Source organism: Dendrobates tinctorius, unplaced genomic scaffold (genome assembly GCF_039654945.1).
Source record: "Dendrobates tinctorius isolate UK_male_01 unplaced genomic scaffold, ASM3965494v1 ptg000114l, whole genome shotgun sequence".
Taxonomy (NCBI): Eukaryota; Metazoa; Chordata; class Amphibia; order Anura; family Dendrobatidae; genus Dendrobates; species Dendrobates tinctorius.
The window spans coordinates 26542430-26610349 of NW_027361782.1; the positions used below are offsets into that span (position 1 = coordinate 26542430).

The 67920-nt window shown below is 48.1% G+C and overlaps 2 protein-coding genes across 2 annotated transcripts in view; both read right to left on the reverse strand.

Moving 5' to 3' along the window:
* Nucleotides 1-12571, reverse strand: part of LOC141101084 (TLR adapter interacting with SLC15A4 on the lysosome-like) — a 19626-nt gene extending 7055 nt beyond the window's left edge. The window contains exon 1 of the mRNA XM_073589918.1: nt 6951-12571. The gene's annotated coding sequence lies outside the window, so the exon portion shown is untranslated. The remainder of the gene's footprint in view (nt 1-6950) is intronic.
* Nucleotides 12572-23695: 11124 nt separating this feature from the next.
* SH3BGRL (SH3 domain binding glutamate rich protein like) lies at nt 23696-54498 on the reverse strand. The gene is made up of 4 exons (XM_073589919.1): nt 54212-54498; nt 28044-28229; nt 26882-26962; nt 23696-26501 (listed from the first exon to the last, which is right to left on the reverse strand). Exons 1-4 carry the CDS (start codon nt 54254-54256, stop codon nt 26469-26471), a joined length of 345 nt encoding a protein of 114 aa, XP_073446020.1. The 5' UTR covers nt 54257-54498; the 3' UTR covers nt 23696-26468.
* Nucleotides 54499-67920: the final 13422 nt, after the last annotated feature.

A 67920-nucleotide genomic window follows, 5' to 3' on the forward strand; every position in this document is an offset into this window, starting at 1 on the left:
AGAAGGTTGTTATCCCCCTATTCAAACAGTTATAGGATTATACCAGCACTAAAGACATATGAAATGACACACTCTAGCGTGGAACGCAGCCACATCATAATAGTGCAAAGGAGTCAAGATGTCATGTCAGATAAATATAGTGACAATTGAAACCATCAGTCAGTTAGTGAACACGATATACACCTGCTGCACACAGTGACACCACATGGGCAGACATCTCTGGGCACATACACATCTACAGAGTGACATCAGGTGGGCAGACATCTCTGGGCACATACACATCTACAGAGTGACATCAGGTGGGCAGACATCTCTGGGCACATACACATCTACAGAGTGACATCAGGTGGGCAGACATCTCTGGGCACATACACATCTACAGAGTGACACCAGGTGGGCAGACATCTCTGGGCACATACACATCTACAGTGACACCAGGTGGGCAGACATCTCTGGGCACATACACATCTACAGAGTGACATCAGGTGGGCAGACATCTCTGGGCACATACACATCTACAGAGTGACATCAGGTGGGCAGACATCTCTGGGCACATACACATCTACAGTGACACCAGGTGGGCAGACATCTCTGGGCACATACACATCTACAGAGTGACATCAGGTGGGCAGATATCTCTGGGCACATACACATCTACAGAGTGACATCAGGTGAGCAGATATCTCTGGGCACATACACATCTACAGAGTGACACCAGGTGGGCAGACATCTCTGGGCACATACACATCTACAGTGACACCAGGTGGGCAGACATCTCTGGGCACATACACATCTACAGAGTGACATCAGGTGGGCAGACATCTCTGGGCACATATACATCTACAGTGACACCACGTGGGCAGACATCTCTGGGCACATACACATCTACAGAGTGACATCAGGTGGGCAGACATCTCTGGGCACATACACATCTACAGAGTGACACCAGGTGGGCAGACATCTCTGGGCACATACACATCTACAGAGTGACACCAGGTGGGCAGATATCTCTGGGCACATACACATCTACAGAGTGACACCAGGTGGGCAGACATCTCTGGGCACATACACATCTACAGAGTGACACCAGGTGGGCAGACATCTCTGGGCACATACACATCTACAGAGTGACATCAGGTGGGCAGACATCTCTGGGCACATACACATCTACAGAGTGACACCAGGTGGGCAGACATCTCTGGGCACATACACATCTACAGAGTGACACCAGGTGGGCAGACATCTCTGGGCACATACACATCTACAGAGTGACACCAGGTGGGCAGACATCTCTGGGCACATACACATCTACAGAGTGACATCAGGTGGGCAGATATCTCTGGGCACATACACATCTACAGAGTGACATCAGGTGGGCAGACATCTCTGGGCACATATACATCTACAGTGACACCACGTGGGCAGACATCTCTGGGCACATACACATCTACAGAGTGACATCAGGTGGGCAGACATCTCTGGGCACATACACATCTACAGAGTGACACCAGGTGGGCAGACATCTCTGGGCACATACACATCTACAGAGTGACACCAGGTGGGCAGATATCTCTGGGCACATACACATCTACAGAGTGACACCAGGTGGGCAGACATCTCTGGGCACATACACATCTACAGAGTGACACCAGGTGGGCAGACATCTCTGGGCACATACACATCTACAGAGTGACACCAGGTGGGCAGATATCTCTGGGCACATACACATCTACAGAGTGACACCAGGTGGGCAGATATCTCTGGGCACATACACATCTACAGAGTGACACCAGGTGGGCAGACATCTCTGGGCACATACACATCTACAGTGACACCAGGTGGGCAGACATCTCTGGGCACATACACATCTACAGTGACATCAGGTGGGCAGACATCTCTGGGCACATACACATCTACAGAGTGACACCAGGTGGGCAGATATCTCTGGGCACATACACATCTACAGTGACATCAGGTGGGCAGATATCTCTGGGCACATACACATCTACAGAGTGACACCAGGTGGGCAGACATCTCTGGGCACATACACATCTACAGAGTGACACCAGGTGGGCTGACATCTCTGGGCACATACACATCTACAGTGACACCAGGTGGGCAGACAACTCTGGGCACATACACATCTACAGAGTGACACCAGGTGGGCAGACATCTCTGGGCACATACACATCTACAGAGTGACACCAGGTGGGCAGATATCTCTGGGCACATACACATCTACAGAGTGACATCAGGTGGGCAGACATCTCTGGGCACATATACATCTACAGTGACACCACGTGGGCAGACATCTCTGGGCACATACACATCTACAGAGTGACATCAGGTGGGCAGACATCTCTGGGCACATACACATCTACAGAGTGACACCAGGTGGGCAGACATCTCTGGGCACATACACATCTACAGAGTGACACCAGGTGGGCAGATATCTCTGGGCACATACACATCTACAGAGTGACACCAGGTGGGCAGACATCTCTGGGCACATACACATCTACAGAGTGACACCAGGTGGGCAGACATCTCTGGGCACATACACATCTACAGAGTGACACCAGGTGGGCAGATATCTCTGGGCACATACACATCTACAGAGTGACACCAGGTGGGCAGATATCTCTGGGCACATACACATCTACAGAGTGACACCAGGTGGGCAGACATCTCTGGGCACATACACATCTACAGTGACACCAGGTGGGCAGACATCTCTGGGCACATACACATCTACAGTGACATCAGGTGGGCAGACATCTCTGGGCACATACACATCTACAGAGTGACACCAGGTGGGCAGATATCTCTGGGCACATACACATCTACAGTGACATCAGGTGGGCAGATATCTCTGGGCACATACACATCTACAGAGTGACACCAGGTGGGCAGACATCTCTGGGCACATACACATCTACAGAGTGACACCAGGTGGGCTGACATCTCTGGGCACATACACATCTACAGTGACACCAGGTGGGCAGACAACTCTGGGCACATACACATCTACAGAGTGACACCAGGTGGGCAGACATCTCTGGGCACATACACATCTACAGAGTGACACCAGGTGGGCAGATATCTCTGGGCACATACACATCTACAGTGACATCAGGTGGGCAGACATCTCTGGGCACATACACATCTACAGAGTGACACCAGGTGGGCAGACATCTCTGGGCACATACACATCTACAGAGTGACACCAGGTGGGCAGATATCTCTGGGCACATACACATCTACAGTGACATCAGGTGGGCAGACATCTCTGGGCACATACACATCTACAGAGTGACATCAGGTGGGCAGATATCTCTGGGCACATACACATCTACAGAGTGACATCAGGTGGGCAGACATCTCTGGGCACATATACATCTACAGTGACACCACGTGGGCAGACATCTCTGGGCACATACACATCTACAGAGTGACATCAGGTGGGCAGACATCTCTGGGCACATACACATCTACAGAGTGACACCAGGTGGGCAGACATCTCTGGGCACATACACATCTACAGAGTGACACCAGGTGGGCAGATATCTCTGGGCACATACACATCTACAGAGTGACACCAGGTGGGCAGACATCTCTGGGCACATACACATCTACAGAGTGACACCAGGTGGGCAGACATCTCTGGGCACATACACATCTACAGAGTGACACCAGGTGGGCAGATATCTCTGGGCACATACACATCTACAGAGTGACACCAGGTGGGCAGATATCTCTGGGCACATACACATCTACAGAGTGACACCAGGTGGGCAGACATCTCTGGGCACATACACATCTACAGTGACACCAGGTGGGCAGACATCTCTGGGCACATACACATCTACAGTGACATCAGGTGGGCAGACATCTCTGGGCACATACACATCTACAGAGTGACACCAGGTGGGCAGATATCTCTGGGCACATACACATCTACAGTGACATCAGGTGGGCAGATATCTCTGGGCACATACACATCTACAGAGTGACACCAGGTGGGCAGACATCTCTGGGCACATACACATCTACAGAGTGACACCAGGTGGGCTGACATCTCTGGGCACATACACATCTACAGTGACACCAGGTGGGCAGACAACTCTGGGCACATACACATCTACAGAGTGACACCAGGTGGGCAGACATCTCTGGGCACATACACATCTACAGAGTGACACCAGGTGGGCAGATATCTCTGGGCACATACACATCTACAGAGTGACATCAGGTGGGCAGACATCTCTGGGCACATATACATCTACAGTGACACCACGTGGGCAGACATCTCTGGGCACATACACATCTACAGAGTGACATCAGGTGGGCAGACATCTCTGGGCACATACACATCTACAGAGTGACACCAGGTGGGCAGACATCTCTGGGCACATACACATCTACAGAGTGACACCAGGTGGGCAGATATCTCTGGGCACATACACATCTACAGAGTGACACCAGGTGGGCAGACATCTCTGGGCACATACACATCTACAGAGTGACACCAGGTGGGCAGACATCTCTGGGCACATACACATCTACAGAGTGACACCAGGTGGGCAGATATCTCTGGGCACATACACATCTACAGAGTGACACCAGGTGGGCAGATATCGCTGGGCACATACACATCTACAGAGTGACACCAGGTGGGCAGACATCTCTGGGCACATACACATCTACAGTGACACCAGGTGGGCAGACATCTCTGGGCACATACACATCTACAGTGACATCAGGTGGGCAGACATCTCTGGGCACATACACATCTACAGAGTGACACCAGGTGGGCAGATATCTCTGGGCACATACACATCTACAGTGACATCAGGTGGGCAGATATCTCTGGGCACATACACATCTACAGAGTGACACCAGGTGGGCAGACATCTCTGGGCACATACACATCTACAGAGTGACACCAGGTGGGCTGACATCTCTGGGCACATACACATCTACAGTGACACCAGGTGGGCAGACAACTCTGGGCACATACACATCTACAGAGTGACACCAGGTGGGCAGACATCTCTGGGCACATACACATCTACAGAGTGACACCAGGTGGGCAGATATCTCTGGGCACATACACATCTACAGTGACATCAGGTGGGCAGACATCTCTGGGCACATACACATCTACAGAGTGACACCAGGTGGGCAGACATCTCTGGGCACATACACATCTACAGAGTGACACCAGGTGGGCAGATATCTCTGGGCACATACACATCTACAGTGACATCAGGTGGGCAGACATCTCTGGGCACATACACATCTACAGAGTGACACCAGGTGGGCAGACATCTCTGGGCACATCTACAGTGACACCAGGTGGGCAGACATCTCTGGGCAGTGGGCACATATACATCTACAGTGACACCAGGTGGGCAGAGATCTCTGGGCGCATGTACATCTACAGTGACACCCCAGGACCAGGTGGGCAGAGATCTCTGGGCAGTGCCCAGTGGGCACATACACATCTACAGTCCCTGCCCAGGCACATAGTCCAGAATCCTGGTGGCCATTCCATAAGACTATTCATTCCTTGTAGTCAGATGTGCCCATCAGCTCGGGTCAGCAGAGAGCCCATCCCGCACCTGGGCAGTGCCACACCACACACCCACATAGACGTCAATGTGACATGCACACAATGGATGTGCGTACACAGGCAGGCACTCCTGTGCTCTCTTAACAAAAAGCGGGCGGGTGGATCTGGTGCCCTGATTGATGGCCCCCCCAACCCAGGACAAGTCTGTTGGTAGCTGCCATCAGCGGTGTTCGCCGGGCCGGAAGTGCGCTGCCATGCCCACGGAGGAGACACACAGACAGGTCCTGCTGGCTGCTGCTGCTGCACTGTGCCTCCGCGCTTCTCCCACAGAGGAGAGGAATTGCTGCCGCGCCGCCCCCACACACGTGCCGCCTGGGGTGGACCGGCCCCCCCCACGCTACACCACTGCTGACACCCTCCTGCCTTTGGAGGCCTGCTACTTAAGCCCCAGACCATGTGACTCCTCCGCCAATGTGACTGATCACATGACTGTGACATCACACAGGTCCTGTCAGCACACGGCAGTGCCTGCTCTCTCGGTGGAGATACGATGGACTTCTTCCCACCCGCTCTATGGCTGTCCACATAAAAAACAGTCCATTATGCAACTTAGATTAAAAAATCATGAAACTCTATACAGGTAGCTCCCCCTAAAGGTGTCTGCAGACAGGATCTTATCATGTATCTCTGTATACAGGGAGCTCCCCCTAGTGGTGGCTGCAGACAGGATCTTATCATGTATCTCTGTATACAGGGAGCTCCCCCTAGTAGTGACTGCAGACAGAATCTTATCATGTATCTCTGTATACAGGGAGCTCCCCCTAGTAGTGACTGCAGACAGAATCTTATCATGTATATCTGTATATAGGGAGCTCCCCCTAGTAGTGACTGCAGACATAATCCTATCATGCATTTCTGTATACAGTGAGCTCATCCTAGTGGTGACTGCAGACAGGATCTTATGTATCTCTGTATACAGGGAGCTCCCCCTAGTGGTGGCTACAGACAGGATCTTATCATGTATCTCTGTATACAGAGAGCTCCCTGTAGTGGTGGCTGAAGACAGAATCTCACGCTATGGGTGTTATTATTAGTTAGTAGTAATAGTTTGTATGCTAATTATCCAGTTTATTGATTGATGTTTTATTATGTAACCTGCTGATTTGTTACCTGATTCCACAGCATAACACAATTGTGTAAAGATTTGAAGAGATGTGACAGATTTGTCTGGTAGGTGCAGGTCCCTTTCATGACCCTGTGATCACACACCATGCAGAATGGAGGCAGATGACTGCCAGTTCATCTCCGTGGAGCTGCTGTGATCGCCTCATGCTCTGGATACGTCAACTCTATAAGATGTATATAATTATCTTACCGTCCGGCGCCGCGCTCCTCGTTCATCGGATCGTCTGCCAGCGTCCCTGCTCCATCCTATTTCTCTGAGATCTTGGAGCTTGTGCCGTCATCCATCTCCTGACCCCAAGTAACGAACGCTCAGCACTTCTGCTTTTTAATTTCCAGTTAAAAAGGAGAAGTCTCATACAACAGATGAAGTGTTGGAATTATAGGTTATTGTAATGATGTCTTTCTGCGGTGGCAACGTACATACATCCAAGAGGTGGAGAATATACAAAGACTGTGGATCATGGGACGTTTTGTCATCTTTTATAAAAAAGATAAAAGCCTGAGTTAGATTTTTGTGTACAATGGGAATATAATACCGCCACACAATACACATATGCTACCACACAGTACATATATACCACCACACAATACACATAATGTCACCAGACAATATACACAATACCTCCTCACAATACACTCATAATACATCCATACAATACCGCCACACAATACTCACATAATACTACCACACAGTAGACACATAATACAGCCACACACTACATAAATAATACTGCCACACAATACACATAATACCGCCACACAGTATTCACACAATACCTGCTCATAATACACATATAATACCGCCACACAATATACTCATTCAGCCTCAGGCTACATTAATAGTACCGTAACACAATACGCACATAATACAAACATAATACAGCCATACAATACACACATAATACCGCCACACAATACACACTGTGAGGCAGTGACCGGGGTCATATGCGAGGGTCGCTATGTGTTCCCCAGGATGCTCAAAGAAGCATATTGAGACCGCGGGAGTACATTGCAGTCACAGGCATAGCTGTGGTTGCAATGCAGAATAAAAGTGTGTTGGTCTTGGACAAGCTATTTGTCCAAGGCAGATTTAGGAAGACCTGCCATGGGCTTTCATTTTTTAAACAGACTACAGGAAGGTAGCGGGGCGGTCCATTTCCACCCCTGGCCCAGGTTTTCCATGTGGCCTACGGCCACAGGTTTTTAAGGTAAAATCCCTGTGGCAGAGGGTTGGGTGTGTCAGTGTGGAGTTTGCAAGGTGCAGAGCAGACAGTTCAAAAAATGCTCAGCCTGAGGGAACGCAGCACCAAGCAGAGTGAACTCCAGGCCCCCCGCAGCATTATACGGTGGTGCAGTCACCTTCGGCAACAGGCTACATTTACGGACTGTCTAGTTTCCCGGCTGCGATCCAGAGGATGCCTTGTGTTTTGTGTGTTAGTTTTGGACAATAAACCTGTGTTTACTTTTAACTCTCCTGGGTCACTGTCTCATCACTGCACAGTGAGGACACCACTGCACTACATTTGGTTGGAGAATGCACGGAGTGTGAATTGAGGCATACCCCTACGTGTCTGTCATTGGGCCTGCCACACTGCAACCCAGGCCTGTGGAAAAAAATGGAGGAAATCCTGAGGCAGTTGGTTCTCACGCAGCAACTACAGCAGCAGACCAATAACCTGTTGCTACAGCAAACTGCAGCCCTGCGGGAGGCACCTCCAGCGCCAACCCCTGAACGTCGCAAGGCCTGAGACAATGTGCGCTTCGCTTTGACTTAGTCCGGAAGACGACGTGGAAGCTTTCCTCACCGTATATGAGCGCACCGCAGAGTGGGAGAACCTGCCAACTTCCTGTGGGCCGAAGTGGTGGCTCCGTTCCTGAGGGGTGACGCGCTAAAGGCCTACTTCGACCTCAGACAGGAGCCTAACGGGTGTTTTCACGGACTTTTGTGTAGGCTCAGCCCACCCAGTCTCAGGTTTATGACTTATTGCAGCTTATGAAAATTTGGCTCCAACCTGAGACTATTACTCCAGCCCAGACTGTGGAGGTTGCGGCGCTTGACCGGCTAGTGAGAGCTCTGTCAGCAGCCATACAGCGTTGGGTGGAGCAAGGTGCCTCGGGCACTCTGGACCAGGTGTTGGGACTGGTTGAGCAGTACACGGCCACTCAGGAATCTATACGTGATACGACTCCACTACGTCTGACAAGTCGGGCCCTGCCAACCCAGGAGCCTGGGAAAAGTCCATGACCCTTTACTGGGGCCAATCAGGTCTGAGCCTGTACAGAGGGGAGAGTGACAGCAGACCCATAAGTCGGCCCCAAGGTTCAGTTGTGCTGCAGCTATGAATTGTTGGTGGTGCCAGGGCCCCGGACAGGTGGCTGCCAACTGCCCTGTGACAGCTGAACCCATGGACTGCAGGTATACTCGCCGAGTGTCTATGTATGCCCAGCCAGTCTACACCGCCACTGTAGGCACTGCTGGCAGCAATCCACAACTGTGCCAAGTACTCATCCACAGGTACCAAACGGACGCTCTCTTGGACTCGAGGAGCTTAGTGACTCTGGTCCATGGGTCCCTTGTTGCCAGGGACAACCACAATGGACGGAAAGTGGGGGTGGTATCATGGGCGGACATACTGCCGGTTCAACCAGTGCGGCTGCATCGGGGCCCAATGGCTCCAGAGGGCCCCTGCAGGGCAGCTATTGATGAGGGCAATCTGGCCCGAGGCTCCGGGGGGCCCATGGCCAGATTGCCCTCATGTGCGGCGGGCAGGAAGCGATCCCGGCAGCTCCGCTGCCTGCAAGAGAAAATAGCAGGAGCGGAGCTGCAAGGATCCGTCCTTCTTACCCGGCGCCAGAGCTTCCTGTCTCTGACACAGAGAGCAGCGCCGCTGGATGACATCATCATTCAGCGGTCGCTGTGCCAGAGCGAGGAAGCGCGGGCGCCGGTGATGCTGTGAACAGGTGAGAGGTGCTTTGTGTGTGTGTGACTGTATATATGTATGTGTGTGTATGTATTTATGTGTGTGTGGTATGTATGTGTGTGTGTGTGTATGTGGAGGGGAAGGCAATGATGGGGTGATGGGGAGAAGGCCGTGATGGGGAGAAGGCCGTGATGAGTGTGGTGATGGGGAGAAGACCATGATGGGGGTGATGGCGAGAAGGCAATGATGGGGTGATGGGGAGGCGGCAATATTGGAGGTGATGGGGAGAAGGCAATGATGGGAGTGATGGAGAGAAGGCGGCAATGATGGGGGTGATGGAGAGAAGGCAATGATGGGGGTGATGAAGAGAAGGCAATGATGGGGGTGATGGGAAGAAGGCAATGATGCGGGTGATGGGAAGAAAGCAATGATGGGGTTCATGGGAAGAAGGCAATGATGGGGTTGATGGAGAGGGCAATGATGGGGTGGTAGGGGAGAAGGCAATGATGGAGGTGGTGGAAAGGGCAATGAAGGGGTGGTGTGGGAAAAAGAAATGATGATGGGGTGGTGGGGGAGAATGCAATGATGGTGGTGGTGGAAAGGGCAATAATGGGGGTGGTAGAGGAGAAGGAAATGATGCAGGTGGTGGAATGGGCAATGATGGGAGTGGTGGGGGAGAAGAAAATGATGGAGGTGGTGAAGAGGGCAATGATGGGGTGGGGGAGAGGAGGACAATGAGGGGTGTGGGGGATTGGGATGCGAGGAAGGGGGACTTATAATGGCCTTAGGAACAGGGGGGAGATGGAGGAAGACATTATCGCTTATTAAGTCTCACACAGTCCCTTAGTATGTAGTGTACTCACTTATTATGTCTAACACAGTCCCTTAGTATATAGTGTATTCACTATGTCTAACACAGTCACTTAGTATATAGTGTACGTACTTATTATGTATAACACAGTCCCTTAGCATATATATTGTACGTACTTATGTATAACACAGTCCCATAGCATATAGTATACTTAGCTACAAAGTTTCCTCTTTTATTATGTATAACACCGTCCCTTATTACGTACCATCCTCTCTAGTTATAAATGGTGCTGTCCCTTATTACATAGCTTCCTCTGCTGTTATGTATAGTGCTGTGTCTTACATAGTGTATTCTTGTTAATTTTGTTATTCACAGCGTCCTCTTTTATTACATATTCCCCTCTCTTTTTAAATATAAAATGACTGCTGATCGAGGAGCCGGTGACCAGACTATCAGTCCATCAGCTCCTCCATTAGAAAGGAAGCTTTCCCATGCTCCATCAGCCATCATTGCATTATACAGCTAACAAGACGGTATGTAATAAAAAATAGGGCTCTATATAATCCAATATGTAAGGGATGGTATTGTACATAACAAGAGAGGGCACTGTGTAAGGGACAGCAATATACATCATAAAGGAGACTATGTAATATATATACACATGTATGTGTGTGTGGCTATATATATATGTAGCTTTGTCGCCATAAAATGAAGGGGGCCCAGACACATTTCTTGTACAGGGGCCCCAAGCTGTCAGTGTCCGCCCCCGGATGGTATGCATACATGGGGAATTCCGAGAGTACCCAACAGCGGAGATTACATTTTCCACCCCATGTGGAGAAATAAGACATGTTGTGGGAGTGGTAAAAACTCTTCCGTATGGGATTGTGCTGGGAAGAGACTTGCCCCTGTTCTGGTCCCTGTGGGTGACCAGGGTTAACTGATATTCCGGGTGCGGAACCCAAGATCCCGAGTCAGGGATATCTGCCGTAGGGGTCGCCAACATAGAGACAGAGTGTCACCCCGATAGGCTCCCCCTAGAGGTATTGGCAGGAGAGGTCGAGGAGACCCCACTGATCCCCAAGCAGGAAGTGTCACCTGGTAAGTTCGGGACAGCTGAGCTCTAAGATCCCAGCCTGGCCTAGGCACGAGAAAGGGTGCTTGAAATTAATGGAGTAGCTCAGCAACCAGTTGCTGAGACAGCCTTTCCCTACATGGCTATCCACCAGGAGCTGTTTTACCGGGTGGATAAAGTCCTGGATGAGGTGGTGGAATAGCTGGTGGTGCCACAATCCTACCGTTGAGCGGTGCTCTGTAATAATGTGCAGGTGCGGGGTATGTCACCACGGAACAGAGACAGACCAAAAGTTAAAGGGCTTTATTTACAGGGATCTAAACCTCCTCACAGGGAGGAAACAGTTGGGGTTAAACTGGCAAAGGAATGATGAAATAACAGTTTATGAAACTTAGGCAAAGTTATCAAAAAGTCAAGGCAGATAATAGTAATTAACGGGTATTCATGAAACTTATCAGTTTGAAGGAATCTTGCTTGAAGGGTCATCTTTTCCAATGTCTGCGACGTCAGCAGCAGCACTTGTAGTCTCTGTTAGATGGTAGCCAGGATCTCCAGGGTTAAGGTGGAAGGCAGGGGGACACGGGGACAAACTGGGTCTCCCCTGCTCTGAATCTCTGCTTTCAAGCTAACAGTCTCTTCGCCAGAACAATGCACAGTCGCTCTGCTGGAACAATTCTTAGTCTCTCTGTCGGAATCAGGGACTCTGACCTGTCACCGCGGCCACCGTGACTATGCGCGCGAGTCTCAGTCTCTGCACGGTTAGGACGTCTTCCTCTAATCACAGGGGACTCTGCGTTCACGTACTCACAGGCAGCAGTCTGTATGTCACGTCCTCCTGTCATCTTTCAGGCTGGGAGAGCTCTCTCCTCCCCTGCGTGCAGCTGCGTCCTGTACTGTCTCCTGCACAAGCTGCTCTGCCCTGAGCGTGCTCTGTCTTCCCACCCTCAGCCTGCACTACTTCCTGTCCAGCATAACTTCCTCTTCCCCACTGTTACTCACAAACCCATGATGCAGTCGGTCCAGGTCCAAAAGTCTTCCCCCTGGCTACCCTACTTAGCAGCTATATGGTTCCAGGCATGGAGCAGAGGAGGTAAACCTTTTATTGTTCTTCTTGTGCTTCACCCCCTTACATTCTCCCTCTCTTAAATCTTGCCATTCCAAAGGCGAGAGGTCGTCATCTTCCACTATGTCCTCCCAAGAACGGACAGCTGCCCACATCCTTTCACACTCCCTTTGTCTTTCTGGCCCCAAGTCCTTGAGGTAAGGCTGGTCGTAAAGACTCCGATCTTTATTCTCATCCTCATCAGCTGCAGAAGAGATTGCCTCGGATGAACTTGGCTTAGTCTTCTTTTTCCTCTTTCTTTTTGCTTTGCCACTAGCAGGCGCTCGAGTAGATGATTCGACCCTTCCTCTGTCGTTATTGACAACCTCGGGGGTTCCTTGCTTGGGTTCTTCAGTCTGGGAGCTTAGTACAGGTGACTCTTCTCCATAGCTCCCCCCCTCTTTAACAGGGGCACTCTCGTCCAAACTAGGACCGGATGGGTTAAGACCATACAAGTCGGAACCTTCATCATCTGCACCGGGCTCTGCGGGCGTCACTTCCCAGGGCTTCTCAGCCACACTCCCTGTCTCACACAGCTGTTCGTTCTCCTCTGTCCAATCAGGATCTTGTGAGCTGACAGCCGGTACATGCTCAGAGGACGACACTAGCGGCTTTCTTCTCATTGACCACAACCGTAGGAGCATGTGTCTCAGAAACTCTTGTCACCTCTTCTCCTTTGCCAGTAGCTTGTGGCGGGCCTGATAGTAACTCACTTTGATGGCCCACTCGGGCAATCGTCTCTTCCTTCTCTTCAGGTCAAACCTCACCGTCACGACCTCTAGACTCAGGTTGGAGTTCTACTAATCCCGCCTCCACATGTCGGGACAGTACAGACATTTGATTGTAGACAGTCAACATCCTCTCTCCCTCTTCTCGGCGTCCGACACCGTAACACTGTCATGCACTGAGTGGAGCTCTCCTCCCGCCGTACCATTCTCTCCAGGGGCGACGCTCCCTCCAATTAGCAGGACCCTCAGAGGGGTGAGCGGATCTCTGCCACCGCTTCTCTCAGGTAGGGCAATTTCTGGCCAGATGTCCCATCCTTCTGCACACCCAGCACTCACGTCTATGTTGTCGGAGAAGGGATTTCTATTTCTCCTCGGGTATAGGAGGAGCTTTTGCCTAGGTGCCTAGGATTGGGAGAAATAAAACGAGAGACACAGGTTGCTTGTCTATCAAGTAAATCTCCTTTATTGGGAGGGTCAGGGTAGATCTTTTATAGCTCATCAGAAGAGGAAATGAACAAATATGGACAATTCCATAATATTGTGTAACAATTGGCAAAATGAAGGAGAGTTAACACAATAATTGGCACAAATGATAAGTTATATAACGATATGTCAACTATATACTGGGATATGAGATATATTACAGAATTTTGGAAGCAACAATCTGTTCTGGACTAATTTCTTGGAATATATGCAGAACTATAAGGCCATAAAAGAATCTGCATGTAGACTGATGATAACAGTCTGGTGGGCGCTTTGGTCTGGATCGTCAACCTTGGCAGGGAGCATCTCTCATTTGTGGTTGCTCTTCACCCCAGGATACGGGGCTATGCTCTGGAGCCACCACTGAAGTCTTCTTCATGCTCTGCACCTCTCATCTATCTCCATCCGTCTGCTTCCACCCGTTACCTCGGGGCATGCTGCTGATCCCCAAGACAGCAGTAAGGGCTTCACCCAGATTCTCAATCTTCTCCCAGATTGTTCTTATATTCAGCCGGGAATCCCAGGTCCATGTCGTCTCTTCTTCATTTGCACTGAGTACTCTGCAGTTGTAGCATGTAGACTGTCTTCTTCGCCGAGTGGCACTAGTCTCACGTTGGGGGGCGGTCTCTCTGTCTCGCACCGGTGGGCTGGACTCTACAGCAGTGGTCCTCTTATATTGAGCTATTTCCTCACGGACCCGCTTAATCTCCTTCAAGTTTTCTACCCATCGAGGGGCAGCTACCTCCCTGCCCCATACCTTCCCCACCATCACTATCACCCCCTGCTCCTGATCGCGCATGCGCGCCTCACTCCCAACCTGAGAGAAAGTCATGTTTGGCTTTACCCACATGCGTTCTTGCAGGGCCTGCTTCATCAACACATCTTCCAAACCTGTCACTAGTTGGTCTCATAGCACAATGTCAATTGGCCCTACACCTATGCCGTCCTTCCGTACGATGGCAGTATGGAGTTCCTGCAGGGCATTCATAAACTGCGTCACGGTCTCCCCCTCTCTTTATACCCGGTGAAACAGTCACATGCGCAGCTCCCCTAGTCAGTGGGGTCCCCATGCGTCTCCTCAAGTATCCATAATACTTTGTCCAGGATATCTCTCGCCTGATGGGGTCTGAGCGTAACAGAGTCCCGTGCGTCCCCTTGTAGGGCCATCACAGCTATTTCCGCCTCTAGGGCCGGCGTCATGGGATGCATCCGCATCATCCCTCTGATGCGCTCCGTCCAACTCCACAATATAACATTGCTCCCTGAGAGCTTTGGCAAGTTAACTAACATGGCTCCCAGGGAGATCCTAGACCTGGGGCCTCCCCCAACTGTTTGGTCTGTCTCCTCTGCACCATTGTGCGACATCCTGACGACTATGCCAAATGTAATAACGTGCAGGTGCTGGGTATGTCACCACGGAGCAGAGACAGACCAAAAGTGAAAGGGTTTTATTTACAGGGATCTAAACCTCCTCGCAGGGAGGAAAACAGTGGGGGTTAAACTGGCAAAAGAATGATGAAATAACAGTTTATGAAACTCAGGCAAAGTTATCAAAAAGTCAAGGCAGATAATGGTATTCATGAAACTTATCAGTCTGAAGGAATCTTGCTTGAAGGGTCATCTTTTCCAGTGTCGGCAGCGGCACTTGAAGTCTCTGTTAGAGTGTAACCAGGATCTCCAGGGTTAAGGTGGAAGGCAGGGGGACTCTGGGACAAACTGGGTCTCCCCTGCTCTGAATCTCTGCTTTCAAGCTAACAGTCTCTTCGCCAGAACAATGCTCTCTGCCGGAAGAATTCACAGTCTCTCTGCTGGAATCAGGGGCTCTGATCTATCACCGCGGCCACCGTGACTATGCGTGCAGGTCTCAGTCTCTGCACGGTCAGGAGGACATCTTCCTCTAATCACAGGGAACTCTGCATTCATGTACTCACAGGTAGCAGTCTGTATGTCACTGGTTCCTGCAGCTGCACAGCAGGAACCCAGAGCCTTGCATACAGCAGTCTCCCATTCTTCTCAGACCACTCAGGAACCTGCTCAGACCAGCTCTGTAGGACTGGTTGTTGCTGCCACCTCTGGATCAGCAATAGCAGCGCAGGCTGTCCTGCAGCAAGCCACTTCAGTGGCTAAGTCCTCTCGTCACGCTATTGGGCATGCTCACGAGACGATCTCCCATTGGAGATTGGGAGTCACGTGCTCAGGTCCTTCCCCTGATCTGATTGGTCCATCCCAGAGATCTGGAAGGTCCCGCATGGCTATAAAGGGTCCGCATGGCCACTCAGCCAAACGCTAGTATAGATTTTACTTGCTAGATGTGTGAATGGTGATGGATGTATGATTCCCCTCCCTCTGATATTACGCATGTGGATAGGGAACTAGAAGAAGAGTCAGCGCCAGTCAGTGGCTAGCCATTGGCCACTGTGCACACCGCACCTCAGTCCTAGCGTCCGACAAGGCGCCTGCTACCGGGCACTGTCGATCAGCGGCACAGTCTGTTGCCGTGCTGCATTCAGCAGCACTTACCGGCATCCGCAGTAGCGATTTCGCTGAGACCTGTGAGTCTAACAGGCTCAGTGTTTGTGTTACAGCGCCTCTGTGAGTTAACAGAGTCCGCTCTGCGCACATCGGGTGACGTTGAACCCATGCGCATTATACCCCCATATAGCATGTCTGCCATTGTCTAGTAGTGGTTTTAACACCTACTGCAAGCGGCGAGCATACCTTCTATTATTTAATATTTAGTGCATTCTGCCGTCCCTAACACTTACAGCATTCAGTCTCTTTGCTTCTCACAAGCTGCTCCACACACACAATGTCTCGCTGGGCAGTCCCTCTGATTCTGGAAGCTTCCCTTAAGCTCTAGACAACTGATACTAGACCCCACCCCCCAGCACACACAGACTCCCAGGCACTAGCAGCACCTGCTCTTAGCTGCAGCAGGCAAACACCACAGGGTCCTAGTGCTCTCCAGGCATAATCACAGTTCACCCTCTTACACATTCATCCTTGGTTGGGATGAGGAATGCCAAGGAGAGAAATGTGTGGGTCACCCAATGGTTCCTGTCTTTGCAAAATTTCAATTTTACTGTGGAACATCCAGCAGGGATGTCACAGGGAAATGCGGATGCCCTGTCACAGGCCCCCTATATGGTGACAAATGTTCAATCCCACAAGTTTGAACAGAAAGGGGGGTATGTGAGGCAGAGAGGGGGATCATATACAAGGATCCCTATGTGTCCCCTAGGATGCGCAAACAAGCATATTGAGGCCATGGGAGTGCAATGCAGTCACAGGCGTAGCTGTGGTTGCAATGCAGAATAAAAAGTGAGTGTAGCCTTTAGGATAACCTGCTCTGGGTTTTTATTTTTGAAACAGACTATCTGAAGGTAGCAGGATGATCTGTTTCCTCCCCCTGCCAGGGTTTTCCATGTGGCCTATGACCACAGGCTCTTTGTGAAAACCGCTGCAGCAGGGTGTGTCAGTGTGGAGTTTGCAAGGTGCAGAGCAGACGGCTCTGCAAAAGCTCAGCCTGTGTGAGGGAAAACAGAAATAAGCAGTGCAAACTGATGGCACCCCGCAGCATTATATGGTGGTGCAATCGCCCGCGGCAACAGGCCACATTTACGGACTGCTTCCCGGCTGCGATCCGGAGGATACCATGTGTTTTGTTTGTGAGTTTTGGACATTAAACCAGTGTTATTTTGATCTCTCCTGGGTCACTGCCTCATCACTGCACAGTGAGGACACCGCTGCACTACAACACGTAATACAGCCACACAATGCACACATAATGCTACTACAAAATACACACATAATACACAAATACTGCAAAACTATACACACATAATACAGCTATATAATACACACAATACCATCACACACAAAATACATCCACATAATACACACGATACTGCCACACAATACACACATAATACAGCCATATAATACAATACAATACAGACATAATGCTGTCATTGAATGCTCAGTGTCCCCACAATACTGACATACTGCAGTGCCTGCTTAGCTGCCGTGAAATGTTATGTATTGCTCCCATGTACTACATCAGCATAGCGCTATATCGTGCATACTGTATATTAAACTGATAACAGCAGCATATAATATGGCCCTAGATTGTGACTCATGAGGCATCGCGCTGTGTCGGGGTGCTGTCCATTCGTGTAGGGTCTCCTGTACTCCTAAAGTCTCTGTATGAGCTAAGACTAGTTTCACACTAGCGCTTTTGAGCGCAGCGACGGCCTGCTCACGGCCGCCGCTAAGCCCCGCCCTCTGCCGCGCCTCCGCCGGTAGCTCCGCCTACCGGCGCATGACACTGCATGCGTCCTGCGTCCCCTATCTTTATCACTGGGGGCGCAGGCCATGTGCAATATGCGTTTGGCTGTGCATGCGTCCTTTTGACGGAGCGCCGACCTGCGCCAAACGCAACCTGCTGCAGTTTGGTTGCGCTCGGCGCACCGTCAAAAAGGCGCATGCGCCGCCAAACGCATATTGCGCACGGCCTGCGCCCCCAGTGATAAAGATAGGGGATGCAGGACGCATGCAGCGTCATGCGCCGGTAGGCGGAGCTACCGGCGGAGGCGTGGCAGGGGGTGGGGCTTAGCGGCGGCCGTGCGCAGGCCGTCGCTGCGCTCAAAAGCGCTAGTGTGAAACTAGCCTTAGTAACACACATATCGCACCTTCTGGATGCTCTGTATTCTCTCCTCTCGCCTCCCCCCGTGTGTCGCTGCCTCATCGCTCTCCGCCACCACTTTATTTCATTCTCAGTGATCTGTACAAGAGATTTATTCTACAGATTTTATGGCTGCTCATAAAAAATTCACAAAGACGTCTCATCTGTAAAGATAAAAGAGACAACGAACAGAAGAGAATATAGAATAAGGAGAACAGTGCTTCTGACGGTGCAATAAAGGCATCTCTGGAAACCCATCTGCACAAGGTGAGGGGTAAGTGTTCTACTGTCTGCACATGAGAGACTTTCCTAAACCATCTTGAAAGTAACAAAACTGCAATAGTAAGGGAACTAATATGTATGCAATAGAAGCTCTAAATGTCAAGTGTCCTGGAAAGTCCCAGTAACCCCTTAACCCCGATATATAGATCAAATATAGAGGGAATCTACACAACCAGTGGAGTCATTACATTACTCATCCTGTACTGATCCTGAGTTATATCCTGTATCAGACCTGGGCAAAGTGTGGCCCGTGGGCCACATCCAGCCCTCTGGCTTTCTCAGTCCGGCCCGCGGACCGAAACAGCCATGGGGCTAGAAACCTGAGGTACATGGGCCGCACCGTACTGTCTCCCGCAGTCAGCATAAGGGGAGGGGCCTCCGGCCACTTCCTCCATCAATCAGCATGTGAAACAGCTGACACAATGACGTCATCTCATCGCGTCAGCTGTGTACCGCCGGAGAGTCCGCACTCCAGAGGCAGGGAGAAGAGCAGAGCGCCAGGGAGCGGGATGAAGGTGAGTACGTGGTGTTTTTTTTTTATGTGTATGACTATGGGGGTGAACATGGGGATTCTATGGGGCTGAACATGTGTATGACTATGGGGGTGAACATGGGGATTCTATGGGGCTGAACATGTGTATGACTATGGGGGTGACGTACAGCTCATGGGGATTCTATGGGGCTGAACATGGGGATTCTATGGGGGTGACGTACAGCTCATGGGGATTCTATGGGGGTGACGTACAGCTCATGGGGATTCTATGGGGGTGACATACAGCTCATGGGGATTCTATGGGGGTGACATGCAGCACATGGGGAGGCTTTTTGGGGTGACATTCTGCCCATGGGGATTCTATGGGGGTGACATGCTGCACATGGGGAGGCTGTATACTGTCATGCAGTATATAGGAAGGCAAGGCTGTGTGGGGCTCATGCAGTATATGGGAAGGCTGTACACTGTCATGCAGTATATGGGAAGGCTGTGTGGGGCTCATGCAATATATGGAGAGGCTGGGTGGGGCTCAGTCAGTATATGGGTAGGCTGTGTGGGGCTCATGCTGTATATAAGAAAGCTGTGTGGGGCTCATGCAGTATATGAGGAGGCTGTCGGGCTCATGCTGTGTATAGCGATGCTGTGTGGGGCCCATGCTGTATATAAGAGGCTGTGGGGGGGTTAAAGATATATAGGGGGTGTCAGCATACTTCTGCTCAATATTAAATTAAACAATTAATATTAAATTAATATTGAGTTGAATTAATTTCAAGCTATTGGTTCAGCCCTCCACAACAGTCATGGTCTCTCATGTGGCCCCTTGGGAAAATTAATTGCCCACCCCTGTCCCTTATTATACTCCAGAGCTGCACTCACTATTCTGCTGGTGCAGTCACTGTGTACATACATTACATTACTGATCCTGAGTTACAGCCTGTATTATACCCCAGAGCTGCACTCACTATTCTGCTGGTGCAGTCACTGTGTACATACATTACATTACTGATCCTGAGTTACATCCTGTATTATACTCCAGAGCTGCACTCACTATTCTGTTGGTGCAGTCACTGTGTACATACATTACATTACTGATCCTGAGTTACAACCTGTATTATACTCCAGAGCTGTACTCACTATTCTGCTGGTGCAGTCACTGTGTACATACATTACAGTACTGATCCTGAGTTACATCCTGTATTATACTCCAGAGCTGCACTCACTATTCTGCTGGTGCAGTCACTGTATACATACATTACATTACTGATCCTGAGTTACATCCTGTATTATACTCCAGAGCTGTACTCACTATTCTGTTGGTGCAGTCACTGTGTACATACATTACAGTACTGATCCTGAGTTACAACCTGTATTATATTCCAGAGCTGTACTCACTATTCTGCTGGTGCAGTCACTGTATACATACATTACAGTACTGATCCTGAGTTACATCCTGTATTATACTCCAGAGCTGCACTCACTATTCTGTTGGTGCAGTCACTGTGTACATACATTACATTACTGATCCTGAGTTACATCCTGTATTATACTCCAGAGCTGCACTCACTATTCTGCTGGTGCAGTCACTATGTGCATACATTACATTAGTGATCCTGAGTTACATCCTGTATTATACTCCAGAGCTGCACTCACTATTCTGCTGGTGCAGTCACTGTGTACATACATTACATTACTGATCCTGAGTTACATCCTGTATTATACTCCAGAGCTGCACTCACTATTCTGCTGGTGCAGTCACTGTGTACATACATTACTGATCCTGAGTTACATCCTGTATTATACTCCAGAGCTGCACTCACTATTCTGCTGGTGCAGTTACTGTGTACATACATTACATTACTGATCCTGAGTTACATCCTGTATTATACTCCAGAGCTGCACTCACTATTCTGCAGGTGCAGTCACTATGTACATGTAATGATTATGTAAGATATGATAAGTAAGATATGACTTCTCTGGAACATTCCAGAATCTTCCATTCTCTAAACTACAGATGAAAATTTGCCTGTCACATAGCTGCGACCCCTCCTCTTTCACCCGCAGCTCTGTGCCTGCTTGTAACCCTACACTAGACATTTAGGCTGTGGGCCCACGTAGCGTTTTATTCTGAACACTAAAAACCGGACTCCTTCCCAGAAATCGCACGTTTTTTTCCGCGCGATTTTATCGCGATTATGTTCATGATTTTGCCGCGATTTTCGCGTGCGATATTCAAGCACTTTCCAAGTGATTTGAAGCATCGCTTAGAAAGTGATTGACAGGTTGGTCACACTCATCAAACATAGTGTTTGAAAAGTGTAAGCAGCTTTTTACTATTGAGGCCGCCTATGCGGCATCAATAGTAAAAGATAGAAGGTTAAAATTCGTCCACGCAGTCTCAGCGACGCTCCCGTTCCCAGTAATGCCTTGCGAGACCTGTGATGACGTTGGTCTCGCGTTACTATAGCGATCTCACAAGACCGCTAGAGTCACGCGAGACTACGTCATCACAGGACCTTGCCGCAAGGCATTACTGGGAACGCTATGGCGCGGGATGGCAGCGCGGGACGCCGGAAGGTAAATATACCCCGATTTTTTAATTCTTTTTTTTACAGGGGTATGGTACCCAGGGCCTGGAGGACAGTCTCCTCTCCTCCACACCGTGGGTACCAACTGCACATGAGATGCTTAACTTCCCGCATGGTGGGCATAGCCACATGCGGGAAGTAAGCGATTCTCATGCATTCCTATGGGTGCGGAATCGCGGCAATTCTTTGCGATTCCGCACAAAAGAATGACCATGCTGCGATTTTTTTCCGCGATGCGATTCCGCCGCGGAAAAAAGCGCAGCATTAGCACAGCATGTGCGGAATGCCATAGGAATGTATGGGGGGCGTTCTGTACACAATTTTTAAACGTTTTTGCGCCGAAAATCGCGGCAAAAACGCTTAAAAATCGCATCGTGTTAACCTCTGTTTTTCAACCTGTTTATTTTATATTTGCATTATACATACCTAATGTCTCAACTTTGTAACATCTTTTATCTGTGTAATCACTGCCCGCCTTTTTGGGAATAAATTATAAAACTTATTAGTCTGTCTTCACGCTCTAAGAACAATTTTACGCACCTTTAAGATAATTATGCTACTGAATTGGGTTGGCTTCGAACCCCTTTATTAAGTTTATAACTTACTCAGAGAAACTCTGGAGCTGGGCAGCAACATGTGGTCTGGGCCCTGGGCACTGCTGACAGTGACGGAAGGGATTTTATAAGCTAATTGGGTGGCTGCGGCCAGAACATTTATAATTCCCTCACTGCAGCGTGCCGGGTGGCCAGACCTCATTGAAGCAGCTGGCTGGTGACCAATTTTCCCAGGTGTAGTTCCCTGACTGACCTGAGGGTAAGGGGGCGCGCTGGAGAGCTGCGAGTTCCAAAGTGGAACTGAAAAGTGGGATATACATAAATCTCCGCAGTTCGTGGAAGATTGTTAGCAGTGGTGGGACATCCAAAATAACCCCCTGCGATAAATTGTTAGGGCAAGACTAGCTTGCTGTTTTTATCACATGGTGCCAGCGGTGGGATAACTAAGATAAGCCCTCCTGTGCCTGTGATAGCCGTGTGTCGGCAGTGCGTTGCATTCCTCCGTCCATGACATACCGGTGTCAGTGGCGGGATCGTGACATATTGGTGACAGCAGTGGGATAACTAAGATAAGCCCCCCTGTGCCTGTGATAGCCATGTGTTAGCAGTGCATCACATCCCTCCGTCCGTGACATACCGGTGTCAGCGGCGGGAACGTGACAACATACATTACTTATTATGGACACTCCTGTGTTCCTTTATGTGGAACCCCTATACTATCCAGGGAGGGGGTTTATTCGGTGCCAACACTTCTTTATGATTCTTTTATGTCCCACCCATAATTGCACTGTAGTGCTACGTTTGCTTTGTCTTTATCCTTAGTACAAAAATACAATGCAAAGTGTATTTCACACATTTATCGGTGCTCATGGAAAAAGTATGCGACCGAGCTCCGCAACTGCCACAATATCATGACTGTGCTGTGATCATCAGATCTTAAACTGCAGCTCCGGGTGTGACTGAAGGATAAGACTATGTAACAGCATGGGCAGCTCGGTGGCTCAGTGGTTAGCCTTGCAGCAGGTCCTGGGTTCAAATCCCACCAAGGACAACATCTGCAAGGAGTTTGTATGTTCTCCCCGTGTTTCCTCCCACACTCCAAAGACTGATCGGGAATGCAGATTGTGATCCCTGAACGCTTGTTTTGTGAAATCATCGCCTTCTTGTCGGTTATTTCATCATCTGGAATTGCAGAAGAAGTTACAAAAGACTCGAGATGCAGAGGAAAGTTTATTAGTTTCTTTTTTACTGAAGATTTAGCAAAATCAAAAACAGTTTAAGACTTTTTATTAAAACAAAAATGGAAACCGCGATCACAGAGAAAAGTGAGAACCGCGGGAAGATGGCGGCCGGCTGCAGAACGTCTGTGGATCAGGAATGTCCATCATTGTGCCTGTAGCGAAGTCAGGGCATGCTGGGTGTTGTAGTATAGGTCAGCAGGAGAGCCGCAGGCTGCAGAATCTCGGGGATCATGATCATTACGGATCATTATACATTTATAATATTATTCTGCGCCAACCAAACCGACGCTACGTAAGTAAGAGGAGCAGCAGTTATATCGGCGTCCGTATTCAAGCCTAACCGTACCAGGGCGTCCTGCAGTGTTGCCCCGAGCCATGAAGATAACGATCATCTGGTATGTGACAATTTTACTGAAGAGGCATGAGGGCGACTGAGGGTTTAGATTGTAAACTGATTGGTGCATTATACAGAATGACGACTCCCTGTGTTGCCACCAGATGGCGATGTTGTAACACATAGTGATTTCCCATAATGTCACTAGATGGCGCTATTTTACAGATTGACCCTTCCTTCATACTACCACTAGATGGTGATACTATATATGATTTCCCCATACTACCACCAGATGGCACTGTTATCATATATATTAATGGTTCCTCATATTACCATGATTTTACTATATATAATAATGGTTCCGCATATATTCACTAGATGGTGCTGTTATTATATCCTTGTGGGACCCGATATTCCCACCAGATGACACTTTTATAAAAAATAATGATTCGTAATACTACCAACTGACAACGCTATCATACATAATGATTCCTTATACAACCAATAGATGGCGCTATTATACAGAATGATGATTCTTCTCACGACCATAATATGTCGCTATTGTGCAAAATTATTGTTCTCCATACTGCCACCAGATGGTGCTGTTATTCTACAAGATGATTTTCCAACCTGTCACCAGATATATCGCTGTTCTAAATCATTCTATTTTGCCACATTAGAAACAAATGGAGCCATTATACATAATTATGATTCCCCATGCTGCCACCAGAAGGCGACGTTGTTACACAGGATAATATCCCACACAACCACCAGATGGTGCTGTTATTACACAAATATTCCACCCTGCCACCAGATGGCACCATTAATACACAGGATAAGATCCCACACAATCACCAGATGGTGCTGTCATTACACAAATATTCCACCCTGCCACAAGATGGCACCCTTACTACATAGGATAAGATCCCACGCAACCCTCAGATGTCACTATTATTATACATATTATATCCCCTACTACCACCAGATGGCCCTGTTAGTATGGAAAATGATCCTGTTTAATAACACCAGATGGCGCTAGTATAAATAATATCCAATACTACCACCAGATGGTGCTGCTATTACACAGAATAATTTTCCATACTACCACCAGATGGCGCTATTATAATACATAATATCCAGTACTACCACCAGATGGCGCTGTTATTATACATTATTTTCCATACTCCCATCTGTTTTATGAAATGTTTGTTTTCCTTTTATGAGTAATCTACAACTTGTAAAAAAATAAGGCTGAGGCTGCACGGCAACATTTCCACGACACAGGTTGTGCAGTCATTGACCTGTGCAGCCGACACATTATATCCTCATGAACATGAATGGGCGGCAATGTGGCAACCACGAGAAGCCCCATAGAGATGCAACCGTTTGGATGTTTTGCCACTTTCTGGCGGGTTTACTTCCACTTAGAAAGATCTTTGCAGCCGTGTCGCGGCCAGCGTCGCCGTGCAGCCCCAGTATAAAGGCCACTGGAGATGCAGCATTGCCTGATCCCCGCCCCCGGTACCCAATAGAGTGGAAGCTCTGTGCATCAGGCACTTGCCACATTTTGTCAGTAATAATTGTGGTTGGGGTTGTTGGCACCATATAAATCTTTAACATCAATTCCTCGATCACGGCGAGCGTCGCGGACACATAGATGTAACTGTGGGCACCAGACATCTGGGATGTTTCTGCTGGAAAACAACTGTAACTGGAGGATCTGAGACAATGGCTTTATGATAAGAGATGGCTGATTGTCGCAGCTCTTGTATGTGACCCAATGGTCTGCAGATTTAAAGGGACAGTCACCCAAAAAGAAGTCAAAGCTTACAGTGCAGCCAGGAGAAAATAGGAGCGCACAAACTTTTTGTTTTCTTCCTAGGGAAGAGGTGTTCTTGTGCATTTTGTTATAGGAGACCCCCGAGAGCTCACGGGGGTCCCTGCTCCAGTCCCATCTCCCCAGTGGAAGCGTCACTGACCTCATTGTGGGGTACTGTCTCTTTAATTAAACCTTGTGCTAAGACATTAGAGCTCATTCTGCGCATCTTCTGGCGAATTAAAGGCACCTATCTTAAAAGCTAAACAGGGGGTGGTCCCATGGAGGAGAGGGGCTTGTACCAAATAATATCGGACCATTATGGCAACTGCAGCACTGAGGCCCCGACCAACTGATGGCGCTGAGGGAATTGTAAGATGAACATCCCCATGTTAATTCCATCCTTCTTCCAGGTGTTCATCAGTCGTCGTTGGCTTCTGAGGGTTCATGTTGGCACTGGCGGCGTTGGGACACGGGTGAGGGTGGGGCAGTCAGCGCATCATTGCTGCATGGAGGGGAGGTAAGAGTTTAGGAACAAAGCATCTGAGACCCCCCTGAAAGCATAGAACGTTCTGGTCTGATGCAAAGAAAAATCGTCTTCACGCTTTCTGCTGGGCCAAAGCCTCGGCTTCCTGCAGACGGAGAGAAAACAGCATGAGATCAAGATGTCAGGGGGCACCCAGCGTATACAACCCAGGTGCTGACTACTATGGGTGAGGGAGTCTCTTACATGGCTGCGTGGAACTCACACCTGACCATGGTGGCTGTGCGGTGGACTCACACGTGACGGCGGGGGCCTCGCACGTGACCACGGTGGCTGCGGGGGCCTCACGCTTAATTATCTCCCCACCCCTAGGAGTCACTGGGGCGGCACTGGATGTTACGGGGTTAATATTCCTACAAGGAAGAGACTACAGAAATACTTGGCCTTGACCATGGATCAGCAGAGATTAGCCGCCAATCACCTGCCCTCCCCCGCCCCGTGGGTTGGTCGAGTGATCGTCACCGTTACCTTTGATCCCGGTGGGGGCGTCAGGCCCAGGAACGAGTACAGCTCATTATTCTCTCTGGCATCGAAAAAAGCTTCGTAATCCTGCGGAAGAGAAACGCGACAAGTGAACAGCGGCAACTGATTCAGAGCCGTTCAATAAATGGCATCAAAAAGTTCTGCAGCTTTCTAACTGGCTTTATGTTCTACTTTCTTAGGATTTTTAAGATCTCTGTTTGCTGTCAGTTATCGGAGCCATCTCTGCGTCTCCCACAGTCTGTACAGACCAAATACATTTACAGCTGAGGGTTTGATTCAATGTATCAGTGTGGACAAGGCTCCCGGCCAGAGAGTTTGGTCCAGGGCAACAACAGAGGTGAATCTTTGTCCAGGTGAAAATCCAGCAGTAACAGCATCAGCAGCACAAATGTCTCCTTTTTCCTATCCGAAAACTTCACAGCTGATTGTGTACACTGATACAATGTAGGAAACATTCAGCTATTTAACCACAAACTCCTAAATGTTACAAAACTTTTCATTATATAAAGATGAAGCTTCGGTAAAAGCTAAAAGCCCCCGGCTCTCTAACTGACATATAGAGTGTGCCGGACTATTGGAAGTCAGCGATCTCCCCCCGTCACTGCGGGCACCATGTCTGATGGTCACACAGCAGCTCATTGTGTGGACTCTTGGTGTTGGCACCGTCCTGGCAGCAGCCTCATTGTATTTGGTGCAGTGCCCCGGGCGTGGTGCTCTGGTGATCGGTATAGGAATGTAAGATTATTATCTGATTGCAAGTGGAATAATAACCGGAGCAGGGCAGTTGGGGGTTAATCTGGAGACTCCACTGAACCAGAAGGAACCCGACAACTATCAGACCCGGAATGGAAACCTTTATAATCTGGATCCAAGAGTCCGGCACACAGTATCTGGTCTTATTTTTGTTACCATTTTCAGGATTTCTGCTTGCTCTCTGTGAATGGAAACAATCATTTACTGATCTAATTCATCTTGCAGCTGAAGGTTTGCTACAATGTATCCAGTCTAAACTCAGACATTGTAACAACCCCACAGCTGTATTTGCCTGTGCTGCTGATGTAGACCTGGGGGTGGGGGCACCATGTTCTGTGCTCGAGGGTGCAGGCTCCAGGGAGGGGGTATTACTACATGTATGCACAGGTCTTACCCCCAGGTACCGGTCCTCATTGAAGATCTGGGGGGGCAGGGGGATGCCGCTCTCAGGTTTGCAGTTCTCCGGGACATTTGCCCTCATCCATTTCCGGTTTTCCTCGTTGGCGGCGATGTCTTTCTCCTCGTACTCAATCTTCATGGCATCGAGGAGGCCGAGCACTGTCTGCTGCTGCTTCTTAATCTGAGAGCAAGAACCAGAGATAAAGAGGAATGAGGCGCAAAGAACGGGGACGACATGGAAAGGAGGCACGATGGGGTCCAGAATACAGAGAAACTACTAGTACTGGGCGTGCACCAGGCCCCTCCGTTGTGTCGGCCGAGCGTCGGGCCTCGCCACTGTGTTGGCTGAGCGCCTGGCACTGCTATTGCGGCAGCTGAGCGCCAGTCCCCAGCGTTGTGGCGGCCGGGCCCCACCACTGCGGCAGCCCGAACCCATCCGTTGTGTCGGCCGAACACCGGGCACCTCCATTGTGTCAGCCGAGCATCGGGCACCTCCGTTGTGCCGGCCGAGCGCCGGGCCCCCATTCCACACTTTTATTAACCCAGAGCCCCCAAGAATGGCCCAGTATACATGATATGGCACGGGGAGGGTGGGGGAGGCACAGGAAGGGCCCAACCCTGGAGCCACAAATCATCACATATTTTGTGCGGTTATACTGGAAAAAACCTCCCCGAGACAGCACAGTCCTTGTACCCAGCGCACTTCCCTTATACGGACAGGTTTCCCCTCCTCCTCCTTCCTCATAATGACTGAGGCACAAGGCGCACAACCTCCTAATAAGGAGACACAACAGAGAGGAGGAGGAGAACTGTGCCCCCAGTATACAGGAGAAGTGGTACTGTGCAGTGTATGTATACAGGCTATACAGGACAGGATAAGTGGTACTGTGCAGTGTATATATACAGGACGGGATAAGTGGTACTGTGCAGTGTATATATACAGGACGGGAGGAGTGGTACTGTGCAGTGTATATATACAGGACGGGAGGAGTGGTACTGTGCAGTGTGTATATACAGGACGGGAGGAGTGGTACTGTGCAGTGTGTATATACAGGACAGGAGGAGTGGTACTGTGCAGTGTATATATACAGGACGGGAGGAGTGGTACTGTGCAGTGTATATATACAGGACAGGAGGAGTGGTACTGTGCATTGTATATATACAGGACAGGAGGAGTGGTACTGTGCAGTGTATATATATATATATATACAGGACGGGAGGCGTGGTACTGTGCAGTGTGTATATACAGGACAGGAGGAGTGGTACTGTGCAGTGTATACAGTATATACAGGACGGGAGGAGTGGCACTGTGCAGTGTATATATATATATACAGGACGGGAGGCGTGGTACTGTGCTGTGTATATATACAGGACAGGAGGAGTGGTACTGTGCAGTGTATGTATACAGGACAGGAGGAGTGGCACTGTGCAGTGTATATATACAGGACAGGAGGAGTGGTACTGTGCAGTGTATATATACAGGACAGGAGGAGTGGTACTGTGCTGTGTATATATACAGGACAGGAGGAGTGGTACTGTGCAGTGTATGTATACAGGACAGGAGGAGTGGCACTGTGCAGTGTATATATACAGGACGGGAGGAGTGGTACTGTGCAGTGTATATATACAGGACTGGAGGAGTGGTACTGTGCAGTGTGTATATACAGGACAGGAGGAGTGGCACTGTGCAGTGTATATATACAGGACAGGAGGAGTCCCACTGTGCAGTTCATATACACAGGACAGGAGGAGTGGTACTGTGCAGTGTATATATACACAGGATGAGTGGTACTGTGCAGTGTATATATACAGGACGGGAGGAGTGGTACTGTGCAGTGTATATATACAGGACAGGAGGAGTGGTACTGTGCAGTGTATATATACAGGACGGGAGGAGTGGCACTGTGCAGTGTATATATATACAGGATGGGAGGCGTGGTACTGTGCTGTGTATATATACAGGACAGGAGGAGTGGTACTGTGCAGTGTATATATACAGGACAGGAGGAGTGGTACTGTGCAGTGTATATATACAGGACGGGAGGCGTGGTACTGTGCAGTGTATATATACAGGACGGGAGGAGTGGCACTGTGCAGTGTATATATACACAGGAGGAGTGGTACTGTGCAGTGTATATATACAGGAGGAGTGGTACTGTGCAGTGTATATATACAGGACTGGAGGAGTGGTACTGTGCAGTGTATATATACAGGACAGGAGAAGTGGCACTGTGCAGTGTATATATACAGGACAGGAGGAGTCCCACTGTGCAGTTCATATACACAGGACAGGAGAAGTGGTACTGTGCAGTGTATATATACACAGGATGAGTGGTACTGTGCAGTGTATATATACAGGACGGGAGGAGTGGTACTGTGCAGTGTATATATACAGGACGGGAGGAGTGGTACTGTGCAGTGTATATATACAGGACGGGAGGAGTGGCACTGTGCAGTGTATATATATACAGGATGGGAGGCATGGTACTGTGCTGTGTATATATACAGGACAGGAGGAGTGGTACTGTGCAGTGTATATATACAGGACAGGAGGAGTGGTACTGTGCAGTGTATATATACAGGACGGGAGGCGTGGTACTGTGCAGTGTATATATATACAGGACGGGAGGAGTGGCACTGTGCAGTGTATATATACACAGGAGGAGTGGTACTGTGCAGTGTATATACACAGGAGGAGTGGTACTGTGCAGTGTATATACACAGGAGGAGTGGTACTGTGCAGTGTATATATACAGGAGGAGTGGTACTGTGCAGTGTATATATACAGGAGGAGTGATGCTGTGCAGTGTATATATACAGGAAGAGTGGTGCTGTGCAGTGTATATATACAGGTGGAGCTGTACTGTGCGGTGTATATATACAGGAGGAGCGGTGCTGAGCAGTGTATATACACAGGAGGAGCGGTACTGTGCAGTGTATATATACAGGTGGAGCGGTACTGTGCGGTGTATATATACAGGTGGAGCGGTACTGTGCGGTGTATATATACAGGAGGAGAGGTGCTGTGCAGTGTATATACACAGGAGGAGCGGTACTGCGCAGTGTATATATACAGGAGGAGCGGTACTGCGCAGTGTATATATACAGGAGGAGAGGTGCTGTGCAGTGTATATACACAGGAGGAGCGGTACTGCGCAGTGTATATATACAGGAGGAGCGGTACTGCGCAGTGTATATATAAAGGAGGAGTGGTACTGTGCAGTGTATATATACAGGAGGAGTGGTACTGTGCGGTGTATATACAGGAGGAGTTGTACTGTGCAGTGTATATACAGGAGGAGCGGTACTGTGCAGTGTATATACAGGACAGGAGGAGCGGTACTGTGCAGTGTATATATACAGGAGGAGCGGTACTGTGCAGTGTATATACAGGAGGCGTGGTACTGTGCAGTGTATATACAGGAGGCGTGGTACTGTGCAGTGTATATATACAGGACGGGAGGAGTGGTACTGTGCAGTTTATATATACAGGACGGGAGGAGTGGTACTGTGCAGTGTATATACAGGAGTGGTACTGTGCAGTGTATATATACAGGACGGGAGGAGGGTACTGTGCAGTATATATATATATATACAGGACAGGAGGAGTGGTATTGTGCAGTGTATATACACAGGACAGGAGGAGTGGTACTGTGCAGTGTATATATAAAGGACTGGAGGAGTGGTACTGCGCAGTGTATATATACAGGACAGGAGAAGTGGTACTGTGCAGTATATATACACAGGACAGGAGGAGTGGTGCTGTGCAGTGTATATATACAGGACAGGAGAAATGGTACTGTGCAGTGTATATATACAGGACGGGAGGAGTGATACTGTGCAGTATATATATACAGGACAGGAGGAGTGGTACTGTGCAGCGTATATATACAGGACAGGAGAAGTGGTACTGTGCAGTGTATATATACAGGACGGGAGGAGTGATACTGTGCAGTATATATATACAGGACAGGAGGAGTGGTACTGCGCAGTGTATATATACAGGACGGGAGAAGTGGTACTGTGCAGCGTATATATACAGGACAGGAGGAGTGGTACTGTGCAGTGTATATATACAGGACGGGAGGAGTGGTACTGTGCAGTGTACATATACAGGACGGGAGAAGTGGCACTGTGCAGTATATATACACAGGACAGGAGGAGTGGTACTGTGCAGTATATATATACAGGGCAGGAGGAGTGGTACTGTGCAGTGTATATATACAGGACGGGAGGAGTGGTACTGTGCAGTGTATATATACAGGACGGGAGAAGTGGCACTGTGCAGTGTATATATACAGGATGGGAGGAGTGGTACTGTGCAGTGTATATATGCAGGACGGGAGGAGTGGTACTGTGCAGTGCATATATACAGGACAGGAGGAGTGGTACTGCGCAGTGTATATATACAGGACGGGAGAAGTGGTACTGTGCAGCGTATATATACAGGACAGGAGGAGTGGTACTGTGCAGTGTATATATACAGGACGGGAGGAGTGGTACTGTGCAGTGTACATATACAGGACGGGAGAAGTGGCACTGTGCAGTATATATACACAGGACAGGAGGAGTGGTACTGTGCAGTATATATATACAGGGCAGGAGGAGTGGTACTGTGCAGTGTATATATACAGGACGGGAGGAGTGGTACTGTGCAGTGTATATATACAGGACGGGAGAAGTGGCACTGTGCAGTGTATATATACAGGATGGGAGGAGTGGTACTGTGCAGTGTATATATGCAGGACGGGAGGAGTGGTACTGTGCAGTGTATATACAGTATACAGGACAGGAGGAGTGGCACTGTGCAGTGTATATATACAGGACAGGAGGAGTGGTACTGTGCAGTGCATATATACAGGACAGGAGGAGTGGTACTGCGCAGTGTATATACAGTATACAGGACAGGAGGAGTGGTACTGTGCAGTGCATATACAAAAGACAGGAGGAGTGGTACTGTGCAGTGTATATATACAGGAGGAGTGGTACTGTGCAGTGTGTATATATATATATATATATATATACACACACACACAGTGTATATATACACACACACACACACAGGACAGGTGGAGTGGCACTGTGCAGTATATATATATACACATACACACAGGACAGGAGGAGTGGTACTGTGCAGGGTATATATACAGGACAGGAGGAATGGTACTGTGCAGGGTATATATACAGGACAGGAGGAGTGGTACTGTGCAGGGTATATACACAGGACAGGAGGAGTGGTACTCTGCAGGGTATATACACAGGACAGGAGGAGTGGTACTCTGCAGGGTATATACACAGAACAGGAGGAGTGGTACTGTGCAGTGTATATATACAGGACAGGAGGAGTGGTACTGTGCAGGGTATATACACAGAACAGGAGGAGTGGTACTGTGCAGTGTATATATACAGGACAGGAGGAGTGGTACTGTGCAGGGTATATACACAGAACAGGAGGAGTGGTACTGTGCAGTGTATATATACAGGACAGGAGGAGTGGTACTGTGCAGGGTATTTATACAGGACAGGAGGAGTGGTACTGTGCAGGGTATATACACAGAACAGGGGAAGTGGTACTGTGCATTGTATATATACAGTACACAAAATAATGCAGATATAATATCCCCCCCATCCACCTTGCCTATGTCATGGACTTCTATAGTCCCCATCCTGGATCTGCCCCCATCCACCTTTCCTACAGCCCCTATCCAACATCCCTACAGTCCCTATCCCTATTCCCTTTTGTACACTTGCTTTGGCAAAACTAATGTGTATTTAGTCCTGCCAATAAAGCTTCTTTGAATTTGATAGTGCAGTATATCCATACAGTACATAGAATAATACAGATATTGTGTAGTGCACCTGTATACAGGGAAGTTATACTGCGCTATGTCCACAATGCGGTAACGGTTTCTTTGTCTCTATGGAGATCTGCGCTTGTTAATTTGCATTATTAATAAGAGATGAGCTTTTGCTGGCAGACAGTGTCAGGCGCGTCGTGAATCTGCAGGTTGATGACTCAGCTGCCGCAATCTGTGTGTAGCCGCCACTAATGCTGCACACATGGAGTCACGTGGGTTACATAAAGACTACGTCAGGCCGGTTTCACACGTCAGTGGCTCCGGTACGTGTAGTGACAGTTTTGTCACATATCGGAGACACTGACACATTAATCCACCTGTCTCCCCGCTACTCCCCAGCCTCCCTCCTATGCCAGGCTTCCCATTGCCCAGAGGCTCCAATTCAAAACCCTAACCATGACATACAAAGCCATCCACCACCTGTCTCCTCCATACATCTGTGACATGGTCTCTAGGTACCTACCCGCACGCAACCTTCGATCATCTCAAGATCTCCTTCTCTACTCCCCCCTTATCTCTTCTTCCCACAACCGCATACAAGACTTCTCCCGTGCTTCCCCCATACTCTGGAACTCCCTGCCGCAACACATCAGACTCTCACCATCAACGGAAACCTTCAAGAAGAACCTGAAGACCCACCTGTTCCCACAAGCCTACAGCCTGCAATGATCCTCGGTCTACTGAACCACCACACAACCTGCTCTACCCTCTCCTACTGTATCCTCACCCATCCCTGTAGACTGTGAGCCCTCGCGGGCAGGGCCCCCTCTCCTTATGTACTTGTGTGTCCCTTGTCTTACACATGTTTATTATACTTGTCTATATTTCCACTTTTTCACATGTAAAGCATCATGGAATAAATGGCTCTATACAAATGCATAATAATAATAAACATGAATGGTTCTCTGCACATGTCAGCATGTTTTCACGGACACACGGTCCGTGTGCAAAACGAGGAGACATGTCAGTGTTTGTGGGAGTGCACGGTCCGCAAAACGTGCTGGACACGGCACACGGAGAACAGTTCACACTGTCTTCCGTGTTCAACTGCCACCGGGGAAGAAGCAGCTACTATAAGCGCTGTTCCCCTGCAGCTGGTGCTGAACGCGGCTGTCATTCTCTCCTGCTCTGCCGGCAACAGCGAGCAGGAGAGAATGAATGAATGAATGAATGAAAACCCGACGTGGGGTCCCCCTCTTTGTGAACCAACCAGGCAAAACTCACACCTTCTATTGTAAGGTGACATTAAGCCTGGATTAGTAATGGAGAGGTGTCAATAAGACACCTATCCATTACTAATCCTAGAGTTATTCAAGGGTTAAATAAACACACACACAATAAGAACAAAGTATTTTAATGAAAGAATACACTACGCACAGTGTTTAAATCTTTATTAAACTCCTAATTCCATATCGACGCCATCGCTCTCCTGTAAAAATTATAAAATAAACCAACAATATCCATACCTGTCCGGTGATCAGTCACGTCCCACGGCGTAAATCCATCTGGGGGGTTAATCAGGTTACAGCCAGAGCGCTGCTAATGCGACTGCTCCGACTGTAAACTACTGGGGAATGAATGGGAAGCAGCTGGCGCAGATTGTAAACTGATTAACCCCTGAGGTGGATTTACACTGTGGGACGTGATTGAGTGTCGGACAGGTATGGATATTGTTGGTTTATTATTTTATAATTTTTTACAGGAGAACGATGGCATCGATATGGAATTAGAGTATAATAAAGCTTTAAACACCGTGTGTAGTGTATTCTTTTAATAAAATGCTTAGTGTGTGTGTGTGTGTGTGTGTGTGTGTGTGTGTGTGTGTGTGTGTGTTTATTTAACCCTTGAGTAGCAAGGTGACATTAATCCCTTATTAACCCCACTTGCCACCGCTACAGGGCAAGTGGGAAGAACCCGACAAAGCTCCAGAATAGGCACATCTAATAGATGCGCCTTTTCTGGGCAGCTATGGGCTGCTGTTTTAAGGCTGGGGGGGCCAAGGTCAATGGCCCCTTACCAGCCTGAGAATAGCAGCCCCCAGCTGTGAGTTTTGCCAGGTTGGTTACAAATATAAGGGGGACCCCACGTCGGGTTCTCATTCATTCTTTCTCTCCTGCTCGCTGTTCCCGGCAGAGCAGGAGAGAAGAAGCTTACTGTAGCGCTTCTTCCCCAGCGGCTGTCCGTGTGGTCCTGATGCGGCACAATAGCTGGAAATAGACAGGGTGCGCGATTTATATGGATACACCTAGGTGGGCCATTTATATGGGTACACCTCGGTGGGCCGACTTCAAAATGGCCGCTGTGGTCACCACCCATCTTGAAAAGTTTTCCCCCTCCCATATACTAATGTGCCATAAACAGGAAGTTGATATCACCGACCATTCCCATTTTATTTAGGTGTATCCATATACATAGCCCACCCAAGTCTAACCTTATAAATGGCCCACCCTGTACAGCTATTACTTATTACTGAAATAGTAATTTCCTAAAACATGTAAGAAATTGACCAGAAGTACGGACCCCGCTGCTAACACCTGGTTCTATAAACCTCAGATGACATCACAGATCACAGCAGGTGACGTCAATCTTCATGATGATCACATGACCAGGCTTATCTACTACATTAATAAGAATGGGAGCCCCTCCACCCTGTGAGAATGCCGCCATAAGGGAGGGCGCCTGGGATTTAGGAACCTGGAAAAGCTGGGTGACCACTGATGTGAGAGCAGGAATTGCAGCCATAATATTTGTCTCCCAGGACAAGATAGAAATAAGACATGGCTGAATAGAATAACTAACACAACCTGAAAGAAGACAGACTGGTGCAGGCGGACAACTGACAACCCGTGGCTCCACATGGAGTAGTACTGCAGTGCCCCATCCCCCTCCTACAGGACATCCTTAATCGTTGACCCCTTCTGTCATTATTTTGTTTCCCTCAGACATGAATGTAATATTTTGAATTTTTTTCAGTTTGCCCCCCTACCTAGTCTATCCTGCTACACTGTAACAAAACCTCAGCTGTTAGAAGTTTTAGGTCAGGACAGATTTTGATATGTGGGATGTAAGGAATGAATAATCCCTCGTCCCTCACCCACTAGTACGACCTCCCTGTTATTTCCTCCACCTCCCCGTCTTGCCCCCGCTCCTGGGCACAGTTTTTCATATTCCTCAGTCTCCTTCCATATATGTTCTGCTCCTCAGACTGAAGCTGCAGGACTTATCTCCAGAGACGTGTTCTGAGGAAGAAAGAAGCTGCAGCCACCGAGAAGCAAAGTTCTGTTCTTGTAAAGGCTCAGAGCGAGCGAAATTAGGGCTCAGACACTTAAAGGGTTAGAACACAATAGTCCTGATTTATCAAGAGAGGTGTTAATGAAGACATTTGCCCTGTACACCTCATGATGAACACACAGCACCGGATGGGCCAGTCGTGTGCACCTCTATCTGTGGTCACAAATCCTACTCCAGTCCCTACTGGAGTAAGATTTGTGTCATAGCAAGTGCTGTCACTGCTCATGAATTTGGTATAAAAGTTTTAATGAATCGGGCCCAGTATGTGTATTGTAACATTCCAATGTAAAGGGGCAGTCAGTTCCATCGGTCACAGATAAAAAGACCTAAAATGGTCTGTAATATTGAGGAATAATAAAGAAATCCACTGTTGACAGCTGACCAACAGTGGATTCTGGGTCGCTGATGTCTGCACGGCACCCCCACCCACCCAGGTACTATCTGATTCAGGCTCCATGCCCAGCGCCTAGTGCATGACCAGGCACATTTAAAGTGACGATGGTGTCAGTTCTATTATCGCACTGAATGCGATTAACTACTATACTGCAGTCTGTTACTGATGAAGGCCAGTGAGGCCGAAACGTCTATTATATTCTGGCTGCATTAAAAAATCCAAAAAAATATTCTAGAAGTTTTCTTTATTCTTCATGTATGGTGTGGGGCCCTACTTGAGCACCTTCTGAAGTTGTGCATACGCTGTTTTTCCTTTACTTGTAATATTGAGGAGACTCCGTCAGCGAGGTCGCTCTGACCCGGCGTTGGTAACTCTGATCTGTCTTTTTCTAAGCTCCTGTAATAGCCAAACAGTGCAAAATTGGTAATGAAACCCAATTCCAAATGTGACAATTAGTCCCAAGTGCAAGGATTTAAGTAGAAAAAAAATGAATAAAAAGTAGACAACCCCTTTAACCCCTTCATGACCCAGCCTATTTTGACCTTAATGACGTGGCCATTTTTTTGCAATTCTGACCAGTGTCCCTTTAGGAGGTAATAACTCAGGAACGCTTCAACGTATCCTAGCGATTCTGAGACTGTTTTTTCGTGACATATTGGGCTTCATGTTAGTGGTATATTTAGGTCGATATTTTTTGCTTTTTATTCAAGAGTTATGTGACACAAAATAGTTAATAAATTACATTTCCCACATGTCTACTTTACATCAGCACAATTTTGGAAACAAAATGTTTTTTGTTAGGAAGTTATAAGGGTTAAAAGTTGACCAGCGATTTCTCATTTTTACAACAAAATTTACAAAACCATTTTTTTTTAGGGACCACCTCACATTCGAAGTCACTTTGAAGGGTCTATATGGCAGAAAATACCCAAAAGTGACACCATTCTAAAAACTGCACCCCTCAAGCTACTCAAAACCACATTCAAGAAGATTATTAACCCTTCAGGTGCTTCACAGGAACTAAAGCAACGTGGAAGGAAAAAATGGACATTTTAATTTTTCCAACAAAAATTTTTTTTAGCATCATTTTTTTCATTTTCACATGGGCAACAGGATAAAATGGATCCTAAAATTTGTTGGGCAATTTCTCCTGAGTACACCGATACCTCATATATGGTTATAAACCACTGTTTGAGCGCACGGCAGGGCTCAGAAGGGAAGGAGCACCATTTGACTTTTTGAATGGGAAATATGCTGGAATAATTAGCGTTTGCCATGTCGCGTTTGGAGAGCCCCTGTGTGCCTAAACATTGGAGCTCCCCCACAAGTGACCCCATTTTGGAAACTAGACCCTCCAACGAACTTATCTAGATGCATAATGAGCACTTTGAACCCCCAGGTGCTTCACAAATTGATCCGTAAAAAAAGGACTTTTTTCACAAAAATTGTCTTTTAGCCTCAGTTTTTTCATTTTCACATGGGCAACAGGATAAAATGATCCTAAAGTTTGTTGGGCAATTTCTCCTGAGTACATCAATATCTCATATGTGGTCATAAACCACTGTTTGGGCGCACGGCAGGACCCGGAAGAAAAGGAGCACCATTTGACTTTTTGAATGGAAAATTAGCTCCAATCGTTATCGGACACCATGTCGCGTTTGAAGAGCCCCTGTGTGCCTAAACATTGGAGCTCCCCCACAAGTGACCCCATTTTGGAAACTAGACCCCCCAAGGAACTTATCTAGATGTGTAGTGAGCACTTTGAACCCCCAAGTGCTTCACAGAATTTTATAACGCAGAGCAGTGAAAATAAAAAATAATTTTTTTTCCTCAAAGATGATTTTTCAGCCTGCTATTTTTTATTTTCACAAGGCTAACAGGATAAATTAGATCCCTAAAGTTGTTGTTCAGTTTGTCCGGAGTACGCTGGTACCCAATATGTGGGGGGGGGGGGGGGGGGAGACCACTGTTTGGGCACACGGCAGGGCTCAGAATGGAAGGAGCGCCATTTGACTTTTTGAATGGAAAATTAGCTCCAATCATTAGCGGACACCATGTCGTATTTGGAGAGCCCCTGTGTGCCTAAACTTTGGAGCTCCCCCCACAAATGACCCCATTTTGGAAACTAGACCCCCTAAGGAACTTATCTAGATGCATAGTGAGCACTTTTACCCCCCAGGTGCTTCACAGAAGTGTATAACGCAGAGCCGTGAAAATAAAATTATTTTTTTTTCCCTCAAAAAATGATTTTTTAGCCTGCTATTTTTTATTTTCACAATGGTAACAGGAGAAATTGGCTCCCAAAAGTTGTTGTCCAGTTTGTCCTGAGTACGCTGGTACCCCATATGTGGGGGGGAAAAAAATCACTGTTTGGGCACATGTCAGGGCTCGGAAGCGAAGTATTGACGTTTCGAAATGCCGACTTGATGGAATGGTCTGCGGGCGTCATGTTACGTTTGCAGAGCCCCTGATGTACCTAAACAATAGAAACTCCCCACAAGTGACCCCATTTTGGAAACTAGACCCCCCAAGGAGCTTATCTAGATGTGTGGTGAGCACTTTGAACCCCCAAGTGTTTCACAGAAGTTTATAACGCAGAGCTGTTAAAATAAAAAATCATTTTTTTCCCTCAAAAAATGATTTTTAGCCCACAATTTGTTTATTTTCACAAGGGTAACAGGATAAATTGGACCCCAAAAGTTGTCCAGTTTGTCCTGAGTACGAAAAAAATCATTTTTTTTTTCCACAAAAATCATTTTTTAGCCCCGATTTTTCTTATTTTCCCCAAGGGTAACTGGAGAAATTAGACCCCGAAAGTTGTTGTGCAATTTTTCCTGAGTACACCGATACCCCATATGTGGGGGTAAACCACTGTTTGGGCACATGTCGGGGCACGGAATGGAGGGAGCGCTGTTTGACTTTTTGAACGCAAAATTGGCTGGAATAAATCGTGGGGCCATGTTGCGTTGAGACCCCGTGATGTGCCTAAAGAGTCAAAGCCCCTCAATTCTAACGCCAACCCTAACACCAACACACCCCTAACCCAAACCCAGCCCTAATCATAACCCCAACACACCCCTAACCCTAATCACAAACCTAACCCTAATCCCAACCCACCCCTAACCTTAACCCTAATTTCAACCCTAATTCCACCCCTAACCCTATTTCTAACCCTATCTCTAACCCTAATTCCAACCCTAACCCTATTTCTGTTAGGCGTCGAGTTCCTGTCGCTGCACAGCGGGAATCCCGAGCCTTGCTTCCGGCGGTCTCCCATTCCTCTCCAGCCGCAGAGGAGGCTGCTCAGCAGACTCGTCGGTCCCGGTGCTCTGCCCAGACCAGCTCCGTGGGTTTGCTTGCTGCTGCCACCTCCTCTGGCACAGCTATGGTAATGCATGCTGCTCAGCAGCGAGATTCTCCAGGGACTAAGCCCCCATGTCGGGCCACTGAGCATGCCTGTGGAGTGATCTCCCATTGGAGATCGTAGGTCATGTGCTCAGGTCCTGCTTATGTTCGGATTGGCCCATCCGAGAAGCCAGGAAGGTCCCGGACGCTCGCGGCTATAAGAGGTTCGCATGGCCGCTCGGCCATGCGCTAGGATAGACTGTATTTACAGACTATGTGGAGTGAGTGTTGTATGCACGTATGAATGTCTCTGGTGAATGACTCATTAAGAAACCCCTACCCTTGGTACGCATGTGTTGTGCAGCCTAGCCTGCTAGCGCCCAGGCTTAGGTGTAGGTAGGTCTGAGGTTGAGTCAGGCTTTAGTCTTCATCAGTGACTCGGCACGCCTCAGTGCAAGTGCTCCACACTCCATAGCCAGCGTCTATAGCGGTGTTCGCGGTAGAGATGCCTCGTGTTCAGTGGGCCTAGAGGGACTCTAACCCCGTGTCCTTGGGGTAGAGTTCTGTGGCCGTACACTGTGCGCTCTTTTGGCCGGGCTCTGTGAGCTAAACAGGCTCCGGCATCTACGTTCAGCGGTCGTGCGGCTCTGTGAATTATCAGAGTTCGCTCTTGTTCACATTGGGTGAAGTAACCCACGTGTGACTGTTTTCACACCGCTTAATTCTTCCGCCATTATCTAGCAGCAGTGTACCACCTCTGCACGGTGGACCCCGGGCTGCGAACACACCTACTACTATTTTATAATTTGGTGCGTTCCGCCAGCCCTAACAATTTCTATCCCTAACCCCAATTCCAATCCTAACGGAAAAATATATATTTTTTTTTAATTATGTGTGTCTACCTATGAGGGTGATAAACAGGGGGTGCATTTACTTTTTTCTTTTTTTTTTTCATTTTGATCACTGTAAGAGTTTATCACAGTGATCAAAATGAAAAATGAATGGCCAACCGGCAAATTCATGGGCGCCGCCATCTTGGAAAATGGCAGGCGCACTGCGCATGCGCCCCCACAATTTTCCAAGATGGCGGCACCCATGATCCGGGACCCCGGGAGCCACATCAGGACATCAGAGGTACCGGGGGGAAATCGGAAGATGGGGGGGGGGGGAGCAGATGTCGGCGGCAACCGATCGCCGCTGTCCGTCAGTGGCGGGGGCCTATCGCCCCCACCAGTTGGTGTGTGTGTGGGGGGGGGGGTTGGGTCTCTGTGTGTGTCCAGCCATGTCCGATGCTATTGCAGCATCGGCCATGGCTGGATTATAATATTTCACCAAATTTCATTGGTGAAATATTACAAATCGCTCTGATTGGCTGTTAAAAGTGAAACAGCCAATCAGAGCGATTGTAGGCATGTAGGGGCTAAGCCACGCCCCCTGGGGTTAACTCTAAAGGGTCCTGTGTATGCGGGTCGGGTAACCTTTTAGCGACCCCGGTCACCCGACCCGCAGGGGGGCAATCAATTCATGATGCCACATAGGTGTCATGGGTCATATTGGCACGACTTTTCATGACGCCTCCACGGCGTCAAAGGTCAGGGAGGGGTTAAATCGGCTATTTACATTTGATAGACCTCTCACGACTTCCCCATACACAGGAGCACAACTCAGAAGAGCAAAAAGGAGAAAGCTGCTTCCCAGGTTGTGAGGTCCATGGCTATTAGATGGTTATTAGTGGATATATTTTATTTACATTGTCACCTTCTATTTGTAAAACAAATTTTTGTTCCTGAAAACACTAGTGTTTACATGCAGAGGCCAGAGCCTGTTCTGATCTAATACTTCTCAGAGCTGAGGGTTTGTAACAAATATATCCAACCTAAAGAAGACGCACACACAGTTCTTTCTGCAATCATAGTATCTTACAATGTATCATTTTAGCTGCAGTCTGTAGTTCTGGGTACTTACCTCTCAGAGGATTCCTCAGACTGGATACAATTGCAACAAACCTTCAGCTGTAAGAACTATTATAACTGTATACAGGGCCGGACTGGCCAGTTGGCAATTTTGGCAAATGCCAGAAGGGCCTGTCTGGTCGTGGGCCGCCATTTCTGCTACGTTGTTAACAGAATCTGTGTTCTCAAGACACCCATACTGTTAAGAGTTGTGATGGAGCGCAAAGTTGAGATGACTCCGTCACTTACCCCAGCAGGTCACAGGTATCATTAGAAAGATTGGTCTGGTAGTAAATCTTGCTTTCCTCCATCCAGGGTAATATTAGTAGTAATATATCCCCATCTGGAGACTGGGTCACCATGGGCCTGTGTGATTTCAAATGCCAGAGCTAAATTTCAGTCCCAGTCCGTACCTGACTGCACATATTTTCAGCCTCTAGATGTCGAGAGTTTCCCTTCACTCCCTGGAAACAGATGTTGAAAATGGTAAGAAATCAGAACATCGAGTTTGTTACAAAGTTTCAGAACTTCAGCATCTCTGGTGCTTTGGTCCCTGGGACATGTGATTCTACAGCTCTTCTGACAACTCTGCGGTGTGGCTGTCAGCTAACAGTCATAGACCAAGTTCACACATTCAGTATTTGGTCAGTATTTTCCATCAGTATTTGTAACCAGGAGTGGAATAATCAGAGGAAAAGTATAATAAAAACACGTCACCACTTCTGGATTTATCACCCACTCCTTGTTTTGGCTACAAATACTGATGTAAAATACAGACCAAATACTGAACGTGGCTTTATACTGTGTCTGGGACAGGTCTACAACCTTCTTTAGCAGAGAAAACATCACACACCTCCTTATAAAACATACATGCCGGGAGTTGTCCTACTCAGGGATTATGCCTATTTTATTGGCCTAATTTACACAGACATGAAGCAGGTGATCGCACAGGATGAGAAGGGCCACAACAAATCCGGACCCTCCACTGTGGCCCCATGAGGGAGCGGGACCAGCACTGCACTCTCCTCTAAGCCACATTAAGGGGGCGTCCTGGATCTCAGAGGAGACAATGGCGGGTGCGTGCGGCCCGATCGGCAGATGTTCGCGTCTCTTGCTCGGCGCAGGCTGCGCTTTTCTGTTTGCTCAGTAAATACAGGTGAATAGGATGGAGGACAATGAGATGACAGCGCCTCTGCAGTACACAGAGCAGAGTCCGGTCTCTGCAGGTGATACCAAGAAAAACCACTGGGATCAGCTTTCTGTTTGCTGTCAATGAATGGGATCATACTTGTTTACATACAAAGGCTGATAAAATCTAATATACCTCACAGCTGAGTGTTTGTTACAATGTACACTGAAAGCTCAGAAAAGCTTCACTACAGAGGTTTCCTGTGTGCTGGAAGCTCAAGCTGACAGATCAGAACTTCCTTTCAGTGATACATTGTAACAAACCCTCAGCTGATATGGGGACACAACACAATGTGAAAGCACCCTAAGGGTATATGTCTGAAATCCCCCACAAAATGGGGTCCGGACATATGCTCCAACAGGGCCATAGACTGCAATGGTGATAGCAGAGCGAACGTGAGCTCTGCAGCGCACTTTTTATGGGAGTGTGCACCTACAGGAGGAGTCAGGACACAGACGTAGTAGACTGTGTGTCCACCTGGAAAAAGTGCAATGCAGAGCTCACGTTTGCTCTGCCGTCACCACTGCAGTCTATGGTTCCGTCAGCACATGCTTCCAGACCCCAGATTGCGGGAGATTTCAGACTTATGCCTCAACACCATGTGAAAGCACCATTAATGCAAGACAGGTTTTTTAGCAACAAAATTTTCGAGAGAGACTAAGGTAGGACAGGTGATTACAGTCTATTACTCTCTGTTATCAGCCATTTTTGGTGACTGACTGTAGTGTTCAGTAATGTGATGACCAGGAAGTGTGAAAACCTCTGACATCTCCATTAAGTCACATATATGTAGAGACATTTACATCACTTGTGACTGACTGCAGCCCCTGCAATGTTATAATCTCAGGGTTGGAGGTTGAGTGGTCCCTTTAAGGACACCCGCGGTCTACAGTCTGCAGTATAACAGGAGCTTTCCCTCTCAGGCCCCTGAGCTCCTCTGCCCCTCCACCTCCTTTCACACATCAGGATTTGCGCCCTTCAGACTCCATTCACCAGCTAAGCATCCAATTGTGCCCACTCCCCCAGCGCTCCCCACTGCACCCCTCACACTCCATTCACTCCATTGTGCCCCCTCCCTCAGCTCTCCCCACTGCACCACTCACACTCCATTCACCCCAATGTGCTCCCTCCCCCAGCGCTCCCCACTGCGCCACCCACACTCCATTCACACCATGGTGCCCACTCCCACTGCACCCCTCACACTCCATTCACCCCACTGTTCTCCCTCCCCAGCGCTCCCCACTGCACCCCTCACACTCCATTCACCCCATTGTGCCCCCTCCCTCAGCGCTCCCCACTGCACCACTCACACTCCATTCACCCCAATGTGCCCCCTCCCCCAGCGCTCCTCATTGCGCCACTCACACTCCATTCACCCCAATGTGCCCCCTCCCCCAGCGCTCCTCATTGCGCCACTCACACTCCATTCACCCCATGGTGCCCTCTCCCACTGCACCCCTCACACTCCATTCACTCCATTGTGCCCATCAGCCTAAATTCACCCCACTGTTCCCCCTCCCTCAGTGCTCCCCACTCTGCCACACACTCCATTCACCCCAATGTGCCCCTCCCCCCAGAGCTCCCCACTGCACCCCTCACACTCCATTCACCCCATTGTGCCCCCTCCCTCAGCGCTCCCCACTGCACCACTCACACTCCATTCACCCCATTGTGCCCCCTCCCTCAGCGCTCCCCACTGCACCACTCACACTCCATTCACCCCAATGTGCCCCCTCCCCCAGCGCTCCCCACTGTGCCACTCACACTCCATTCACCCCAATGTGCCCCTCCCCCAGCGCTCCCCACTGTGCCACTCACACTCCATTCACCCCATTGTGCCCCCTCCCTCAGTGCTCCCCACTGCACCACTCACACTCCATTCACCCCAATGTGCCCCCTCCCCCAGCGCTCCCCACTGTGCCACTCACACTCCATTCACCCCATTGTGCCCCCTCCCTCAGTGCTCCCCACTGCACCACTCACACTCCATTCACCCCATTGTGCTGCTCAGACTCCATTCACCCCTATTATGCCCCCTCCACCAGCGCTCCTCACTGCGCCCCTCTCTGGTGAGGCCCCTTCCTCTATGTAGATTGTGAGCTCCCAGGTCCAGAGCTCCTTATTGTCCGGATGCAGCTTCTTGACAGATGTGCAAACTGATACCCAGCAGCCGGACGGCAGCGGCGCACAGATGGCGACTGTCAGGGGTCTTTAATTATTGGCAGATGTTTCAGGGTCCAACTCAAATTCTGTTTCTGGGAAAGCTGGGTGACAACGAATATGGTCGCCATCACTTCTGGTACAGACCAATGACCCAGCTTTCCCAGAAGCAGATATCTGGATCCATTGAGTGGCTCAGCGGAGAATACTGATAATTGAGGACGCCGCTCATTATTGCTCACCCCGGCTGCCAGTAACATGGCGTGGCGCTCCATATAATCTGCGCACTGGGGTGATATGACAATGGCGGTCACATCTCCAGAGTCGTGGATGCGTTACAGGGCGAGGCGGGCGCAGCCTCCAGAACTTTATAGGGATCAGCGGCGCTTTACTGCGCCATAATAAAACTAATTTACACGGAAACAGGAGGTTCTATGACTTTCCGGATAACTAAAGCAGAGCTGACACAAACCCGACACAACGGACAGTACCGGGGCCACACTGGCCCCACACAGGACAGGTCTGTGGCCCCTCAGTGGGAGATCAGGAGGGCGCAGGCTCCTGTGGTCCATTGTCAGCAATCGCCTGTAAATATGCCTGGTGGTTCAATTTCATGCCATTTCAAGATCTCTGCTTGTTGTCATTGAATCCATGCTTGTACCCAGAGCCTGACAACCTGTCTGGACGTAAAACCTCGCACTGCTGAGGGATTGTCAGGAATGTATCCAGTCTAGCTCCTCTGAAAAATATACATTCCCCCAGACTGTTACAATGTATCAGTGCAGAAAAAAGGTCACAAACTAACAGGACAAGAGAGAATTGTGCAATTGTTGTGCTTACTAGACTGATACACTGTGACAAACCCTCAGCACCAGCGACGAAGGCCAGGACAGGGCGGATTCTGAACCCTTAAATGTCACCTTTCACCGGAAGCAACCAGAAACGCAAACGTCAGAAAGTTGCAAAACTTCTCCAAAAACTATAAAACGTAAAAAGAGAAGAAACTTTAGTGTCACTGTTTGTGGAGGGCTGTGCGCTGCTGGAACCCACCACTATCCAGCAAGAGTTAATAACTCCCACCATCTGCAGCTGGAAGCCTGATGTAAATCTCTTCTCTATTCTACACAAAGCCTGGCTGACATTCTGTAACCGACCCACAGCAGCAAAAAATCCCCTCCCCCGGCCGCAGTCACAGAGCCCCCCCCCCCATTATACCAGACTGTACATATCTACAGAGCTGGGACCCCCCTTATACCAGACTGTACATATCTACAGAGCGGGGTCCCCCCTTATACCAGACTGTACATATCTACAGAGCGGGGTCCCCCCATTATATCAGACTGTACATATCTACAGAGCGGGGACCCCCCTTATACCAGACTGTACATATCTACAGAGCGGGGTACCCCCTTATATCAGACTGTACATATCTACAGAGCGGGGTACCCCCTTATACCAGACTGTACATATCTACAGAGCGGGGACCCCCCTTATACCAGACTGTACATATCTACAGAGCGGGGTCCCCCCTTATACCAGACTGTACATATCTACAGAGCGGGGTCCCCCCATTATATCAGACTGTACATATCTACAGAGCGGGGACCCCCCTTATACCAGACTGTACATATCTACAGAGCGGGGTACCCCCATTATACCAGACTGTACATATCTACAGAGCGGGGACCCCCCTTATACCAGACTGTACATATCTACAGAGCGGGGTCCCCCCTTATACCAGACTGTACATATCTACAGAGCGGGGTCCCCCCATTATATCAGACTGTACATATCTACAGAGCGGGGACCCCCCTTATACCAGACTGTACATATCTACAGAGCGGGGTACCCCCTTATACCAGACTGTACATATCTACAGAGCGGGGACCCCCTTATATCAGACTGTACATATCTACAGAGCGGGGACCCCCCTTATACCAGACTGTACATATCTACAGAGCGGGGCCCCCCATTATATCAGACTGTACATATCTACAGAGCGGGGACCCCCCTTATACCAGACTGTACATATCTACAGAGCGGGGACCCCCCATTATATCAGACTGTACATATCTACAGAGCGGGGACCCCCCATTATATCAGACTGTACATATCTACAGAGCGGGGTCCCCCCTTATACCAGACTGTACATATCTACAGAGCGGGGTCCCCCCTTATACCAGACTGTACATATCTACAGAGCGGGGTCCCCCCATTATATCAGACTGTACATATCTACAGAGCAGGGACCCCCCATTATACCAGACTGTACAAATCTACAGAGCGGGGTACCCCCTTATACCAGACTGTACATATCTACAGAGCGGGGACCCCCTGTTATACCAGACTGTACATATCTACAGAGCGGGGTCCCCCCTTATACCAGACTGTACATATCTACAGAGCGGGGACCCCCTATATAAAAGACTGTACATATCTACAGAACGGGGACCCCCCTGTTATACCAGACTGTACCTATTTTATAAAGGGGGGGTCCCCGCTCTGTAAAGACTGTACATATCTACAGAGCGGGGACCCCCCCTTATAAAAGACTGTACATATCTACAGAGCGGGGACCCCCTTTATACCAGACTGTACATATCTACAGAGCGGGGTCCCCCCATTATATCAGACTGTACATATCTACAGAGCGGGGTCCCCCCTTATACCAGACTGTACATATCTACAGAGCGGGGTCCCCCCTTATACCAGACTGTACATATCTACAGAGCGGGGCCCCCCATTATATCAGACTGTACATATTTACAGAGCGGGGACCCCCCTTATACCAGACTGTACATATCTACAGAGCGGGGCCCCCCCATTATATCAGACTGTACATATCTACAGAGCGGGGACCCCCCTTATACCAGACTGTATATGTACAGTCTGATATAAGGGGGGGCCCCGCTCTGTAGATATGTACAGTCTGGTATAAGGGGGGTCCCCGCTCTGTAGATATGTACAGTCTGGTATAAGGGGGGTCCCCGCTCTGTAGATATGTACAGTCTGGTATAAGGGGGTCCCCGCTCTGTAGATATGTACAGTCTGGTATAAAGGGGGTCCCCGCTCTGTAGATATGTACAGTCTGGTATAAGGGGGGTCCCCGCTCTGTAGATATGTACAGTCTGGTATAATGGGGGGGCCCCGCTCTGTAGATATCTACAGAGCGGGGACCCCCCTTATACCAGACTGTACATATCTACAGAGCGGGGACCCCCTTTATACCAGACTGTACATATCTACAGAGCGGGGTCCCCCCATTATATCAGACTGTACAAATCTACAGAGCAGGGACCCCCCATTATATCAGACTGTACAAATCTACAGAGCGGGGTCCCCCCTTATACCAGACTGTACATATCTACAGAGCGGGGTCCCCCCTTATACCAGACTGTACATATCTACAGAGCGGGGTCCCCCCTTATACCAGACTGTACATATCTACAGAGCGGGGTCCCCCTATTATATCAGACTGTACATATCTACAGAGCAGGGACCCCCCATTATACCAGACTGTACAAATCTACAGAGCGGGGTACCCCCTTATACCAGACTGTACATATCTACAGAGCGGGGTCCCCCCTTATACCAGACTGTACATATCTACAGAGCGGGGACCCCCTGTTATACCAGACTGTACATATCTACAGAGCGGGGTCCCCCCTTATACCAGACTGTACATATCTACAGAGCGGGGACCCCCTATACCAGACTGTACATATCTACAGAGCGGGGACCCCCTATATAAAAGACTGTACATATCTACAGAACGGGGACCCCCCTGTTATACCAGACTGTACCTATTTTATAAAGGGGGGTCCCCGCTCTGTAAAGACTGTACATATCTACAGAGCTGGGACCCCCCCTTATAAAAGACTGTACATATCTACAGAGCGGGGACCCCGCTTATAAAAGACTGTACATATCTACAGAGCGGGGTCCCCCCTTATACCAGACTGTACATATCTACAGAGCGGGGCCCCCCATTATATCAGACTGTACATATTTACAGAGCGGGGACCCCCCTTATACCAGACTGTACATATCTACAGAGCGGGGCCCCCCCATTATATCAGACTGTACATATCTACAGAGCGGGGACCCCCCTTATACCAGACTGTATATGTACAGTCTGATATAAGGGGGGGCCCCGCTCTGTAGATATGTACAGTCTGGTATAAGGGGGGTCCCCGCTCTGTAGATATGTACAGTCTGGTATAAGGGGGGTCCCCGCTCTGTAGATATGTACAGTCTGGTATAAAGGGGGTCCCCGCTCTGTAGATATGTACAGTCTGGTATAAGGGGGGTCCCCGCTCTGTAGATATGTACAGTCTGGTATAAGGGGGGTCCCCGCTCTGTAGATATGTACAGTCTGATATAATGGGGGGGCCCCGCTCTGTAGATATCTACAGAGCGGGGACCCCCTTATACCAGACTGTACATATCTACAGAGCGGGGACCCCCTTTATACCAGACTGTACATATCTACAGAGCGGGGTCCCCCCATTATATCAGACTGTACAAATCTACAGAGCAGGGACCCCCCATTATATCAGACTGTACAAATCTACAGAGCGGGGTCCCCCCTTATACCAGACTGTACATATCTACAGAGCGGGGTCCCCCCTTATACCAGACTGTACATATCTACAGAGCGGGGTCCCCCCTTATACCAGACTGTACATATCTACAGAGCGGGGTCCCCCTATTATATCAGACTGTACATATCTACAGAGCAGGGACCCCCCATTATACCAGACTGTACAAATCTACAGAGCGGGGTCCCCCCTTATACCAGACTGTACATATCTACAGAGCGGGGTCCCCCCTTATACCAGACTGTACATATCTACAGAGCGGGGACCCCCTGTTATACCAGACTGTACATATCTACAGAGCGGGGTCCCCCCTTATACCAGACTGTACATATCTACAGAGCGGGGACCCCCTATACCAGACTGTACATATCTACAGAGCGGGGACCCCTATATAAAAGACTGTACATATCTACAGAACGGGGACCCCCCTGTTATACCAGACTGTACCTATTTTATAAGGGGGGGTCCCCGCTCTGTAAAGACTGTACATATCTACAGAGCTGGGACCCCCCCTTATGAAAGACTGTACATATCTACAGAGCGGGGACCCCGCTTATAAAAGACTGTACATATCTACAGAGCGGGGTCCCCCCTTATACCAGACTGTACATATCTACAGAACGGGGACCCCCCTGTTATACCAGACTGTACCTATTTACAGAGCGGGGACCCCCCCTTATAAAAGACTATACATATCTACAGAACGGGGACCCCCCTTATAAAAGACTGTACATATCTACAGAGCGGGGACCCCCCCTTATAAAAGACTGTACATATCTACAGAGCGGGGTCCCCCCTTATACCAGACTGTACATATCTACAGAACGGGGACCCCCCTGTTATACCAGACTGTACCTATTTACAGAGCGGGGACCCCCCCTTATAAAAGACTGTACATATCTACAGAACGTGGACCCCCTGTTATACCAGACTGTACCTATTTACAGAGCGGGGACCCCCCCTTATAAAAGACTGTACTTATCTACAGAGCAGGGACCCCCCTGTTATACCAGACTGTACCTATCTACAGAGCGGGGACCCCCCTGTTATACCAGACTGTACCTATCTACAGAGCAGGGACCCCCTTTATAAAAGACTGTACATATCTACAGAGCGAGGACCCCCTTTATAAAAGTCTGCACATTTCTACAGAGCGGGGTCCCCCTTATACCAGACTGAACATATCTACAGAGCAGGGTCCCTTTATATCATCAACATTATGGCTGGTCCATACAATCAGGGCAACTGTTACCACCCACCTTTCGTGTCTCCCTCTTTCCTTATAGACTGTAAGCTTGCGAGCAGGGCCCTCATTCCTCTTGGTATTTGTTATAATCTATGTGATTATTGTTATGCTGTAATGTATATTGTCTGTACAAGTCCCCTCTGAAATGTAAAGTGCTGCGGAATATGTCGGCGCTATAGAAATAAAATTTATTATTATTATCAGACTTTACATATATAGAGATTGGGGTCCTCCTTATACTAGACTGTACATACAGCTCTGGCAAAAATTGAGACCACTGAAAAATTTTCAGTTTGTCTGCTTTTTCTCTTTATAGGTATATTTTTGAGTAAAATGTAAATTGCTCTTTTATTCTATAAACTACTGACAACATGTCTCCGAATTTCCAAGCACTAAATTTTGTATTTATCTGCAGAAAATGAGAAATGGTCAAAATAAACAGTCCTCAGAGTTGGGGAACATTGCCTGAACAGAAGGAATCAAATGTTTTTCCAGGATAACCTTGTATGCGGCTTGATTCATACGTCCTTCGCAAAGATTAACCTGCCCAATTCCTGTCTTGCTGAAGCATCCCCAGATCATCACCGATCCACCACCAAATTTCACAGTGGGTGCAAAACACTGTGGCTTGTACATCTCTCCAGGTCTCCATCTAACCATTAGACGACCAGGTGTTGGACAAAGCTGAAATTTAGACTCATCAGAGAAGATTACCTTACTCCAGTCCTCTATGGTCCAATCCTTATGGTCTTTGGCAAACTTCAGCCTGGCCCCCCTTTGCTTCTCATTGATGAAAGGCTTTTTTCTACCTTTACATGACTTGAGCTCTGCCTCTAGGAGCCTGTTATGAACTGTTTTTGCCATGCACTTCACCCCAGCTTCCATTTGCCATTCCTTTTGTAGGTCACTTGATGTCATCCTGCGGTTGCTGAGTGACATTTGAATAAGATGACGGTCATCCCGGTCAGTGGAGAGTCGTTTTCGCCCTCTGATGGTCTGTAGCTTTTTTGTCCTAAATGTCTGCTGCTTGACCTTGTTGTAGTGGACTGCAGTCTTAGAAATTTTAAGGATGGAAGAAACATGACGCTCACTGTGTCCCTCTGAAAAACAGCCAGAATTGAGTCCTTTTCCTCACTCAAGACTTTTCAACTCCTTCGGCATAAAGTTAAAAGTTATTTTTTCATTCCTATTACTTTTGGGATATTACTAGCACTTGTTTTGCCATCCAGCTTGTGATATTGCAAGAGGATTGTGAACACCACAGCAGGGGTTTTTATACTTTCCTTCGTTAAATAAGATTTGGTTCAGGTGATCACCTAATCAGAAGCACATTAAGTAGACTGAGGTGTACTCTGGTTGGAATTCAACTGACACTGGAATGGAATGGCTGTCAGACATGTAGAGAAGCTGATTTTTATAAAACTGTGCAGTGGTCTCTTAATTTTTGCCAGAGCTGTATATACAGATCGGGGTCCCCCCTTATACCAGACTGTACATATCTACAGAGCGGGAACCCCCCCCTTATACCAGACTGTACATATCTACAGAGCGGGAACCACCCCCTTATATCAGACTGTACATATCTACAGAGCAGGGACCCCCCCCTTATATCAGACTGTACATATCTACAGAGCAGGGACCCCCCCCTTATATCAGACTGTACATATCTACAGAGCAGGGACCCCCCCCTTATATCAGACTGTACATATCTACAGAGCAGGGACCCCCCCCCCTTATATCAGACTGTACATATCTACAGAGCAGGGACCCCCCCTTATATAAGACTGCATATATCTACAGAGTGGGGTCTCTACTTATACCAGACTGTACATTTCTACAGAGCAGGGCCCCCCCTTATATCACATTGTACATATCTACAGAGCGGTACAGTATTAGGACCCTCTGCTGTCCAGTAGTTTATCACAATGCTGCCCCTTTATGTGTCTGTGACAGAAGCTGGCTTGGAAGGGGATGTGGCCCCTTTTATCTTGGGTCCCCGAGTGACTGCACAGGTTGCACCAATGATCTGTCCAACTCGGCCCCCCATTATATCAGACTGTAAATATCAACAAACCAGCCCCCATTAATGTGCAGTACGGCGTCTCCTCCAGACCCTCAACTTCTTACCGACACAGATCCAGAAGAACTTGCGATGTAAACCTTGATGACCATCCTGGATGCTCCGCTGGAATCTGTGGGGTGCTGTACGCTCCGTTGAGCTCTGTGGGGTGCTGTACGCTCCGCTGAGCTCTGTGGGGTCGTGGATGCTCTGCAGCTGCTGGCTGTGGGCTCTGTGATGTTCTGCAGCTGCTTGCAGTGTGATGCTCTGCTCTGCACACTGGGAGGTTCTGCACTTTTTTCTTCACTCAGCTTTATTCCTCGGTTTCTCTGCACACTCTGCTTCACTCTGGGAAATTTCCTGGAAGATTGTCTTTATTCACAGTTAACCCTTGGCCCGCAGTTCTGGTCTGATGGCGTTAACCCCTTCAGGGCATGCTCCCTCAGTGCACGCCCCTCCCAGGACTCTCCCCCCCTTTGTGTATGGCAGTTTTTTTAGTTTTTTGTGTCTTGAAATGCAGATGATAAAAAGTGGAATAAATCCGCATATGAAACACACGGTTACATCAGACAGCCACATCTCTCTGCTTGCTGTCAGTGTACAGGACCATTCCTGATCACATGGAAACCCTTCTGGTCCTAACACTGCTCACAGATGATCGGTAACCTGGGTTAGACTGGCCCACAGGAGAATAGGGGAATCCCTCGGTGGGCCCCTGTGCACATCTGGGCCCCAGACGCACTGTATGGGCAGTACTTGGCATAATTCACTCTGTACAGAAAAAAAGCAGCATGTCATCATTCATTAACCAAACTACCCAGCTTGTTATTATATAGAGGCAGGGTCGGACTGGGCCACCGGAGAACCGGAGGATTCTCCGGTGGGCCCAGGCACTGACACCTCCTGGCATATATGGCCAGCTGCTTACATCCCCTGCTGCTCCAGGAGCTCCCAGCCAGTGGCGTGTTGCTAATAGTGGCACACCACACAGCTGCTATGGGGGCCCCCGGTGCCAGCAGAGCAGCAGCGGCTGACAGGAAGCCAAAGCTTGTTCCCGCTGCTAAAGTGAAATGAATATTCACGCTTCCCTAGCCCCCATGGGCGTGGAGAGGAGTGAATATTAAGCCGGCAGTATTTGCCGCAGGCTGCGGATAAGGCCTGTTTCACAATTCAGTTTTTTTTGTGTCAGTTAAAATCCGCCAAAATGGCGGAAAGCGGATCCGTTGCTAACTGATGTGAACGGATGCCACGGGATCCGTTTTTTTGACGGATCCAATGAATGAAGAATTTTAAAGGAAAGAGAGAGAGAGAATTTTGTGTCCGCCAGAAATGATTTCAGGGTTAAATTTCCTCCTGACTTCATTCCTCCGGGCATGCGCTGTATAAAAATACGGATCCTGCAGTAGAAAAAACGTTGCATGGTCCGTCCAGGCATCTCGGCGGACGCAAAAAAATTGACGGATCCGCAAAAAAAGGATCCAACGGATGGCCATCCGTCAAGATCCGCCGGTAATGCAAGTCAACGGGGAAAAACGGATCCGCCAAAATAAATGGCGGATCCGTTTTTTTTGCAAAAACGGCAGATTTTGACTGATGGTCAAAAACTGAAGCGTGAAACATCCCTAACACTGCCTGCCTCTCTCTCCCATCATTCCCCTCTTTTTCTGACACAGTGGGTGTGCGATGACATCACTTTATCGCGTCCCCACTGTGTGCCAGGCCGACTGCAGCGCAGCTCCTGCCATTGGATCAGAGCCACCACCAGAATCAGTGTGGGAGCGAGGAGGAAAGCTGAGTATATGAGGGGGCACCATGATATATCCCACATGAGGGGGGCAGCATGATACCCCGCATGAGGGGGGCAGCATGATACCCCATATGAGGGGGCGGCATGATACCCCATATGAGGGGGCGGCATGATACCCCATATGAGGGGGCGGCATGATACCCCGTATAACGGGGGGGGGGCAGCATGATACCCCATGGATGGGCAGCATGATACCCTATGAGGGGGGGCTGCATTATATTCTGGGGGGGCTACAGCATATTCTTTGGGGGGGCTGTATTATACCATATGAAGGGGGTTGCATTATACCCTATGGGGGGGCTACATTATATCTTATGAGGGGGTTGCATTATACTCTATGGGGGCTGCATTATATTCTATGAGGAGGGCCACATTATACTATATGAGATCTGCATTACATTCTGTGAGAGGGGCTACTCTATATACTATGGGAGGGCTGCATTGTACCCTATGAGGGGGCTATTTATATTCTATGAGGGGGTCTACCCCAACCCCTGCTACATAATAAAGACGTGTACTACCTTAAATTATAACCTGATATTAGCGTATTTTACCGCACAATTGGTGATCTTGTATTTATTTCTATGTAGCTACATAGTAGGCCCCAAGAATCATTTTCTCTGGTGGGCCCAAGGTGTTCCAGTCCGACACTGTATAGAAGTAGAGGTAAATTAGTGAACGAGGGTCGTGTAGTATTTGTATGCAGGTGAAAAGGCCCCCCCAAAGTGAATGTTACTGGTGGGCCCTTGACACCCCAATCCGATACTGCTGGTAACTAAATCCCCCAAAGGTGCAGACGTCCCCTCCTGTCCTACACATCCCACAGCTGAGGGTTTGCTACTATTGCATCCAGTCTAGGCAATCCTCTATGAGCTAAGCACATCCGCAGCATCAATCGGTCTCCTGCAGGATTCGTTGCAATGTATCAGTGCTGGAGACCAAAAAAGACTGTGTAGACTGCATACAACTGTAACAAATCCTCAGCTGTGAGAAGCATTTACATGAGGCCAGGGTCCTCCTTTTTTCTCTGTTCATTTCTGCCCCATATTGGGATGATGAGTACAGTAGTGCTGGGAATTAGGAAATGAGAGGGGAGCGATGAGCTGCGGATGGCACCTGTGATATGTAGACGGTGCCCTGTACCATTAAGTCCCGATCACATGACCTGAAGAGACTGCAGATTTGCATGATTTCTCAGTGGTCGGTTTCGTGCTTGGTAAACATTGGGTCGCTTCTGGTGATCACTCCTAACACTAAACCTTGGCGCTGTTCACATTATCAACTCAGAGATTTAAAAAAATGTCCGTGCAGCTGCCACGAGGCCCCTGCTGAGCGGGGGCCCAACACTGAACTTCTTCCCCTGCAGTGAGTTTCATGCGTTGCCACTAGTCTCCACTAATGGAAGCTCACTATAGAGTTTCGTACTAGCTGTATACAGCCATGTACAGAGAGCTCCCCCTAGTGGTGGCTGAGTGAAGGCAGCATAATATTCATTAGAGCTCCCCCTAGTGGTAGTACTTGGGAGACAGAATTATATCACTCATCAGTAGGGCTCCCCCTATTGGTGGCCGTGGGGAAGTAGCATTATATCATTCATCAGTAGAGCTCCCCCTAGTGGTGGCCGTGGGGAGGTAGCATTATATCATTTATCAGTAGAGCTCCTCCTAGTGGTGGCCGTGAGGAGGTAGCATTATATCATTCATCAGTAGAGCACCCCCTAGTGGTGGCCGTGGGGAGGTAGCATTATATCATTCATCAGTAGAGCTCCCCCTAGTGGTGGCCATGGGGAGGTAGCATATCATTCATCAGTAGAGCTCCCCCTAGTGGTGGCCGTGGGGAGGTAGCATTATATCATTCATCAGTAGAGCTCCCCCTAGTGGTGGCTGTGGGGAGGTAGCATTATATCATTCATCAGTAGAGCTCCCCCTAGTGATGGCTGTGGGGAGGTAGCATTATATCATTCATCAGTAGAGCTCGCCCTAGTGGTGGCCGTGGGGAGGTAGCATTATATCATTCATCAGTAGAGCTCCCCCTAGTGATGGCCTTGGGGAGGTAGCATTATATCATTCATCAGTAGAGCTCCCCTAGTGGTGGCCGTCAGGAGGTAGCATTATATCATTCATCAGTAGAGCTCCCCCTAGTGATGGCTGTGGGGAGGTAGCATTATATCATTCATCAGTAGAGCTCGCCCTAGTGGTGGCCGTGGGGAGGTAGCATTATATCATTCATCAGTAGAGCTCCCCCTAGTGATGGCCTTGGGGAGGTAGCATTATATCATTCATCAGTAGAGCTCCCCTAGTGGTGGCCGTCAGGAGGTAGCATTATATCATTCATCAGTAGAGCTCCCCCTAGTGGTGGCCGTGGGGAGGTAGCATTATATCATTCATCAGTAGAGCTCCCCCTAGTGGTGGCCGTGGGGAGGTAGGATTATATCATTCATCAGTAGAGCACCCCCTAGTGGTGGCCGTGGGGAGGTAGGATTATATCATTCATCAGTAGAGCTCCCCCTAGTGGTGGCCGTGGGGAGCTAGCATTATATCATTCATCAGTAGAGCTCCCCCTAGTGGTGGCCGTGGGGAGGTAGCATTATATCATTCATCAGTAGAGTTCGCCCTAGAGGTGGCCGTGGGGAGGTAGCATTATATCATTCATCAGTAGAGCTCCCCTTAGTGGTGGCCATGGGGAGGTAGCATTATAGCATTCATCAGTAGAGCTCCCCCTAGTGGTGGCTGTGGGGAGGTAGCATTATATCATTCATCAGTAGAGCTCCCCCTAGTGATGGCCGTGGGGAGGTAGCATTATATCATTCATCAGTAGAGCTCCCCCTAGTGGTGGCCGTGGGGAGGTAGCATTATATCATTCATCAGTAGAGCTCCCCCTAGTGGAGGTAGCATTATATCTATCATTCATGATAATCTCTTTAAGGCTAAGTGCACATGTAGCAGAAAATTTCTGCTGAAAAACCTGACTCCCTTCCCAGAAACCGCGCTTTTTTTCGGCGCGTTTTCTGCATGGTTTTTGCACAAAAAATGCGCGGTTTATATGGAATTTTTTCCACACGTTTTCAAGACGCATAGTACTAGCCAGAAACGTGGAAAAATCCACGAAATTAATGAGCATGCTGCGTTTTTTACCATGAAGCGGTTTTTCACGGTAAAAAACGCATCAATGTGCACAAAAAGTGCAAAATGCATAGAAATGACCGGGAAGCTTATTTTTAGCGGTTTTATAGCGGTTTTATTGGAAAATCCGCTAAAAAACCGCTGTGTGAACACAGCCTCACAATAAGGCCATGGAAGAGGCCAGGAGCCATTTGGTGAGCTGCATTTCTTGCTACATGTTCACAGACTTACCAGTGGAAAAGCCAATGTTCACATGCCACAAATGCAAGCTTGTGTCCCTGTTGGAGGAAAAGTTGCAAAATCTCGAAGAGAGATTAGCTACATTGAAGATCATTAAGGAAGGCGAAGAGTTCTTGGACAGAGCAGAATTATCTCTTCATGTTACAGAAAGAGAAGAAATTCGAAGTGCACCTGAAGAAACAGAGGAATGGAGACATGTGACCCAGAGAAGCAGGAGGATCAGGAGGCAGTCAGCACCCATACTGCTCAGGAACCAGTACCAGGCTCTCATGCAGGAAAACAATGAAGAAATACATCAGGATAAGACTTTGCCAACAAACAGCAACCTTGTACGCCTTCAGAGTCCTCCTGGATGGAGAAAGAAAAATGTTGTGAAGAAGAAACGGAGAGTGGTGGTCATGGGGGATTCCCTGTTGAGAGGAACAGAGGCCGCTATCTGCAGACCGGATATAACTTCAAGAGAAATGTGCTGTCTTCCAGGTGCAAAAATTAAAGATGTGTCTGACAGGATATCAGGACTCTTCAGACCTACAGATGACTACCCATTCCTGCTAATACAACCCCTGGCAATAATTATGGAATCACCGGCCTTGGTGGATGTTCATTCAGTTGTTTAATTTTGTAGAAAAAAATCAGATCACAGACCTGGCACAAAACTAAAGTCATTTCAAATGTCAACTTTCTGGCTTTAAGAAACACTAAAAGAAATCAAGAACAAAAAGTGTGGTAGTCAGTAATGGTTACTTTTTTTAACCAAACATAGGGGAAACATTTTGGAATCACTCAATTCTGAGGAAAAAAATTATGGAATCACCCTTCCAGGGGGCCGAATACTTTCGCAAGGCACTGTAATTCACTCCGTGATCCAGAAATCCAAATCGTTGCTGACGGCACCATCAACGTAGCCAGTTGTTCACCTGCAGAATCTTATTCCACCTCCTTGTTCCATGGCCATTAGTCATTTAGGACAACATTGGATCATTCCGAGATCCACAATGAACTTCTGGAGTGAGTTTGCTGCACTGAAAGTAAAGGGGCCGAATAATATTGCACGCCCCACTTTTCAGTTTTTGAATTTCCACAAAAATTTAAAATAACCAATAAATTTCGTTCAACTTCACAATTGTGTTCCACTTGGTGTTGATTCTTCACCAAAAATTTACATTTGGTATCATTATGTTTGAAGCAAGATATGTGGGAAAAGGTTGAAAAGTTCCAGGGGGCCGAATACTTTCGCAAGGCACTGTACCTTTACGATGGACTACTTGCTAGAGATGGGGTGCACCTTACGAAGACTGGAAAACATGTATTTGGAAGTCGTCTTGTTACACTTGTAAGGAGAGCTTTAAACTAGAACAACATGGGAAGGGAAGCAAAAGACCAGAAAAAGCCTTACACCTGACAAATGGTATTGAGAACTCTGCTATTAGAACTGGAAAGGAAGAACAAAGACAAAAGAATCTAATTAATAAAAAAACTAAAGAGAAACCAATCACAAACTAAAATGTTTCTATACTAATGCACAAAGCATGGGCAACAAACAAGGAGAATTGGAACTACTAACACAGGAAAAGAAATATGATGTCATTGGAATCACTGAAACTTGGTGGGACAATACACATGATTGGAATACAAGACTAGAAGGATACAACTTATTTGCAAGAAACAGACTTGATAAAAGAGGACAAGGTGTCGCATTGTATGTTAGAAACGCGTATATCTGCACAGAGATTGAAGCTTCAGAGACTGGGAGTTCTGTGGAAACTGTTTGGGTAAGAATACAAGGACAGAACAACGGAAAGGACACCATTGTAGGCATTTACTATAGGCCGCCAGTGCAAGCTGAAGACATGGATGAACTCTTTATGCATCAAATGGCCAAGTTCTCCCAAAAATATGACATAGTTGTCATGGGAGATTTCAACTATCCAGACATTTGTTGGGAATCTCTCTCAGGCAAAACTAACAGGTCAAGGAAATTCTTATCCTCTCTTGCTGACAACTTTATCTTCCAAAAGGTAGGGGAGAAAACAAGGGGAACTGCTACCTTGGATCTAATCCTTATAAACAGGGAGGAAATGGTTGAGGAGGTAAAAGTGGCTGGGACCCTAGGAGGTAGCGACCATGCTATTTTAGAATTTTGGATAACTAGAGGAGGAAGACCTGTGAAGACTCAGACGTCAAGGTTAGATTTCAGAAAGGCAGATTTTAAGGGATTCAGAAAGAGAATTGGAGGGATCCAATGGCTGGATATCCTTAAGGACAAAAATGTCCAGGGAGGATGGGAAATCTTGAAAAATGAAATTCTCAAAGCACAATTGTTAACAATTCCGAAAAGAGGGAAGAATAGGAAGCATTTAAGGAAACCAGGATGGATGAACACAGAACTTAAGCACATGCTAAAAAGGAAGAAAGAAATGTTTATAAAATGGAAAGAGGGAGGCATATCTAAAGAATATAATGCTGTCTGCAGAACCTGCAGGGCACAAATCAGATTAACTAAAGCTGACAATGAATTGAGACTTGCAAGAGACGTCAAAAGCAATAAAAAGGATTTTGGGGATATGTCAAAAGTAAAAGAAAAGTCAGATGCTATAGGATTTTTACAGGATGAAAATGATGAAATGGTAAGACAGGATGTTGAGAAGGCCGAACTTTTAAATTCCTATTTTGCATCTGTTTTCTCTCAGAAAGGAAATGTAACAGCAACTGTTCTTCACTGTCCTATTAAGGGAATAAAAGAATCCAGGATATCTATAAACAGAAAGATAGTGAGGAAACACTTAGCTAACCTAAATGAATTCAAGTCTCCAGGTCCAGATGAATTACACCCCAGAATACTGAAGGAGATAGCAGAAGAAATTTTTGAACCCCTCTCCATAATCTTTGAAAATTCTTGGAGAACAGGAGAAGTCCCAGAAGACTGGAGAAGAGCAAATGTTGTTCCTATCTTCAAAAAGGGGAAGAAGGTGGACCCAGGCAACTATAGGCCGGTGAGTCTGACTTCTATACCAGGAAAGATCTTTGAACAAATTATTAAACAACATGTATGTCAGTACCTGGATAAGAATGAAGTGATTAAACAGAGTCAGCATGGGTTTGTAACTAATAAGATATGCGTCCTCCACTTAGCGGTCTATACCGCATGCAACTAGAGCAACAAGGAGCAGCGCCACTAAAAGCGACTCAGGTTGCTATACCTAAGCGCATTGTCTCCCCTAGCTCTAAGATACAAAGTCCAGAGAATTTCTAATGAAGATCCACTGTTGGATCGAAAATGTTTAAACACGTATAATCTGGATGCAAATAAACAAAGATTCACTTCATTTGCCATTTGAGTGCCAAGTTCTTTTATATTACTACTATATGGGCTAGAGACCCTACTTGTGCACCTGCCACGAACTGATTGATGAGTGCCTTGTTGTTTCTACTACTTTAATTTCCTTCTATGACGGAATCACTGATTGGGTGGATCAAGGAAATGCTGTAGATATAGTATATATTGACATCAGCAAAGCATTTGACAAAGTATCTCACACAATCCTTATTGAAAAAATGGCTAAGTATGGAATGGACAAGGCAACTGTTAGGTGGATTCATAGCTGGCTTAGTGATCGGACCCAAAGAGTGGTCGTAAATGGCTGCACATCCAGTTGGAAGAATGTCTCAAGTGGGGTACCACAGGGCTCTGTCCTGGGCCCTGTATTGTTCAACATTTTTATCAACGATTTAGATGAAGGTAAACTGATTGAATTTGCTGATGACACAAAGCTAGGAGGGATAGCTAATACTAGAGAAGAGAGAGAGAGGATTCAAAAAGATATAAATAAACTGGAGCAGTGGGCAGCAACTAACAGAATGGTTTTTAACAGGGAGAAATGCAAAGTACTACATCCGGGCAATAAAAATGAAAAAAGCATATACAGAATGGGAGGAATAGGGCTAAGCAACAGCACATGTGAAAAACACTTGGGTATACTAATAGATCACAGACTGAATATGAGTCAACAGTGTGATGCAGCAGCAAAAAGGGAAATACAATTTTAGTATGTATTAACAGAAGCATACAGTCTAGATCACGTCAAGTCATTATTGCCCTCTACTCTTCTTTGGTCAGACCTCATCTGGAATATTGTGTCCAGTTTTGGGCACATTTTAAAAAAAACATCAACAAACTGGAGCAAGTTCAGAGAAGAGCGGCCAGAATGGTGACCGGTCTGCAAACTATGCCCTATGAGGAACGGTTGCAGGATTTGGGATTTTTTAGCTTGCAGAAGAGAAGACTGAGAGGAGACTTAATAGCTGTCTACAAATATCTAAAGGGCTGTCACATTGTAGAAAGATCATCTTTATTCTCATTTGCACAAGGAAAGACTAGAAGCAATGGGATGAAACTGAATGGGAGGAGACACAGATTAGATATTAAAAAAAACTTTTTGACAGAGTGATCAATGAGTGGAACAGGCTGCCACGAGAAGTGGCGAGTTCTCCTTCAATAGAAGTCTTCAAACAGAGGCTGGACAGACATCTGTCTGGGATGATTTAGTAAATCCTGCTTTGAGCAGGGGGTTGGACTAGATGGCCCAGGAGGTCCCTTCCAACTCTACCATTCTATGATTCTATGATCAGTAGAGCTCCTCCTAGTGGTGGCAGTGGGGAGGCATTATATCACTCATCAGTAGAGCACCACCACTAGACTGATGTAAGGAGGTAAACCTGTGGAGGATCCGGAGCCAAGTCTTGAATACTGGGCAGATGGGAAAGCTGGGGGTCCATTCCTGGGGGGAGCGGCCTGGTTATGTATCAGAGGGATTTCAGTGGAGGAATGAGCTTCCCGAGATCCTGATCGCAGCTGCTCGTCTTATTTATTCTGCATCTTGGCATCGGCGAGCAGACGGCAAACATCTCCAGCTAAAAATGTGGGACGCCGCTGTCTACTTAAAGGGGTGGTCCAGTAAATAAACTAAAATTCCATCCTGAATCATCAAACTATTCTGCAACTTTGTTACTATTTTACTCCGATTGCTGTCAGTGAACAGAAACAATCTTGTTTTTCACATCTGATCTGCACACACGGCAGCATCCTGACAGATCCGCTCACACAGCAGAGGGTTTGTTACATTGCATCAGTGTCTCAGGAGATCACTGACACTTTGTAACTTTCAGCTTCTGGCCTCAGAATTGGATGGTGTCACCTCTGCGGACTCCACCCGGACTTATCGGTGAGCTGCTTGTGCTGTGTGAGCGCTCGCTGATAAGAGTGGAGCAGAGACAGCGCACGCTGCCAACGTAACAAGGCGGACACTGGGACCAATGTGTACGGCAGATGAGACTGTGGAGGTACGAAGTGCCCTGTGCCCCGCTGTGGGCAGAGAAAACACCAATCCCCCAACTGCACAGCATCATGGCTTCTATATGAGAAAACTCAGGGGCTGCTCATTTGGGAACTCTCCCACTCAGCTGCTTTACCCTGCAGCACTGCTCCTCAGATCACTTGTACAAAGGTCTGGCATCTCAGAATATTCTCACAACTGCTCCCTATTGAAGAATATAAAATCCACAGTCAGCAGAAGTCACAGTTTTCTCATTAAAGTAAAAAGTTCACAAAAACACGCCAGAAACTGACAAACGGTGCATAAAAAGAAACACAGCCAGATGCATAAGTGACACACAGCATGTACGGCTGCTGTAAATAAAGGCCATAATATCCCTCCGGGTGCTTCATATAATGGGAAAAATAATAAAGTCCAACCTGAAACTTTATGTACTGCATGAGTTTGGTACATTTCCACATGACATGTAACTTCAAATATGTAGACGTGTCACTGCCACCGTGTGGTCACATGGCTGTACTACAGAATGACAATTGTGTATGAGAAGTGTCATTGCCACCTTGTGGCCAAATGGAGGTAGTGCAGAATGTCAATTGTGTATATGGAGTGGCCACATGGCTGTACTGCAGAATGTGTATTGTGTGTGTATATAGGTTGCCCTAAGAGGGAGAAACAAAATTGTACTGTCCTCATACAAGTTAGAACAGTATGTAGTGAGACATGTAGATACCCCCCGTCTTCCTTAAGAAAAAGAGGCTGTAAGTTGTAACCTTCTTTTACTAATTGCAGATGAGACTGGAAAGGGTGAAACTATAGGATGCACTAACAGGAGCATTTCAGAATACATAACTGTACACAGAGCATAAAATACAGATAGTCTGCAATACAGAGTAACACGAGGTAATATATAAGTGGATGATTACATATTTAATACAGCAGCGTACTTATAAACACAGGACTCCTATACGAAGAGAAAGAGAATATAAACTGAAGGATCACCAAATATTAACATTATATTTAGAATCACCAGTAAAATACAGTGGTAAACAAGTACTAAGAGAGAGAAGATACAAATATCCAAGGGGCTCCAGTGCATAAGATAAATAATGGAGACAATAAACGTATGCTAGATAGAAAGAAAGGGAGCAGGGATACCCAGACACAAAATGAGGCATCACAGTAAAGAAGCGTGGGAGAAAACAGGGAAGAAAAAAAAGCATGAAAGAGTTTGAGCAGCTATCAGTGAATAGGTTCAAAGCCATGTGCAAGGAAGCGGCTGAAAAGGAAGCATGCCCCCCCGAGTGTCTTCCTCAAGTCAGTTATCCTATGGGCAGAGATCTCATGTATAAATACTAAGGGTAAGCAAATGAATAATCCTTACATTCATAGCAGCTGGTCAGCAGCAGGACGGGACTGTGCGCTCTCATGTTCGGAGTCCTATAAGGCCGGGGTCACACTGCGCTATGGCAGTCCGTTAACGCTGCCATTCAGACCCATTATGTGGCGCATCGCGACCCATGCTATAAAGCGGCATGTGTTCACTATGTGCCGTCATTCACTGACGGAGCCTCAGAGGCTCCGTCACCGCTAGCAGTATAGCATAACGCAGCCTATGCGTTGAACGGGCTGTGTTAACGCTATGTGAACCTGTCCTAAACTGCACATGTGCGTCGTAATAGCCGGATGGAAGATAACACTAAACACGCCAAGGAGTTTCATTGTGCATGTGCCACACAAACTACAAAACTACAGGACACTTTGCAATTATGGTTTTCTCACGTGGACATCCAGCACTGTTGCACCTTATTAGATCATCATGGACCTTTGTCTCTGAACAGGGGAGTAACATCCCCGGTCGCAGCTGCGACGGGGCCCCTGAGCACTTAGGGGCCCAGCACCCAGGGCCGCCAGTCAGGGCATTAATGCCCTGACTGGCATATGGAGCCTCTATGAGCAGAGGGGGCCCGCATCGGGTCAAGCGGCGGGGCAGGCTGGGCGGGAGGGGGCGGGTCAGAGACACACCATGTCAGTCAGCACCGACTCCCCCCGCCGCATTGAACTATACCGGCGTCTATGACACCGGTACACTTCAAAGCAGTGATGGAGTGTCAGCTGACGCTCTCTCCCATCATTCCCCGCTCTGCCTCTGACACACAGCGGGTGCGCGATGACATCAACGCGCTCTCACTGTGTATCAGGCAGAGCAGGAGACAGGAGCAGCCAGCAGCACGGCACGAGGTGAGGAGTGTTTATTTTTTATGCAACAGTGAGTACAGCCAGGACTGTGGGGCCATTCTCGGGGGGGGGGGGGCTGTATACCATGTGGTGCTGTATATTATAGGGGGCTGTATACCATGGAGGGAGTGCTGTGCGGTATACCATGCAGCTGTTATATACCATGGTGGGTACATTATATTCTATGTGAGGCTGTTATATAATATGGGGGGCGACATTATATTCTATGGTGTAGCAAGTCAGACACCTGCCCTCCGCTCCTTTCATTCTCTATGTGGGGGTGGAGTTATGGGAGCGGTGGGGCTGTGGACAGTTCGAAGGATGGAGCCTGGGCTGGTCTGAAGGGGGGGGGGGCAAAAATGTTGCCAGTATGGGGCCCTGAAACTCCTAGTGGCAGTCCGGGGTGGGGCCCATTTGACAGTTCACACTGGGGCCCATAAATTTGTAGTCACGCCACTGTCTCTGAATAGATATATTTTTCTTATGCTGTCGGCACAATGTGTGCATTAATGTTTGGATGCATATGCACTTAGCACTTTTATACTTAGACTTCTTGATATTGGTATATATTATGTGCATCATGATAACTGTCACTTTAAGGATCTCTCATCCCTCAGGTCGTCTTCCATGGTTTTTCCCACGCTTCTTTACTGTGATGCCTCATTATCATGACTGTACTGCAGGATGTCCATTGTGTATATGAAGTGTCACTGCCACCATGTGGCTACATGACTGTACTGCAAGATGTCCATTGTGTATGTTGGCTTCCCCCCAGAAATCCCTCTATGGGACAATCCTGAGGGACCACCTAGAACACGCGTGAACAATCACTTTTGAGAAGCTGCTTGGGGTTCACACCGATGGTGACGCTTACAAAGACATGAAGGTCATTGATGACAAGGTCGTCTTTCTGTAGATCTTACAGCCTCCTCCTGTCGTCACAGTCCGATCTCACACGAAGGCCGGGGTCACACTTGCGAGTTTGGCACGAGTCTCACGTCTCAATACCCGGCACTCGGGACCACAGTGTGCGGCTGCAT

Coding starts and splice junctions, on each gene's coding strand:
- SH3BGRL (XM_073589919.1), bottom strand. CDS start 54,256: ATGGTCATCAAGGTTTACATCGCAAGTTCTTCTGGATCTGTGTCG. Junction 28,230..54,211: donor GTTCTTCTGGATCTGTGTCG/GTAAGAAGTTGA, acceptor TCTTGCTCTCAG/ATTAAGAAGCAGCAGCAGAC. Junction 26,963..28,043: donor ATGAGGACCGGTACCTGGGG/GTAAGACCTGTG, acceptor TCTCTTCCGCAG/GATTACGAAGCTTTTTTCGA.